This window comes from Poecilia mexicana, unplaced genomic scaffold (genome assembly GCF_051168715.1).
Source record: "Poecilia mexicana isolate PSO_F unplaced genomic scaffold, ASM5116871v1 scaffold_4, whole genome shotgun sequence".
Lineage (NCBI taxonomy): Eukaryota > Metazoa > Chordata > Actinopteri > Cyprinodontiformes > Poeciliidae > Poecilia > Poecilia mexicana.
In genome coordinates this window covers 4,849,399-4,921,487 of record NW_028263373.1, presented here as the reverse complement: position 1 = coordinate 4,921,487, position 72,089 = coordinate 4,849,399, and the positions used below count along the sequence as shown (strand labels likewise).

The window sequence follows — 72,089 nt, the reverse complement described above, 5'->3', positions numbered from 1 at the left end:
AGGTGGAAAACATTAACTAAATTTAAAGAGACAAGGCTGAGCTGAGGAAATTAACGGGAGAAGCTGATTAGACAGACTACTGGAATAAATGCAAACAAGAAATAAAACCTGACATCTAATGGATGAGAAACAGAATCTGCTCAACACAAATTAAACTAATAATAAGAAAACCGAAACATGGATACTAGAGCCTAACAAGTCTGATGCACAGGGATAATTATAATCAAAACTTGTAAAGGCAAATACAAGACATGAACAGAGAACATAAAACAAAAGGCAGAATAACTTTATTAAAGGAAATAGCACAATCATCAAGACTCAGTACTATGAGGATAGTGAACCAGAAAGGCTTAGACTATGAACATGATAGGAGACGTGTTGTAGTTTAGCTCTTCGTAGCTAAGATACAAAAAGCCAAACAGAAAACAAGACTGGACAAAGAACAGAGACACAAGACAAGATCAGACATGGAAAAGAGACAAAGCAGGAGAACAGAAACAAACCTCAATTTGAATGTAAATTAAGCATGAACCAAATAATCTAGATTAGCATAAAATAACCAGGAGACATAATATTCACATAAAAAATCAGATGTATATAATCATGCTCATGTATGTGGCTGTGCACCTTTCCTTTATTCATCCCAATTTGTGTCAAATAGAGCGCAGCTGCTGATGCCGCCCTGTCCCGCCCATAAATAAATGTGCAAATTAGTATAAATACATTGGAGGCGTCCACCCTGTGTCCAAATAACCATGACAGAAACATTTGGGCAAGTCAATGAAAAGGAATTTTATAGAATGTGAAATAGAGGTGTTGGTGTTTGAGGTTGAGGCAAGAAGAAAAATAATATTTGGAAGTCACTCCTCTGGAATTAGTAATAAAATGACAACGCGGCATATGCTGTTAATGCGAGAGGAGCAGAATTTAGATCACTGGCTGAAATTAAAAAGAAATGGTCTGAAATTAAGGTGGATGTCAACAAGAAAGTTGGTGCACATATCTGGGGTGTTTCAACAACAGGTGGAGGCCCAGAATTACCAGAACTGACTCCACATAAAGGAAGAGTTTCTGCAGTGATCAGGAAGACGGCACTTCCTGGCCTCCTGCCAGCACACGAAGGGGAATCGGACATGTTAGGTATTGGTATGTATAATTTAAATAACTACTTTAATAATCCTGTACCTATATAAATCAATACCTTGACAATTTAATATATTGCAACATACCATTAAGCAGAGTGTACACACTGAGTTATTCAAGTTGATATTTATTGGCAGGTCAAGTGGAAACCAGGAAGTGCATCGGATCTGAGAAGAACCTCAGTCATTGGTGCTCACCAATGCTGTGCTGCAGTTAGAGGGATGCTGTCCAAACCATCAGGTACATTTGCGCTGAATTAAAGCAAACAAGTTTTTGAGTGACATAAGTGAGTCAGTAAAAAACTAAAAAAATAAACAGTTTGTGTGCCCATATACGTGCACTGCTCTGCAATGTCCGTATGAAATCCAAACTACAATGTCTCGCTGCTGCTTTGAGCTAAATTGAAGGTGCTGGCCTTCATCAAGCACAGGCAAACCTCCAAGATTTGCCATATTATCAGCACGCCACATGCTAGCTCACTGTGACATGCCTTCAATGGGGTGTTAAGCAGGACACCACCACTCCTGTCCCAGCAGCGCCCTATGGTACGCTCAATAACAGACCGTGTGCTGGCATGCAGCTCGTTGTATCCCAGCTCTTGTTTTGTCTGGGGAATGAAGAGAGGAGTGAGGAGCTAGGAGGCAAATGGGTAGCGTTGGCTACCTAAGGACAGGGGATGGATTAGAATCAAACCATTTAAATGGCATCAATTAGGAAGACCACACAAATGATGAAGTACAGAAAATACTGTAAACAATTTAGAATTGGCTGCACAGTTTTCGAATGAAAATGCTTCTGATTCACAAAAAGCAAAATCATATGCAGAAGGTGCCTTTTATAACAGTAAGAGAGCAGTCGATGGCTCTGATTACATGCAGAAATCAGCTCCTTGCTGCACATTGCAATTTGATATCTGCCTGTTCAGCCAGAGTGTAAGGAAATGTCATATAATGGGAGAACATATGAATGAGACTTGGGACAATACCAAAATAAGTTTTCTGTGTGTGGAGGACAACTAACTCTGTCACCCTGAGCCTACAATTCCCACTGCAAAATATGGTGAAAGCAGCATCATATTTTATGATGTGGGGAGGCTTTTCTTCAGCAAGAACAGGAAAGATGCCAGTTTTTATGGGGCTTAGTCTGTATTTCATTTCTTTTTCTTTTTTACATTCACTGTATCTGCTCAGCTGTTTGGAAGGTGCAGAAAGCAAGATGCAGTATGTGGTGGCCATTTATGTAATGTTTGCAACTCGTAATTTCTACTAATTTAGTTTTCTATTTTGGGGAGTTTAGAATTTATTTAAGTTAAGTTTAGATCCACAATCTGTAGTTAATTTGTATATTTGAATTGATTATGTTGGTAATTGGTTAGACCCTCCCATTAATTTGAGTAATTAAAACACACCGGGTGCTGAGTGGAGCCATTGTTTGGCAAATGTTTGGCATGTGGATGGGAGGTTTTTTGTAAATGATTTTTTGACCACTTTCATTTTCACTTTTCACCTTTTGTACTTGAAACGTCATATTAAGTTTACTTTCATTTTTGACTAAGTTGTAGGTCATTTTTGGTAATTATTTTGTCGCTATTTTTACAAGAAATAAAGAATATATTTTTTCAAACAAATTAAATCGGAAGTGCGTTCAAATCAAAAACCACCTGTTAACACCCACGGCCTTGGTTGGAATATAGTTTTTTGGAGACATAGAAGGCCGCAACACAGTACTGGAAGAAACCCTGTTAAGAGCTGAAATAAATTTGGGATTTGTATTCAGATATAGACCTTCCATCAGAAAAATGCCTTAAACATACAATTCACCAGTTATGTAAATCCAGTTGTGAATCTGTATGTTTTTTGTGTTTAATCACTAGTTCGATTGCAACTAGTTTTCTGTAGTGATAGCAAAGAAATTCCAATAATTTTGCAAACCGTGGATCCAAAACAGGACATTTTTGTTCCTATTTGAACTATTCTGTGAATGGTGTTGGAAGTATGCAACTTACAGGAAAAAATAATAAGACTGAACATCAGTACTGAGCTAAAACCCTTTTTGAGAAAGGATTGATAATTGCATTGAGGTAGGTTTTCATGAGCACTTTGATCAGACAATCAAACCTTGTTTAATGAAAAAAGCCTTCATCTTCATTACATCAAACCTTTCGCATTCACTTTCTAACACAAGATGAAATGCACACAGAATGAGAACTGCACTCACCTAAAGCGAGATCAACTTCTCTCAGGATCCCGAGCTTGCTCTGCAAATCACATCCTTTTACGCTGGCTTCATCCACTGATACCAGCCTCTGACCTTTCCCAACAAGACTCAATTTTAATTATCAAGTGACCTTTATCGCCCCTAATTAACACACCATGTCATGTATTATCCAACCTTTTTTCTCCACCATTGCTTTGACATGAAACAAATTAGAGGTGCAGACTTTTTCCTGTTCAGCACCACCTAATTGTCTCCATGATGGCCAATAAAGTAGGTCCGTTGATATTTTTGGAAGAAGAGGAAATATTGTTTGAGCTCCTTAACCTTAATGAAATCTCCATTCAAGCTTGTCCATATTAATGTTTGCTGACCTTTCCATGAAGTGTCAATGGCTGAGGATGTAACATTTTCTATCAAGCACCTTTTAATAAATATGTTAATTTTCTCCTGTGCAGTAGTAGACTAGAATGAGGTTTCAAAGAGATGCTTTTATGGTAAAGACATCAGTTTCACCAGCTGATTAATGAGTGTGTGTTGTTGTGGATTCCGAGTATAATAAATTTAAAAGCTGATTTGTGCTCAATAATACAGAGTCAAAGTCCCTTTTACTCAGCTTAAAGATTTCAGATGATCTGTCAGGGTGGAATAAGAGCTCAACCCTGATCTGTAGTGAAGATCGTGAGAAAGTGGTTCGTAGTTTGACTTCGGACCCCCGTGTCTGTTCTGTCTGTGGCTGCCAGTCAACCAGAACTCTAATCTCACTGCAGATAAAACTCCATCCATCTCATCCTTTGTCTCCTCACGTACAGTGACGATAATTTATCTCTGCTTTTTATCAGATTATTTTTTCCCCTCTATCTCTTTGACCCCCATACTTGGACTGTGGTTGTTTACTTATCTGATTATGTATTTCTACTCTCCCCAGTTTTAAGCTAGCTATGTTTGGTAAAGCTTTGCACTTTTGAACAGGATCAGCTTTGCTGTTCACTTCTATCCAAACACATTGCTCTGGAAACAACGAGCTATTGCAGATATCATGTACCATTACAGGTACAGACACACACTTGTACCCTCTACCAGGTTGTTTTGATAGGCATGTAGGTGTCTGGAGCTCAGCGGAGACATGATGATCGTGGGAAACCTGTCTTTCCATCAGATGGCAGCTCCATGTCACCATTGGCCTTGTCTATAATCTCCTGTTTAGTCTCAATAGAAACGTTCTCAGGTAAAAGACAGGGTGAAGAAGACATTGAAAAATAGGATAAAAATAAAATCTCCAGATAACCATTATGTTGGTGGACAAGCAGATAAAGAGGAAAATGAATCACAACGTTGATATTCATCAACTCTGTGATGAGAAGTCAGCTTTTTTTTTTTACATCTTGGATCTTAATAGTCTGTTCTACTCATAGAAAAATGCAGCTATTCCAACTTGCATTCAGAGAAGATGTTCTGAGGTTACCTATAGTAATGAGTTGCTATTTCAGCTACTAGTGCTTTGTTGTGTGTTTGTTGACGGACCCAAATACAGCAGGTGAAGGCGTCAAGTAGATTTGTGTTTTTTAATGAAAAATGAAGGACATACGCTTACAACAAAAACTGTGGAGACGCAGGGAATGCAGGGAGCCAGAGCAGAACAAAACACAGGAATCCAGAACAAAAACGACAGGGAATAAAGAGGAGATAAATGGAGTTCATAAGAGTGAGAGGAGAAAGGTTGGGAGAAAGAAATAAACTAGAGTAACAAGGAGTAACTAGAGACAATAAATAAACATAAGCGAGAAACAATAAGAACAACTCAACTAAAGTAAATCAAGACTGAACTAATCAAAGAAAGAGACTAAAGAACACAGAATAATAAACAAACCTCAAAACAACCCAGACCTGCTCATGTGATTTTATTAATTTTGGAATCATGTTATGAACTTATATTAAGAAATCCACACTCTTCATTTTTGCATTGAGATAGTTTGTTCCATTTTTTTGCCTAACTTTAGCTAGAATTGGGTTTTCGTTCTCTACTCCAGCGCTGCATTTATCTGTCTTCTTGTTTGGTCTTTTTGTGAGGACAGTCTTGCCTAGAGTTGATGACACGTGTAGTTTCACTACTAAATGGAATTCTCACAGAAGTACATGAGTTTTATCACAGCAGATGAGGCTGGTGGATGGGGGCAGGTTTGTAATATGGGAGAAACAAGACGGTGGAATCTGTTAACAGGAATCATTTTCATAGGAATCTTTTATGTTCTGTAGAAAACTTGAGCATTATGTCTACACATGATATTTTATTAATTCCCTTTCTGATTTTTAGGAATTAAAATATTTTCTCCATGCACAATTTTTCAACAGGATTTAATAGTAGTAATTTTTTTTTTTATGGGAATAACAATGAACTCAATTTAGTTCAAATTCAGTATAGAATCTCTAATAATTGTGAAAAATCTAATAACTTTAACCTTAGTTATAAACTCAATAAATAATTAGTGTTAGATGTGGAGTATACCAGCTCAGTTTTAACTGCTTTGATACTTTAGTTTCTTTGGAAAAGTAGGGCTCATTTATTTCAAGAATGGTTTTTGTTTTCTAGAAGTGGGGAAAAAAATCCATCTGCTCCCATGTCACATCTAGGCTTTAAGGGTGTTTGTGTAAATGTATGACAGATACAGATATTAATATTGATCCCAACATCAGTGCAGATGGTGTTGTCTGCATGTCTCAGTGTGCAGCAGAAGAAAGCGATATCCCCAGATTCACAAGCTTAATGCATCATATTTATATGCAATATATGTAATTCTACAGATTTGTAGAATGTTTGTAATTCTACAAACATTTTCAAGAAAAGATTGAAAAATATATACATATACAAAAACAGTTTTAACATGTTTTTGTTAGTTTATTTGACTTTTATTACCAAAGGGCATACTTTAGATGGAATAATAATATTTTTTTGATTTTTTGACTAGCTTCTGTTGAGCTCGTCATAAGCATGCAGTGGAGATCGTTCAATAAATTGATAAAAAATTAATCTTCCAGATTGGTTTTGATTAGATCATAAGACTACATTTTTGGAAATTATAAAATTGATTGGTTAAAGAACACCAGCACAGCGTATCTTATCAATAATACACATGAACATTATTGAAAGATGCATCACAATTGATTTGGATTGCCGCACATCTGTAGTTCTGCACTCAAAGCCTTTTCCTCACTGGCTTCCTGCTGTAAACAACTTTATCTTTTATTGTCTATGTTGCCTTTCCCATTCTTGGAAACTATGTCTGCTTTCTGCTTCTGGCCAAGCCTAACGCCTTTTATTTTGTTCACCCCATTTTCCTTCAACTGACTCACAGCATATTTTAAACCTCAGTTTGTACCTTTAAGTCCAGTCATCTGTTTTTTGTTTTTTTTTTTACTTCTAGACACATCCTCTGTCTGTCACACTCCCACTGGGGTGTTAACCTCTCAATGTCGACTTTTTTCCTCTGTTTTTTTTTTCCTTCTTTAGAAAAACCTCAGACATTTCATTCCCCTGGCAGAGATTGAAGGAAGCAAATATGACAGAAAAGGGCAAAAAGAAAGCTGCTTCTACAAAGTTTTGGTGGAAACTATATTGTAGCTTACACAGTTGCTTCTGTGAAGATGACATCTGCATTTGTGTAATTTTTACGCCTTTTGATTCTGATAAAGATGATGTAGATTGCTTTTTGTGCACTGCTTATTCAGATGAACTTATAGAGTTTAAGAAGAATAAACTCCCATATATTGTAAACAGTTTTTATTTTATTTTATTTTATTTAAGCCGATGTTTTTGAAGTGATAAGCTGAAAAAAATAACAGAAGATGAGATGTTGGTATACTATACAAGCTATTTAAGGAATAAAATAGACCCACTAAGCCATTTTGTTCATCTTTCTGAATTATTTTCAACACTGAGATAACCACTTCTTTACCCTCCATGATGTTTACAGCATTGGTGGTTTGCATCATTAACTCTGTGTGGCTGAGGCACTGACAACATAAACTCAAGGGTTCATGGCTCAGATATCCTGAATAGGGAGGTTGTTTGGTGAGACCAGTGGGGTTATCGGTCATGTCAAATTCCTGGCAGAAGTGGTCACTTTGTTTGGGAAAAAGATCTGGCTTTGACATGGCTTAGCAGTCATTTAACCTCCCCTTGAGTGAAAGGAGCTCAAGGTGTTGGAACAAAACCTTGGAAGATAACATCATTTCAGAGTGCAAATCTTACAAGTCCCAAGAAACGCGTGCTTTTTAAAAATGTAATATTACACCCCTCTTGGTTTACTTAATTTGGCTTTTAAACACTTTCACAACATAAATAATGTACCTCATAATTTGTCCGTGAATTGTTTGGGAATCCATTGCTTACGAGTCCCTTTGGGGGGTTTTTTCTAACTCATCTGTGATGCTGAAAGTAAAGTTCTGAGCTGAAAGACAAACAGTGATGACCTGCAGAGACAATGATGTGAAATTACCAACCTTAAAACTTAAAAGAAACCATAAATATGTATTTATAGGTTTAAAGAAGTACGTAATAGTCACTTGATCCATTGCAGTGTGCTCATGACATACTGTGAAGATGGCAATATCCATTGAAAACTGATATTCAAAAGAAACAGTCTGGTGTAGTGATCATGGGAACACAATGTTTTAGAAATATGAGCTGAAAATGATGGATCTTAAAAAACAAAACTAGTGTAAATTTGTTGCAAGTTAATGCTTTACTATTAACATCCCTCACTTTCTCCTGAAAGGTAAACTTGTGACTCAAGTCACTAAGTTAAGTGGTTTTCTGTTCCTTTCCTTTTTTTAAAAATTACTGCAGTTTTCTTCCATCCTCACATGCTGTCCAGCTAAAATGTCAAATCTGTCAACAAGAACCACTTTACCCAGAGCAACAAAAGAGAGCTCAGGTTCCTCCTGTCGCTCGGTGTTTGCTTACATCCAGGTGAGGCTTGACACTTAAGAAGTTGATTTCAAAATTTGTAGATGTTTCTGTGAAGTTGCAACATTTACCGTCAATCTTAACACAGTCTTGTTTTAGTACATGAACCGAAGTGGAATAAAATTTACTTCAAATTATCTAATTTTTGGCTGGATACATAATATAAAGAGAGAAAGAAAATCTATCAATTTAAACAATATAAAAAAAAAACATCAGGTAATATAATTAACAATAGAAAATTAAAAGAATGTTTAACCAGTCTGTAAAACTAAATAAAAATGCATTTCTGGTGAGGAAAAAACAAGGACAACCTCACTTTTATTTCCATTTTAAATGGCTAAAATTACTCACTGGTGCGTTACATCAGCTGCAAATGACTGCACCATAATTAATCAGCATTTGGCCTTGGTGTCAAGTCAAATTTATATTGCAAGGAAACACAGAATCAAGGATTACTACAGTAAGGTTTACAGTCACTCGTCAACTCAAAGAAGTAATGTTTAATTTAAAAAGTTTCACTTGCTCTTTCTAGTTTTCAGGGACAACAATAAAAGTGACAACATTCATTTCATTTATTAGAGGGATTTCACCCACATGGATAAATGTGGGTGAAATCCACAATGACAACCATTAATTAGAATTAATGGTTGTCAGTTTTCAAAAAGAAAAAAATATATATAGTGAGATTTTCTTTTTACTGCAGTAAAAGATTCATTTAATTTTAAGACTTTGGACATATCTTTACAAGAAGTCCCAATGAATATGGAGGACACTGCGATGAACTGAAAAGATGCATGTGTGTGTGTGTGTGAGAGTGTGTGTGTGAAGCCAAAGTAGAAAAGTTTGGAGAAAAGTTTAAAGGCTGCTGCTGAAATACTAAACTACGTCTGTCAGGCCCTCTTTCAGTCATCATTATGGTGCTTTCTGGACAACAGCTGACCAGATGTTTATTGAGTGACTAAGTGTTGTGCTTTCACTGCAGTCATTATCTCAGCCAGTAAAGACAATTGATTCTTCTGCTCATTCCCTCCAATTTTATCTCATCGTATCACCGTTTAACCTTCTAATCTGATGCATGTGTCTGTGTTCAATCGTTAGACATTTCTTTCATCAAAAAGTTTTAGATCACACAATATTAAGACCTAAAATAGGAAGAAAGAACAATAAGCAGTATAGTTTTGGACTTTTGACTATTTTCCAACAGGAGTATCCAACTGTATTGTGAAAGATGGCAACCTATTCGTTTTTTCTTCTAGTTGTGCTGTTAGGATAGCAGATGGAGATTGATGAGCTTATTACATTCAGATCGACCTGCTGAAAGGCAGTGGTACAGAGTTTATGCCCTTTCACAATGAAGGTCAGCTACGCGGCTGCCTTTAAAAATCAACCTTGTCATCATTTACTTATTTATCTGAAATTATAAGCAGAAAAAATCTGAGCTCAGACTTTTTACAGCTAATTATCGTCTGCTGTTCAGTTTTTAGTTCAGTCATCTAAAAGCTAAGATGGTATATCACATTTTATGCCAGTAATTACTTAAAATAAATTAAAATGATTACAGAAAGGCTATTTTGGATAATTACATTTCATTGAAGTTTGCTATCTGATTGCACTGTGTTGCTATGAGTTTTGTAATAGAAAAACACAACTACTGAGATAGTATTTGTTTCCCTCCGCTCCCAGTCAAAATATCTATTCTGATAATGATAATGAGATTCTGAGTTCCAGTCAGACATTTTTTACATTGCCTCAGGCATTCAGGCATTTCTCCCCAGGTTTGGGACTCGACTAGAGAAGCGGTCCAGCTGTGACAGACACTTTGCCACTGTTTGTTCAGTTGTTGTCTTAAAAACGGTATGGTGTCACCACACTGGGGCCATGGCCCAGAGATCAATGTCTGACGGAATCTAATAATCTTTAGCTCTTCTCATAGGATGATCATTGCACTAATCTGATGTTTTCACGCAACCTTCCACATTGATGCTGACTCATTTATCTTCTAGATCTTAATTCCACCATTCTAAGAAAAAATGTGAAACAAACATGTTCAGGTAGTGTAATTGTAATCATCATTTAGAATGAGTGACATTCTTTGAGTGTTATAAGAGAAGCTACAGTATTTTTGGTTAAATTCTCTCCCACAGCAGCTGAATTGCTGACTGGCATTTTCCAGAGCAGAAATGGAGAACAGGTACAATATATAGCTTCCCACATATACCCAGCCACTTTTGCCACACACACATACACACACACCTGGAGAGCTTACATGGCTTTACATGAAGAGCTGGTACTCAGCCAGCAGCGGCTGCCAAGAACCCATCATCACACTTTTCAGTTGGCAGTCTCTCGACAGTCCATCCTTTTGCAGCTCTCCTGTTGAAATGTGTTTGTGTGCGTGAGCATGGAGGTGTTAATGTGCGTCTCTCTAGAGCAGTAATGTGTCAGAAAATAAAGTGATGGCGAGGTGAGCTGCATGCACTGAAAGACAGAACAACAGCAAATGCTGTTAATATGCAGAGAGCTTCGCCCCTGCCACATTATGTCTCCTAACAGGCCCCATCTTTAACTGATTACATTCAATCACACCAGCAGCTGCCTGTGCTGCATTGCTGCACTATATGGGCTCACATGATGGAGGAGTTGAGAGAGCGATAAAATCTATCAACTTTGGTTGACACAATGATCGGATATAAGCAAACATTATGAGAGTTCATAATGGTTTTCATCTTACCGTGTAGAGGCCGTTTCAGTTTCATACTGTAGGGAGAATCAAATTCACCTTTTGAGAACATTTTTTGTTGTCAAAAACGTCAATTTTCCCAGAAACGGTTTCAATACATAATTTTTGGGACAACAAATTAAATACTGCATTAGTCACAAAGTAAAAAAAAAACAAAATCAAAATACACTCCAATGACACATAGCATTGTGACCACCTGCCTAAAAATGTGTTGGACGTCCTGCTGACCATTGAAGCATGGACTCTATGAAACCAAAATTGTGAGATGTCTCACTGTAAGGTGAGACTTATTTGGTTCACAGATGTGCAATTGGGTTGAGCTCCACAACCATTTTTGCTTAGTGGTGTGGAAAAGTTTACACAAGATACTATTTTCAGGGAAATGTTGGTGAGAGGAGATCGACTTGAACATTGTTTCAGGCGTTCCCATACGTAACTGAATGGTTAATTCAGAAGTAATAACTTGTATTTTCATTTCCATTTCTTTTATGTTCACTACAATAATAATTCATTTGAAAAAAAAAAATCCACATTGTGACAGGCAGTCAGTGATTGTTAGCCATCCTCTTCCTTGTCTCGTCTTTCTTTCTTGGGATCACTGGGCTTCTTGGTGCCCGTCACTCCTCAGCAGCCGAACACTGAGATCCAGTTACATCAGCGCTGATGACCTCCACTTGATGCAATGCGTTCAGCTGCAGAGACCTTCTCTGTTCAGGCGTGTCAGCAGTCGGCCTTCAAACACACCAAGGACAACAAATCAAGACAAAAGAGGACTTTACAGATGAAGAAACTGGTGCTCAAAAATATGTTTTGAAGAGCTGTGAGGAGAATGAATCATAGCTGTTCCAGTTATTCGAATGATGAAACTCAGTTTCTGACAGCTATGAAAAAGCCCAAACTCCAGAACAATAGAGCCTAAGAATGACTTACTGACATGCTTCACATATTAAATGCTGAGGGAACAACATTCCTTCTGAATAAATCTAAGCATCAACATTTACAGTGTCTTTAAACATTGTTTACACAAATAAAATGTTATTGGGATGTCGTGGCAAGATTTTGATACGGAAAGAAAATTTTAAATGTTTTTCAAAGTATTTTAAAAATGAAATCCCAAATGTGTGGTGTGCCTTTGTGTGTTCATCCATCTTTGATATCCCTAAATAAATTCATACACAATAAATTTGCCTCATAAATCACCCAACTAGTTATAAGAATCAACCAGAGTGGATTTATCTGTGTATAAAAATTCTACTTATCTGCTTACAGATTAGCACAAACATGACGCAAATCCCTATTTTCACAGTCACAATACTGTCCGACATGCGTCGTAATCACAGAATCAGTTATTACTGCTATTACTACTCTATGGTAGATGGCTGTGCAGATCTAAAATACTTGTGCCACATTCTGGATTTTAAATTGTTTCTTTTAGGTTTAAGGCATTCTAAAAAAATATGTTTCATTTAAAATTGTTATCTGCCAAGGAAACACCTGAAGCCAATAATCTGACAGTTTGCTGGATCCCCAGAGAATATATCTCTGTTTGAATCTTACAGGGACACATTCATCACATATCTTCAGGATTACTGTGTGTGCGTGAGCGTAGATGTGTGTGTGACAGAAAACACACGTCCTGGAATTTATCAAGACATCTGTCCCTTCAGCCATGAGGAGCATTAAAATTAAAACAGCCAGACCAATTCAAGGCATCTGAATTTATGGTTTTTATTTTTTAATTTTAACTGTTAAACAAACTCTGAGAATAAAATCACACTTTCTTTTGATGACAAAATTCATTTTTATGTGTTGGAGCAAACGGCAACACGTCATCTGCTCAAAAAGATACTAAAGTACCGTTTCACAATTCCAACTAAAACAGAATAAAATCAATGTTTTTATTACACATAAAAACTCATCAGCTGGAAACATAAATCACTGCTCAATTATTTACCTCCAAAGAAGGCCTGGCTCATAATTCAGAATTTGTGTCAAAGGTGATATGTATAGCATTACATTTTCATATTTACATAATGTGGTACCATTTTTGTGGCTTTGTTTATTTTAGGTCTCAGTACCCTGTGGAAGTTTCTTACAAGGTAAAAGCAAAGAAATACTTTCATGATTAAGTTCCACAGAAAAAGAAAAATCTAGTATATATTTATTAGAACATTACACTCACCCATTTAGACAAAAATACCCCAAACACAGGGAGTTGTTTGCTTTTCCTGTGTTCTTTCCTTTTGATTCAGTGGCCTGATTGTTTCACATGGATTGCTATTTATTCCCTGTTGGCGGATGCGATACCCTGAAAATGACAGATGTCGAGCTCAGCCGAAGATCTACACCTGTTTCTGTCTCTCCTACTTCACAAATAAAAAATATTAAGTATTACTGAAAAATATTATTCAGAGCTTAATAGAAGTATTTACCTACGGAAGAGGATTAGGGCCACTGGAAAAAAGAAAAAAAAATCTGACTTTAATCTCAGAACTCTGAGGAAAAAGTCAGAATTCCGACTTTAATTGTAGAATTCTGAAATTAAAATCAGATTTATTTATTTATTTATTTATTTTATTTATTTTCCCCCAGTCGCCCTAATCCTCTTCCGTAATTCACCAGCTGTGAATTCTTTCAATAGTTTTTAGTATATCTGGGGTGGATATTTTATTGGGTCCAGTAAAATCACAATGGCCCCCAAAAAAACAGACTGTTCTGATAAATTGTGACAAGAAGAAAAATAATACATGGTATTAAAAAGGTACAAGCTAATATCTGAATACGTATTCTGCCCTGTTCACTTTTCATACCTGTAATTTATTCTTGGTTTGAAAAACAGTAAACAAAGCAGTCAAGTTAATAATAAATTTTGGATTACTTTAAAGCTTGGTTAGATTTTAAAACATCCCAAAGCTTTGAACGTCTCCCAGAGGACAGCTTAATCCACGTTTCCAAAAGGAAGGAGAGGGATGTAACACAACATGCAGCACCATGACCGTCCACCTATGACCCATAAAATCCCATTGAAACACAATAAAGATTGAATTTGTAAAACTTTGAGCAGCAATGCTTTTGCAAGACATTGCTCAACACTCACATAAACGTAACATATACTACTACTTTCTTCCTCTACTACCCTCTAAGTTGCATTATTTGCTATTAGTTTAACTGCCATCTTTATGTTTTAGCTGTGATGCCTGGGGGAATGTGACTCACATAATGCTTTCAGAAACAACTAAAGTCAACAACTCAATGGTTTCTCAGTGGTTTCATTAGATAGAAAAACTTATTGAACTAATTTGAATAATGAACTGAACTTAATGCACTGTTTGATAACTAGGATCAGTTTTGATGTATGTGTGACTGAATTGATATGACTTCTTTGGAAAATCCCTTCGAGACAGCATTTGTTGTGAATTGTCACTAGTAAACTGAGTTGAATTGGATCGCATAAACATTCTTGGTGGTGATGAATACTGGCCTTCTGAAGGGATTAGTTATGAGCTGTGTTTAGATTAGGTAGTAGGAAGCAGTGACAACACCTGACGCACTGCTGGCGCACCAGGATCATTAATTAGAGTCATTACACCTCCGGTCCCAAAGGCACACATTTACACACAGTTTTACACACAGGCGCTGTGTAACTGCAGCCACAAAGTCAAATACCAACACATGACGAAGTAAATGCACACCTGTTGACACAGCTGGACAGACGGTGAGTGTGTAAAACAGTAACTTCAATTTAAGTGATACAGAGGTAAATTTGTCTTTGTGTATGAATGGAGGTGGTTTTTTAGTGCGGTGAATTTACGGCACATTTGCGCTGGAGACCCCTGGACAGGACAACTGACAAACAAACTCACCCTCATACATTGCTGCTGACTAATAGCTGGTGGCTATTCCTGCTTTGCCTCTGACACACGTCTTTCTTCGTTACCCTCAAAAACTGTCCTCTCCTGCTTCACCCAGGTTGCAGAGGAGCAAAAACGTGTTTTAAGTTGCAATGTGAATCACATTTTAAGGTGCATTCTGAAGATTTCATCACTTTTTTTTTTTTTTTTTGTCCTAATCTTCATTATCAACAGCCCGAAAAAAGATATTGTACACGCTGGAGCCACAATTCAAGATTGCATCAACTTCTTATAAACCAAACTGTCTCCAGGCAACGGAAAACATACACTTTGTGTTGAAATCTAGATGTTTCAGATTATCTAATCTTGTTTATATTCTTTTTCTTTTGCACCAGACCAAAATTGGAAACAATTTTCCATCAGAAGCCCATCTGTTTGAGCTTTTCGGTCTTCAAAAAAGAAAAGAAAATCTAATCAGGTCATTTATTTCTAGACTAGAATTTTTCAGTTCCAAAGTATCAACTAAAGTTTAGATTATAAACAAAGCAAGATTGTTTTTTTTATTTACTTCTATTACATTCTTATTCTAAAAAAAATAATGTTTTCCTGATGCAAAAATGAGAATATTCTACTCAGAAAAGGAAGTGTAAGATCAGGGAGTGATGGGTGGATTGTGGGATTACGGGAAGAAAAACAGGCGTCACGTCTGACACGCAGTCTGAAAATCAGCAGCCCTGCTGTCTCCATTCTTTGTTTCTTTTTCCATGTCTTTTGTCTTTAGCGGTGCCTGCTTTTAAATATTTGTTTTCTCTTCCACGGACCCTTCATTTTCACTTAACAAATTGATTTTGATTTCACAAGTTGCCATTTAAATGTTTTAATTTACCTCAGAATGTCTATCAGATCTCAATGTCTAAGCGTCAGTGGAGCACTCAGAGGCACAGTGGTTGTTTATTTAAACCAGTGGTGCTCAAAGTCGGTCCTCGTGGCCCGGCATCCTGCATGTTTTAGTTCTCTCCCTGCTTTAACACACCTGGATCAAATGATGGCTCATTAGAGGCCTAAGAAGAACTCTGACATGCTGAAAAGGTTGTTACTACGACCAGGGAGAAAACTAAAACATGCAGGATGCCGGCCCTCAAGGTCCAACTTTGGGCACCACTGGTTTAAAGGGAGAGCCAGAACAATCCAACATGTTCTGGGTGTCCAACCACCTTTATTTACTTAAAGACTCCCCATTAATATTTGCTAGCCTTCAACTGGGTTTTTAGTGTATTCTATAAATATATCTCAAGATAATAAGGTATGCACAGACATTTTTCACAGAATATAATATTTTTGCATGAGGCTTTAGTGAGTTTTAGCATAAAAGTCCTCTCACTTTGGTTAAAAGACAGTGGGAATTGTAAGAACAAGACAAGAAGAGCAAACAAGTCAGATAAAATCCACGCTGTGCGCTTTGATGCAGCCTCATTTGTTCAAAATGTTGTTACCTTCCTGGTGCCTGAACCTTTTGAAAGTGAAACAGAGCATGAAAACAGGGTGTGTGTTTTTTTTGGTGCTAGTCTTCGACCCACAAAATATATTACTCTCTAATTTTCAAAGAGGAAATTGACACATTTTTCAGGCCCGACACTTTTCTGTTTTCTCATTTGTCTGTCAGTTTTTCAGCTGAGTGAGTTTATTCCTGCCGTTTATGCACTTACCGATCACTTTCATTTGGGTGTCAGTGAGTCGCTATAGGGTGGTGATTTAGTGCTTGGAAACATACCTTCTCTAAGTGGAAATTTACAGATGGAAGGGCTCCTCTGTAATAAGTGGCTACACAGTGAAGACAGACACGGTACTAAATCCCTCCACTGCTCTGTCTCTCAGTCTTTGCATCTTTTTTATTTCCTTCTTTTGCCTGTGTGTGGATACGCTGTTAATTTGTGATGAGTGAAGCTTTTCTGTTAGAGCTTTATTTCTTACCAACTCATCAATTTGATGGAAAACAGTGGTGACCATATTAAGCCAGATTAGGTCACGTTGAATTTACTCAGTTTTCACACATGAAATCCATTTTGAAATGGACTTGAAAAGATCTCTGCTAGAATATCTGTTATTGTTGGAAAACAGATTTGAACTGGGATTTTTTTTTTACAAGTTTGCTGATACATTTATGATGCTAAGGCCATCCTCCTGGCTTTGATTGGTTGTTTTTGCAGATTCGTTGCTACTGAAGTTGCTATTTTTATTTTTTTAGCTGCCTAAGAGAAATCAATATTAAGGAAGTTCTGTTTTTCATCTCTAATTTACCATTTAAACCAAGGATGTTGTGTCTAAACTAAGTCCTCTTCTGTTTTGTTGACCCAGATTCTCCTCCATTCTGAATTCCAGTCTTTGTGTGAGAAAGAAAGCGAACACAAGGCAACGTGTGTTTTCTTTCTGGATACAACCCAGAGACAGCTACAACTGTGCCTGATGAGATCTGCACTTGTGTTGCTCGCTGTCAGCGAGCACGGTTGGTGTCATATGTGGTGATCCAGCTAATGCAAAGCTGCAGCAGAACATCAGCACAAACTTTGTTGAAAAGGTGCCACCGACATCCAGGCTCTGGCAACTGTGACTCAAGAGTTAAGTGGAACAAACCTGAAATTTTTATACAAATTGGGGTTAGAAATTAAAATTTAATTCACTAAAAAGATGCACAAAATCTACAGTATAATTTAAAGACTATTATACTCTATTTTACTGCCTTTGGTGATTTTTGCTAAAGGATAAGACTGTTTTGTTTTGAACTAAATAAAATTTTTAACAATGTGACATTTTCTAAATGCAGAAACTCAGGACTATAGATATTAATGTTATGTACAGATATTAAAGCAGATTTATTTATTTTTCTGTTAAGTTTTGATCAATAAATGAAAGTTTGACTTAGATACTTGAAACCTTACTTAAAAAAATAATGGAGAGAAATAATTGTGAAAAAAGTCCTAATTTCTCATTTAATAATACATTTTCTTACATTAAATTATCCCCTATAACCTTAGATTGTGGTTCTTAATTCTGTTTGGGTTGGCTTACTCACCATTTACAAAATCTGATTTATTGCAGCCTTTAAAACAATTAAAGACAGCTGGTGAGTATTAAGTTGTTTGTAGTCCTGAAGTGCTAAGCAGTCCCACTGAAAACATTGGGCTTGAAATGACCAAAAGTGCAAATTATTTTTCTACCAGCATCTGTTCAGGTCAAAGCATAATGTTAGGTTTTACTTTCTGTTTGTGACCCTAGTTTTTTGCACAGAACTTCTGAGTGGTTTCATGCAATTTCCTGAAAAAAAAAAATAAATAAATAAAAAAACATTCCCAGAGTGTGAATATCATTGGATTAGCCTTGGTAGATTGCATGTATTTCGTAATCTGAATAGTACAAAACTACTTTTGCTAAATAGTAGGTGGAGACTCTGAGAGCAAGAGACCAGTTTTGTAGTTTGTAGTAGATTATTTTCAGAATTAAAGAGAAGCAAAGTCTGAAGAGTATGATTGACAAACATTTTTTTTTGTTCTCAGTTTTTGTTACATTGATTTCAAAAAACAATATTTCTTACGTTTTTATTTGTAAAGTAGCACTGGGTACAAGTAACCAAGGCAAAAAATGGCTGCAGATAATTTATTTAAACATTTCAGCAACTGTTTAATGTGTACATGTGCTAAAAAAACTATTATTTGGACATTTTACTTTGTCCCTATACTCTCATGACTTTAGTTTTCCCTCTAGGACTATCAGAACTTCTCTTGTGCAAGATGAAAACTGAACTGCCTGAAAACATTCAGAAAGCAAAGCTGTTCATCTTGTTGCAACAAAACTCAAGTGTTTTGTGTTTCTTTACCCTCAGGGATTCCTCATCTTCCTAAATCCAGCAAGCAGATTTTAAACGCCACAGTATGCGGTAAAGCTTTGTGCATGTGGCTTCTCACAGGTTTGAACACATGTTTTTGCCCTTTTGTATCGTAGATCTTCATTGTCCTCCCTGTGGCTGTCTGTACAGTTTTACCTCAGGCTAATGTTTCGTCACTTGAAGCGGTTATATTAGGTGAATTAGCCTGTGGCGCAGATTGCTTTGTCGTAGTAATTCATCACCTGTTTGGCAGAGGTGACTGCATGAAGGACTGAGTGAACAGTTACCAGTGTGACATGGAGACTGAGCATCTGGTAGAGAAGGTTAATTGAGGGCGATTACTGTGATTAATAGCTTTGTTTGAAGTGAAAACACAAGACAGACTAGCTTATGTTACAGAGCAACATTTTGGAGAGAAAAATCCATCAGTGACAAGCGTGCAGGATGGCTGATTGAGGTTAGGGTTAGGGTGTTTGTTTAGCCTCAAAAAATGGGGTCTCAGCTTAATGGTTGTAAAGGAGAAAGAGTGTGTGGATTAAAAAGGAGAAATACTGCTGGGATCTCTGGGTAAAGAGTCATGTTGACATGGAGCATGCTAACAAAAGGATTGTCTGAGGTTTCAAATTGGATGTCTTGATCCGACTATGAGTACTGGCCAATAACGGCCCCTTTGACTCATCGGTAACTTGAGCAGCTGACAGCTCTCTGCTCCCTGTTGTTGTCACACTGTCTGTGGATTTTATATTAGCGGAACAATAAACGCCATCATCTGCTTTTAAATGTTTGGACTGAATGCAACTTGTGTTCCGAACATGTTAAACTATTAAGAACATTTTCAGAGAAGAAGTTATAGACTGTAAGAAAAGGCACTTAGAAAACAACTGCTTGACAAAGTTAATTACATCTTAGAAATACTAAGAGATTACTTAATGCATCAGAACTAATTCAAAATGAAACATTCAGATTTTTTTAGATCCTACTGTTGAGATCCGTTTTTTCTACTTACCATCAGACCTGTATATATTTTCTTCCACAGAGACCTGAAAAATACTGTGCAGCACTATGCCTGCACTTTGTAACAATTTAGTCAACACTTCAAAACTGTTTCATATCTCTGAAAAAGCAACAAAGCAATTCAACAAGTCTGCCTCACTAAGTTTGACGTAACATAATACTATGAAGAAACACATTTTACAGAAAAACGCTAAAGAAAGACAATAAGTTCCCAAGAGAGAGTGAAGAGGCAAAATATGTGTGTATAGGGTGATGGAAAACCAACTTATTACAGCGGTGAAAAATATTAGTTTTTACAACTTTCACAAAAAATCGTGGAGGCAAATGATTAGCATGTTATTTGATGAGACTAATTGCTGTAGGTTAACGAAGAGCAACATTTGAGATGTGCTTGATGTCACTGCTTCGCCTCATGGGACATTGAAGAGATTCCCCAATGATCTTCTACTGCTAAGCAACCAATGAGCAAGGAGTCAAAGACATATTAAGAGATAACAAATCATAGAAGAGAGCATATCTACATTGTTTTACGTGATCATGCAGAAAAAAGAAATAGAACAATATGGGGACTGCAAACAAGAGCTACTTTGCATCAGCATCACAAAAACTGCTGCTTTTGAGAATAGAGATAATTGATCATCTGAAGCACTTTGAATTTCTTCCAAGCTACTGAAGCTACTTTATTATTAAGATATGCTTTGTTAGTAGTGGCCTAAACCAAGTTTTGCTTTCAAAACTGCCTTAATTCTTTAAGCTATAGACTCACTAACATTCAGAAATATTTATTTCTACAGATTTTGATACAAACTGACATAGCAATATACATTTGCTGCAGATTTGTGGATTTCACATCCATAATACAAATGTTCCACCACAACCCAAATCCAGAGCCATTGGAGTACTTCAGCTCATTATGTTCAAGAAGCTGGTTTTAGACTGTTGGAGGCTTTTGACATGGTGTATTACTGTGCTGGAAATAACCATCAGAAAATGGGCACAGAGTGGTCAGGAAGGGATGACTTTGGTCAGCTGCAATGGACAAGAAGACTCCCTTGCCATGTTTATAAATCCATTTACTCTTAACATTTGCTGGGCTTTCAGAGATGGCATCTTGGTTGTAACAACTAGTCATAATCCCAGGTTTCTATCATCTTAATCCAGTTAATCTATGTGATATCAACAAGGCATTTTTATCTGCCAAAATGCCACTTCCTGTATATAGTATTTTTTAATTGGTTCAATTGTGTAAGCCTGAGACATGGCTCAGATCAGACATTTCTGAAGTACTCCTTACTTTGGTTTTTTGTTGTTTTTCTGTTTTACATTTCAGCAATACATCTTTGGACATATATTTTGGAATACCCAGGGATTGGTTAGTTTTCTTAACACTTAGCCAATTTGATACCTAATAAAACAGTCTACATAGGAGTAATTTTAAAAACATTACACTATAAAACTTTATAAAAAAAATACTAATGGGAATAATCCTAGTTTTTACGGCTTAAATTTAAAAACAGATTGGCATGAACGAGTTAAAGGTCATAAACCTCACTATGCCGAGTAGAATTCATCATTCCATTGATTATGGCAAGTTATCTGGGTGTTGAAGCAACAAATTGGCCAAAGACCATCACACCACAATATTTGATGCCAAGAATTATGATTTTTTTTTTCTTTTATGCTTTATTCTTAAACAAGATGTAACCAGACACAGACCTTTGAGAAAGGTTTTGCCTTTGTCCTCTCAGTCCACAGAATATTTTCAAAAATGTTTGGATCATCAAGATCCAAATCCTCTTGTCTGCTCAGAAGATGATAAAATATTAATGTCAACTACTAAAATTAATTAAGTTTATAAATTCAGACCTTATTGTGTTCTGTTTTTGTCTCAGCTCGTGTGCATACACAAGAACAATTGATTAATTACCAGACGTGTATCTTTCTGAATATTTATTTTTTGGTGTATCCATGTGGCAAATCCCGTTTTGCTCCTCTTAAAAATGTAATTAAAAAAGTTATCCAGGAATTTAAGATTTATGGTGCCTCACGCTCTCTGCAACTTGTTGTTTCCTATGTAACTTTAGATTGGTATTGGAACGATTCATGAACAATCATTAAACTAAAATTCATCACCCAAGACGTTATGAGCTGAAAGTCAACATTGCTCTGGATATTGGCCAGAAGTTCTAATGTTACAGTTTTTATGTATTAACTCAGACATGCACTAAAGCAAATCAATCACTTAGTCATCTGAATGGAGGAATGTTAGCTCTATGGGGATAGTAAAAAAAAACTAAACAAAAGTACAACACTCTCTCACTTGCACTTACATGCGTACATGTTGTGTGTGCATTTGCTGCTATAAAGATGCATCATGTTAGTCAAGAGACCGATTAGCAGTGGTGTAGCTCGTAAGGGTTAGCTGCAAGAGCCCTGGTTACAAGCCTCGCTCTCCAGACCTACCATTTACTGTGCATTCTGAATCGGTCTGCATGTTTCATCCTCTGTCGATTTCAACTAAACTACTGATCCACAAGAAAACACATCTATCACCACAGGCCATTCTTATCTTCATTGAAAATCAAAACAATCATACGAAACAAACAAAACACCCCAGTGTCACAACAGATGGACCCCAGAAACAAATCTTTCTCAGAGCAGGTCTGCATGCAGCCAATCTGAAACCCTGCTAAAGTAAATAACTATTAAAAAAAAGCATTTAACATAAATTCTGATCAGTTTATCATCCTTTTGGAGCCAGGTCTTACATGCATATAAAGATTAAAGTAACCACATTAAATTAGACCATAAAGCACTTTAAACCCTTAATACTAAATAATAATACTCTATCAAAATAGAGTATTACTATAAAATAATAATATTTAAGAAAAGGGTTTATGCAATATTTGATGAACAAAAAGTGAAGTAAAGGGATTCTCTTTATCCAGTCATATCAAGAGACTGGATTTATTTTAAAACGGAAAAGAAAAATTGACATTGTTAAATTTGCTCTCATCATAAATTGTTGATTTGCTATATTTAACATAAGCAGTTTTAAGACATCGTCCATTGGAAAAATAGTCATTTTTCACTTTCTCTGTGTGTAGTTTAAATGTTATCTGACTAAATTACATGCCTTTTTGCTCTGTGATACTAATCAGTTACGTTGAGGCACATATGCGATTTAGTGGTTTGCCGCTGACAATAATCTTATTTTAGCTGACAGTAAAAGTGTTTTTTTGGGGTTTTTTTTATTTTAGCATATTGCTGTTCTTGGCAGGTTGTGCTGGACTCCAGGGTTTCTGTTATCAAGCCATCTTAACCCAACGCATTTCCCTGAATTCCTTCTGCTGCCTCTCTGTGGTAAAGTTACTCCTAGGGGTCTGTGAACTTTGCATAAAACCTGTTTCATTGCAGCTCAAACTCCTTATAGTTTTCCAGGATAATCAATCACTTGTAATACAGTTCCAATGTGTTAGCATACAAGGAGTGTAGGCATCAAAATGAATGTTTTTTTGGAGATATTGGATAAACGGCCGTCAGAATGTGGTCAATGGGACTCTTTAAATTTGGATTTGCTCAGTTTTCAACAGAAAAAAGTCTGACCCAAGCTGGGTAAATATTGTTTTAATAGTGTTAGCAGTCAGGGCTCTTTCTGCATTAATGTTGGCATTACCATTCTTCCTGTAAAGTTACTTGGCATTCATTATTTTTGTACAGAAAAAAATAACATCTGTATAAGTTATGCTAAAGGTTCATGGAGCTCATGTAACAAAAATGTTTTAATTCAATTATAAAAACAACCATAAAGAAAATCATAATATGTACAGTCATTTAAAAATTAATACACCCCATTAAATATTCAGTCCAGTATTAAGAAGAGAATAAGCGGAAGAAGACTTTTTTATTTATCCATTTTACAATAAACACAAACAATTATCATCATCATCATTATACATCAGTCATTAGCCAGAGCATCATACCATGACTGATGTGCTTCTGCAGGCTTAAGTAGAAGCACAATGCTTATTAACATGCCTAATTAACTTACTCAATCACATCTACGCTGAGTATTAACAGAAAAATAGACAAAAAGAAACCAAAAGAAAATGTTTTACAGTTGTATCATTCAATTACATTTGAACCAGCAAAGTTTTACAGATCCAGGGTGGGGAAAAATAACCAAACTGTCTTTGATTTTAATAAATGTTTATGTAGTAGGAACATACTGCTGCATAAACACACTGCCTAACAAATCTACCTGAATTTTTTGCTTCCTTGCCAGTTAAAACTCGTGCTCTCACACATTGCTCCCATGTTTTGAACTCCTCCACCTCCAACTCTAACATCCTTTTTTTTCTATGGGTGATGGCTTTAACTTAAATGCTGAGGAGCTTGCCACCATTTTTAACTCCACCTGCACAAACATTCTGGGCTCTCTTGCTTTAGTGAGAGCCAAATGCTTTAAATCATAGCTGGAACCAAATCATAGCTGGAATCCTGACGGAATCTACAGATGTGAAACTACACAAGACGTGAAAAACTGAAAATACATAAACTCAAAGTCTTAATAAATTTTAGCTGACTTTTTATCTGTTTTCCAAAAAACTCCGAAGGCATTCCTAATATATTTCAAATTTAGTTTCTACCAGCCTACTAAAGCTACTGTTTTTTTCATTATTATTTCCAGTGTCTGTCATCATGATATCTAATAAACTGACTCTATTCTGTATAATATTGCTAAAACGAGACACAGAATAATTAACACAGATTTGCTGACTTATTTTCTGAAAAAAAATTTAAAAATGGAATGGTTTAATTTATTTATTAGCAGTTAACTCTTAATTCTCTTTCCTGAAATATGCTTTCATCTTTTATATTGTTGCAATATTTTTGGATGAGGATCCAAATGCAAACAAGACATGCAAGGTGATTGAGTAATTAAGAATTCTACGAACTTAGACAAAAGGAAAATCTGAACATATAACCAGGGCAAGAGCAAAACTACAATTTAGTGAATAGTGAGAGAAAACTCTGAGGCTTAAACATGCAGGATTGAGTGATTGCAGGAATCAAAGAACAGGTGAGTCAGAATCAGAATGCATTGCAGCTGCTGGTGAAAGTTAACTATGAGGTAACTGAGGGTGGGTGATAAATGTGCACAGAATACCTGCAGGCAAAAACACTAGAATGAGTGAAGAAACAAAATCAGACTAACACTAATAATAATGCTAATGTATTAAAATAAACAGAAAACCAACATGACTGATTAATTAAAACTCCATGAATTATGACAACCAAAAAAGTAAAAATAATTTGGGAATGCAGTGTAGCAGCATAACAAAGAATAATATTTCTATTAAAATTCTTGTCACACTAAATTTTTCTAAACAAAGCATGAGGCTTAGAGATATTTCTTTTCACTTTTATCAAATTTAAACTAAGATTATCCTTTTGAAATTGTTGGGGAATCCTTATGACGTGGCGTTGTAACCTTTTGAAAGTACAGTATGTGTGACTGCAAACAAACTGCTCCCTTGTGTAACATAAAGGGGACATAAACTGAAACCAGCCAAGACATTATGGAGAGAACTGTGGACTTCCACGTTCAAGGTGCCTCGAAACTGTATCAGCTACTGCAGTTCTCTGCCAAACAAGTGAAAGAAAATGTAAATGTCATGGGAATGTCCTGTGGGTTCTGCATCCCCGAGATAAATGCCTTTTGGTGTGAAGTGTGTGCATCAGTCCCAAAGGAAAAGCAAAAGACCTTGTGAGGATGCTGACTGAAACTGGTAAGACTGTGTCATCATGTGCAGAGAAACAAACCCTGCACCAATATACCCCGAGAAACCACTGAAGGGGTTAGAGCCATTTCTCCAAAAGTAATATAAAAATCCAGATTGCCCTTTCCAGATGGACCAAGGGGAAATACCTTTTCATAGAGACATTCTTAATGTCCGAGGCCAAAGACAAAGTGTTTGGCCAAAAAGAAGATCCTTAAAGGCTCAACATCAAATGTCATGTCCAAGTGTGGGGGGATACATTGTGGACAAGGAAAGCATAGCACAATTTATAACAAAACCTTTTAAAAATGTAGTTTGAAATTGTAATTATGCCAACCATTACTAAAGAAATTAACAGCTTGTAGTATCATTACAGTATAAATAACAAAGTAAAAAGTTGTTTTCTTTTTCACTTTAGTACCTCAGCGACAGGACGCCAATTCTGCCACATTCTGTTTCTCGGTTCTATAATTTTCTTTAGAAGGAGAGACAGCTATTGAGACGTGGAGGTGAGAGAAAAGTGGGGTCTTGTGGTCTGCTATGGTTTCTAATATTGCAGAGGTAGTTCTTTAGCAGCCAAACAGCACCATGTGATGGTAACTGGATCGCCACGCAGCTGCAACACCAGGCTCCCTCGGTCGTCCCCAAGGCCGCTGGAATAGCGACAGAGAAGGTCTACAAACACACACACATACACACACACCAGCATACACAAACACTGTACACACACTTCAATGTGTGGAAAATCCCTAATACTACAGGATGAGGGTAAGTGGGGAGGTGCAACAGAGAACTCTACACTGCCTGTTTCAAAGATGTTTTTAAAGCTGTGAAATTTCTTGTCCAACCACGGCAGGCTCGATTACACACAGAGCTGTTCTTTACACTGAGAGGCTGTATGTTTGTTCTTCTGTTAAATGAAGGGTAGCGGTGGTTAGATGGCAAGCCAACTACAGTCATTTATGAATGTTTATGTCAAAGGCCAGACCAGACTCTTGTTCTCTATTAAAGCACTACTGTTACTTTTAGGTCTGATGGCCATCACTGTGACTTTATAGAACAGCTCCAACAGAGAATATATCTCCTTTCTTGAGAGGATCAGTTAAAAAACATTTGACTGTTTTGGAAATCAGTTTGATCCTTCATCTAGAGAACATTTATGTCATTTCTGCATAAAGACAACAATCACTGGAGAGTTAGTGAAACTTTTTCCACTTGTTGACAATTTTATGAGATACTTCTTGACTCAACTGTGCAGTTTGACCTGCAATTCACAACAACACCCTGTAATTCTTAGACAGATTTACACTGATTGTCTGCTGAGATGATCTATTGATTGTGTCTTGTTTGTCCATCTGTTAGACCATCCATTGCCCTTACAAATGAAATGACCCTAGATATCTTCCTATTGTGGTCCAGACTTTGGAAAAAGTAAAATGAATGATCTCTGTGGATCAAGATGGATAAGTTTAGAATCTGTCCAATCCTACTGTGAAATTTGGAGGAAAAAATAAAACAGTGATGAACGACTCCTGGCAGTGATTTCTAGAGTCTAAATAAATCACTCCTTTGGCTGGAGGAGGTCACTATGATTAAAAGCTCAGCTTGTCAAATCTGTAACCGGCTGTTCGATGGAAGACTGTTTTTTTTTTTTTTTTGGTGAAGGTGATGTTTTAAACAGGTTGGCCTTGCTGAGGCTCGGTTATACCTAATGACACTTTTTGCTTTTGTAAATTTATCAGCTAATAGAGGTGATTGCGTAGCATCAGCGGGATTCGGCGCTAACTTAGGCCGTGCCTTTCTGGCCTGTGGTCACAAATCAAATCAAGATCGCCATGCCAATGTTTCAAACGCACACAGGCAAGTGCAGAGAAACCCTACACCAGTATGAGTCAGGCTATAAGGCACCAGGGAGCACGCAGGCCTGTTGCAGGGCAGGGTAGCAAAGCTGGTTCAAAGTGCGCTGCAAGTTGGCAGATGGATCAAAAGCTCTGCTCTGAGCCATGCCACTCAATGTTGCATGATACTTGAAATAAATAGTGGGGAAGCGCTGCACAGTGCAACCAACAGTCATCTGCGTACCAATGCAGGGTTATTCCAAGACACTGAGGAACATTTTTATTATTGTGTCTGTAAGCAAAGCCTCAATATAAGTCTGTTCTGTCAACTGCAGACATACATTGGGGCCTTCAAAATAAGACACCTCTTCATGAAGCTGATTAAGTTTCAGCTATTTCAGATTTTCTTGTATAAGCAGAGTGAGATTTTCCTGGAATAGGATTTTGCTTTCTGCAAATGTGATTTGCCTTGCAAGAACTAACTTATTTCACTGTTACATTTACTAGAGTCTGAAATTATTCTTATAGCTAATCAAATACTAACTAGGTGTCAGTCTGTGCTCAGTGCTCTTTTCTTCTGAAAATACATTATCAAAACTACTGGTGCGAAAGTTTACTATAATTTTAAACCAATGCCAAGTTGTGTCATTGCATCAGTTCTTTTTATCTCCCAATTCTGCCCTTACCCTTAAAATATTTCGTGGTATACTCATAGAAAAGTGGATCTCCAATGGTAATAGATGCTTCTGGTCAATGTGGTTCTGTTAACATCTTCTTGACGTCTTGTTTGCACTGGAAGTATTTGTGGTAGACTGTGAAGCGACCAAACTGAGAATCGGTTCCTTTGTGTCATGGTTTTCAACTAGAAAAATGTGAACTGCACAAAAATGATGTTCAACCGTGATGGTACATTGGATTAGGAGATGGGTGGATGTATCAGGGCCTCATCTGTTGTAATGCAGAAGACATCCAGATCACCAAGAAATAGTTTCTGCTTTGCAGTCTAGACCAGTGGTCTCAAACTCCAGTCCTCACTTTCAGATGTCTTTCTGCTTCAGCACACTTGGCTCCAATATTAGATTATTACCAGAGCTCTGTAGAGCTTTACTGCATGCTAGTGAGGCAGTAGAACAAGAGACACATCTAAAAGTTGTAGGACTCTGGCCCTCAAGGAATGCAGTTTGAATCCGCTGGTCTAGACAAGACTGCAGGAGGTTGTCATCATAAAACTGAACATACACACACGCACACCTGCACACACACAAATTCCTGTTGGAAATCTTTGCTGCTCCTTCAATCCTTCTTACATTTTTTGTAAAATAATTTTAAAGAATCACCCAGTTATTGTATTGCCCCTAATTTCCATCAGTTACTGATGAATGTCTTCACTGTGCCACTTTATGATTAATGATGTGGAACTTGATAAAATGATGTTTTACACTTTTCCTAATGATACCTTTGTTCAATGAGATCCCTCTGATCCTTTGCTACTTCTCCATTAATTATAGGTTTAACTGAATGAGTTAAACTTGTATTAAAAAAAAAATAAAAATAAAAAATAAATAAAAAAAAACTAGGACAGTTGAATTAATTTCAGTTTATCAAAATTAAATGCAATTGATGGCAGATTTAAGCACAAGAACAGATGTACTTCAGAAAAGTATTGTGTAACCACATGTGTTGTATTGAAATATAGAACAGATTAAATGATATGATAAGTCAAGAAGTTTTGAAGTGACATATCAATATAACAATATAACAATCATAATATTTAACAGTGGTGTTTACAGTTTTGAATTCCACTGCAGCTTACATAGTATTAGATATGTTTTGCTGTATACCTTCAAAAATGAGATTGATAAAATACTTAAATTCTAATTTATAATGAAATACATGAACACTGGAAACTATCTTCAGCTATAACTCTGAAAGCTTTATGCTTGCAGTGGACTTTGGCAACAGGACTGTTTTCTTACCAAGGAACAATATTATGAGTTTTACATAGTTTGTTAAATGAGTATATAAAATATTAGTACATTTTTTATGTGTTATTATATTTGTTGAACCTATTCCAATGTTATCCTCCTTAAACCAGAAATCAAGAAAAGAGAAAAAAGGAGTACCCACATCTATGAAGGTAGGATTGCTTCAAACATGGTCGTACAACAACATCCCACAACGTTATCCTGGCATGTTGCGGATAGAAGTAAGAGGTACTGCTTTGTAAAACTATTCAAAAGTCTCTGCAAACTCAAAACTCACTCCAAACTAAACTGTTATGGGAGCTCAGGGCATCTTAATTCACAGCCAACTCAACATACCAAAACAATCACCAGTATAAGATATGAAAACAGACTTTCATTATAATCTTCTTCATGTTCTGATAAAAATCACACCCATATCCCACAGGATGCAGCTTTGAAGTATGAGAACGTGCAGATTAGTGATATTTAATCTTCAAATGTGCTGCTTGTAGGTCACATTATTAGTGACCTACAAGTAGCAACAAAAGTAAAGTTTTGTTGCTACTTGCCAAAGTACTTACTCTTGTAGACAGAGCAACTTAAAAATGTGTCTTTTTGTCTCTGTTGTGACAAAGATTATTTTTAACTGAAATTCTTAAAAATAACTTTCCTCTGCTGCAGAATGCAGTTTCTCTCTGTGAACTGTCTCTTCACAGAGAAAGTTCTTCTTTCTGTTCAACAATCCCATACCAACAAGCATTGAATTCCGATTGTGTCTCCGTCAGAAGTGCCAAGGCAAATGACCTTGCCCATGCCAAGACGTAGGCTTTCAGTCCGCTTTTAGTCCGCAGCAAGGCGGAGCTGGCAGGACGATCAAAGGCTTTCCACTGAATCCTGATACTAAATGTTGCTGATGATCTGTCTGAGAGGGGCAGTCGTCTGATCATACCAAACAAGCAGAGCGACTGGGCAGTGTCAGGTCCTGGTCTGAGCTCAGAGTCCCGTGGAACACTCCTTTGAATGAAGAGTTTTGATTCAGCTCACTGAAAACTCAAACAGTGAAAGGTGTGGAAGAAAATAAAGGCAATGGGGAAAGACACATCATTTTATTAATTTAGCGAGAAAATTACATTGTTGTGATTAAAATGAAGGAAACCAATGAAAAGTTTGAATACAGAATAAAATTGATGATCCAGTTATTATTAATCAAAGATAACTGTAAACAAATGGGTTTGCTGCATTGATTTAAAGGAACTCAGCATGATTGCAGTTTTCTGGAAGTTTCTTCCAGATTCGAGAAGTATAAAAAGTGACTGCGTCTTTTTCATGTTTGTTTTTCATTACCAAAACCCGACAACAAATTTATGTGTAGGCTTTTATGTATTATGTACAGAACAAAATGTTCATCTGCAGTAACGTTATTAAAATATTTTGGAGTGGATTGTAAAAAAGGAGGGAAGTAGTTTGAAGTGACGTTTTGATTTTTTTTTAAATTTTGTTTCTCCTTTCTCTATAACGGCCCACATGGTTTTAAAACTGCAAATATAGATATCAGAATTGCAGAGAAAAGTCAAAGCGTAGCTTTTCTATCCCGAATGACTGAAATCAATCTGCCTGAAATGGAAATGCAGCCCGATGAATGAATGAACACCAGGAATGCATAAGGAGAGGGTGACGACAGGTAGGAGGTGAGAGGAAGTTTTGGGTGCAAACACAGGTTTGAGCTTGTTTTATTAGTAATGTGACCCACACCAACAGACAAAAACATAAATAATCTGGTGAAAATCCCAAACTCTGTAGATCAGCAATCTAACTCTGACATAATCCCAATGAGAACAGGTGAACGTGAGCGCAATGTAAAAGCAGGGTTGCTACTGGTTGAAACACCACACACAGTACTTAAGTACTGCTGTAAGCCATTTGCGTTATTCTCTTAATCACTGTCACCAATCATTTTACCAATCAAGTGAGAGCTGGAAATCACATCCCGCTTCGTAGTTGTGCTAATATTCTCAAGGTGACACAAATACTAAAACACACAAACACAAAGAGATGCATTCAAATCTTTAATCCTGACATCCTCGCTTTCCTTTGTGCCACTTGAGTCTTACTTGTGCGCTTATCAAAAGATGAGGAGCGAGACGCTCCGATATGCTGGTAGAGTTTCACAAACAAAGACTGCTCTATCGCCCTCAGTGTTGACGCCACAAGGTCCAGAGTTGTCAAAAGTATCTGACCTCCATCTCTGGGAGATAACGCAGCAGAACAAAAAGCTGGAGGAGAGAAAGAGTAAGAAAAGCAGATACAAATCAAATGCATGCTCAAACAAACTCAACTGGCGTCAGCAGCGGCGAAAAATAAAGAACAATGTCGCCTAGGCAACACTGGTTCAATTTCCCACCTTCTCTCAGTCTTTAGATGTAGGAAATTATACTTCATGAAACATCAAACAGTATGTTGTGTGATTATTGACTTTTAGACAACCAGTGTCATTTTGAAAACAAAGAAAAATTAACTGGAAAAGCTGCTATAGAAATCTTCTGGTAAAATATTCATGCTCTTTAAATAACGTTGAAAAAACCTCATCACTGGATTTATAACCCACCTGCTTTGTGAGCTATTTTGGGCTCTTTTAATCATTTTAGAGAGCTTTTCAAGGAACAGTAAAACAGAAATCCACATTTGAATTCTGATCCACAAACCACATCATAAATGAACGGCGCAATTCAAAGCTGCGATGCTTTAAGTTTTATAAGGTTTCTTTTGTATTGGTGCAGCATGAGCAGATATTAGTAAAACACAACTGGATTTGATATATTTTTATTGCACTGCATAGGAGGATGAGATATTGGTGTTCAGAAATATAGCCAAAGCAGATTTTTACATGAAATTATGGTAACCAAAAATATTTATCTTTAATAAGTACTATGCAGCACTATATACAGAATTGCAAAAATATGTCTTACATTTAAATTATGCATACGTGTTGCATGGATTGGAGTTATTATATTTATAGCTTTAAATTCAAGTTCTCATATTGCAAAGTGCACTTAGACTGACTTTCCATTTGCCCGTCAGGCTCTCAGCAGAGCCTCCACAGAAAAAGGCAGCGGAGTCCTCACTGAGCCACGATGAGAACCCTCCACAAAGTCCAAACAAGGGTTTGCTTCGGTGGAAGGAGGCCCCGTGTTCCAGCCTCTTCCTGCTAAATGTCTGGAATCAAAAGTCCTGCTGTGAGCCGGGACACCCGATTCATTTAGAACAGGCAGATCTGATCCAAACGTTGAGAGTCTGGATGTTGAAAAATGATCTAAGTTGATTGTTTCTGTTTGTTTTAACCTCGGTTTGACAAAGCAGATGCACGGTACGCCGTTATCGGTTTTGAGTCGTTGCTGTGATGCTGGGGGTGTTGGCTCTGGCTCGCCTCTCTTCCCACAGTCTCTCCAACCATTCTGTGCCTCTTTATCCTCCCTGTGCTGCGCTGAGCTCTGGGTTGATAAAAAGTCATCATCATAGTGGTCTCCTGTGGAGCGCCTACTCTTTAGGTGGAAGAAATCATAAAACTGGAGGCCACAGTCGCAGAGCTGCTTATATTTATATACAGGCACGCAGCTGGAAGTCCCTGCAGAGGAAGAGTCCTTGTTGGTGGAGCAGCAGCGGAGGCATGGGGAGACGGGGAGAGGTAGAGGATGGAGTACAGGCATGAGAGCGGAGGGAGAGAAGGAAACTTCGCTCTGCAGCTCTTTCTGTCTTAACTCGCGCTCCAGCATCACATTTTCCAGCTCTTTGTCTGCAAAGGCTCTCCTCTTCCTCATGCGGGCGCTGATGGAGGGGCACGGGAAGTGGCTTTGGTGGCGCTGCTTAGACCAACTGGACACACCGTCCTCTGAGGTCATCAGATGTTTTAGCCCTGAACATAGGAGCAAAGCCACATTCTGCTATTACACATCCATTTTGTAAAGAACACCATGTTTCCATCTAATCAGCTTAAGTTTCACTACTGTGTTGTTTGTTAGTTTAATCAGGCGGTTGGTTAGTGCTGTCATTTTCACTTTGGAGAGAGAACAACACGAATTAATCTGCATTTGATTTCCCTCCTAGTGCCTCATTCTTGGCCCTTTTCCCCCATGTTTCAAAGGTTAGGGTGTCCTAGCTGTTCTGGAGGAGTATGGAGAGGGCAAATGGAAATGTCTTGGCAGCCTTTATGAATTGTATTTCAGGGGTACACTTAGAAACCAGAGGTTTGCAGCCAACCTGGCAAAGACTTGAAAAGCCTACATATGAATTTAGCCTCCCTAAGTCAAATCTTTGTAGAACAATCTTTCAACTACAGCTGTATGGATCTACAAGATGAAACTTTTGCCCATCTTTCTTTGCTTCATTGCTCAAGCTCAGATTTATTGGAGGGAGTCTGAATTTCTGGGATTGTTTGTTCCAGGTGATATGCAGTGTTAATTTCAACGACATACAGAATTTTTCATTTAGGCCAGAAAATTCAGCGATGGGTTGATCTGACCAGAGTACCTTCTTCCACAGGTTTACTGTGTTCCCCTCATGGCTTTTAGCAAATTGCAAACTGGACCACTTGAGCTTAGATTCAACAGTAGCTTGCTTCTTACCACCGTTTGTCAAAGGAGTCCACAACTCTTCCACCTTAGCTGCAGATTGCTATATCTCTGAATATTGTTTTGCTTGCACAGTTTGTCTGCAGATAGATTTCTGTGTCTTGAAAGGTTTGACGCTGTGCCATTCTCTGCCCAATTAGCGATGATTCATTAGACGGTGCTCTGTGAGGTGTACAAAGCTTGATCTACTGTTTTAAAAGCTAAATCTGCTTTAAATTACTCTGCAACTACATCCCTGATCTGTGGTTGATCATCAGCTTGATGATGCCGTTGGGTTACTAATGTTCTCAAACATACTGCTGAATTCTTCATAAAACAGTTTCCTTTTTCCTGAGATCAGTTTTCCCACTTGGGACGCATTTACTAGGGGTCTTCTGAATACTAAAGGTCGTACCGGTGTTTATGTCAAAGTATGAGAGCAAATGGACAGCATATAAAGGCATTCAACACTGTTGTATAAAATACAAATAACAATGCATGACTTTCCTTTCTCTTTATGGATATGTGCCACCTTGTTGACCCAGCACATCAGTTCACATTAAAATGAATCAAAGTTTATGGTACCATCACAGACTGTGAAGTACAGATGGCTTGAATTTAGACTAATCCTTATAATGAGTCTAAATTTGAAAGCCCCCAACAGAAATCCATCAGGTTTTGTTACACATTAAATACTTTGAAGGCCACATCATGTGAACTATGACAGTGACTCACTTTGGTTTTGACCATCGGAGGAGCAGCAAGCACAAGAATGTAAGCCGAGTTAAATTTACAAATGGTGAATTATAGATAGTTGTTAGTCAACCTTTAATTTCTGTTAATGTAACCCACGGAGAGGGAAGGCAAATATTTAAAAGTGTACTCAAAAGCAGACAAAAAGCACTTTCTAACAAAGTTCCTGAGAAAAGGAAAATGTGAATAAGTAATGGGGTGTTAATTATACTTTACCCTGCGGGTGGCTCTTAGCCACAATGCTTGAGTCAGCTGCTTTGGTAAAACACTGATATGCTGTTCTCCTCAATGGAGCTGAACACTTGACCCCCTTTTTACCCTGGGAGAAAAAGGTGAACAAGAATCAGACATCTGGACATAATTGCATTTTACAAAGGCACCCTTCTAGGGGCAATTAGGATGAGGAATCCATTATTTAAGACACTGGACAGAAATCATTAGGATTATTTGGTATTTGACATAAATGTACAATATTTAAATTTCCGCTGAAAACACACATTCATGCTATTTTCCTAAATAAATTGCATCTGATTACATATTATGTGTGTATGTGTAAAGTGAATTGCTCTCGAGCTTTTATCTGCACTGGTCAAGTTGAAAACAAAACACTGCATTTCATAAATAGAGAGATAATTGCCTTAAGTCTTAAAAAAATTGCTGGTCTTTTTGATGTGTTCTGCCAAATGTTATTTGAAAATATTTTTCTTAGTAGATTTCAATGCACAAATGCTAATTTGAAATGCAGTTTAAAACTTCTGTTAGAATAGAATAATAATCCCACATTGGGGAAATGTACTTGTTACAGCAGCACAGTAACAAAACATCCCCCATTATATAAGCATCTGTATATTAATGGAGGTTTAACTGATGTGCAAAATGTGACTGAAGAAAATACAGAGAAAATAAAAGGACAACTTTATCAAATTCCGAGTTCATTTTTTTTCTTTTTTTCTGAGCTCTTTCGGTTTCTCACCACATTTTTATTCTATTCCTTTCTTGACGCACAATTTATATTGTCCTCACATAATATACATCTCATACAATCCACCCGCTGATTGTTTGCAGAGCCCCCCCCCCCCCCACCTCCTTCTCTATCATCTGGGATCCACTGACCTGTCCATGCCCTCTTCTCACCTCGGCAGCCTGCTGCCTTCTCAGCGCAACCTGCGCTGCCATGACGCGCTGGCGCTCCACCACCAGCAGGCAGCAGGCGCATCGGCAGTCCCTCCAGCGGCAGAAGCGCTTGTGGCCTTTCAAGCACGACACGACGCCGTGGTTTCGACAGCGGGCGCATTTGGGGCTGCGGGTCATCTTGCGCTGAGCTTTCTGCTCGCAGCCCTCCGCAGACTCTGGCGTAGCAGCCACTTTTTTGGTTCTCTCCTTCGCTCTCGCCGCAGCTGTGATTTGCGTCGCTTACCGGCGCATCCGTCAGAGGTGGTCGCGTCAAAAACTCCTCCAGATTTTAGCTCTTTATTTTTTGCTGTTGTCTTCAGCTGCAGGCCTTCGTTCAGTTGTATGGACAATCTGTGAGAGGAGAGGGGAGTTCTACTTTTTAATCCATGGAGTTTTATTGAGCATATTTTAACAAAACGCAGCGAGATAATAAGCTACTATAAGCAGTATAGAAATAATCAAAAACAGCATGCGTTTAGAGATTCTTTAAAAAAAAAATTAAGATATTATACATTATAAAAACAGAACAGTCACATGCAAATCACATTCATCCTCTCATACAGGGGCTAATAAACAAACCAGTCAACTTCTATCAGCAATAAAACTAATCGGAAAAAAAATGTAATCCTGGATCTCCAAACAAGAATCCAAATTCCCACACTAACCCGGATACCCATGGGAAGATTTCCCTCACCAGCTCGTTGAGGCTTTTTCAGAGTGGAAACGTTGCAGTCAAACGTCGAGCCTGCCTCAGCTGCTCTTTGACGCCCTTTTCCAAGAAGCAGCTCGGCCGCAATGCCGAGCTCCCGGCAGAACCCACCTGCAAAGATTTAGGAACACCCGCGTTCAGTGGAAGAACGAGTCCCTCTCCTTTTAAAAGCCTCTACCTGCGCTGCCCTGCCCACCTTCCCAGCGCCTCTCGTGTTTCAGGGACCTGGGATCGCTGCTAACAGTACATGTCAATTGAAGGCCACAATTATTGGGGAGCCAATGTTTCCCATACGAGTTTATTTAAAGCAGGTAGACTGGGGCTGGGTGGAGCTGGCCCAAGGCACAAGCAAACTGAGCGCCCGCTGAAGGCCCCCTGCTGGCCTAGGGTACTTTAAATTTGTGATTGCCAATAAGAATGTTGAAGACTTTAAAATTGCTGAAAGTTACATTTTTTGTATTTATTTACAACTTCAATAATATTAGACAGCAAAGTACAACTTAATACAACAATAAATTTAATTGATCAAATGAATCAATAAATCAAATACAATTATTATCTCCTTCTGGAATCTACTCAGTAATTCATAGATGTTCCTTTTGTGGCTGAGGCCAAATCTAAGCAAAAGTTTAGATTGTTGCTCAGTGTCTCTGAAGTTAGGATAAAATCAAGCGTTTTTCAACCAAATCTGCAAGTATCACTGTGGAATATTTTATTAGATATCCTGAAATTCAGAATAATTTACACTTTACAGTGTCTGACTGATTACTTTTATAAGTAGCAAACAAACCCAGTGAATGTTACGATCTGCTTGAGTTTGAACTTTGGGTGCTATTTGAATTTCTGTTTCGATCATTTCTATGTTGTTTATTTTGATGCATTGTTCATACTTTTGTATTATCTGGTTTATCTGTTTATTATAATATTGTACAAATGAATTTGGTGCCCTAAGATTAAAGTTTTCCTTTCAGTTTAATGTTTCTGTTAGATTATGAAATCCTTAGGTTCATCTCTGTTCATTGCTCTTCCTTCCTCTGCTCCCTTCAGTCTGCTGGTCTTTGTGTCCTGCACAGGTGTTTCCCATCTCCTGATGCCTCCACTGACTCCTTTCCTGACACTTCCTGTTTCCCTTCAGCTTAATATCCTGCTTGCCCTTGGTAAGTTTTGCTAGTATTTTAATTAAATATGTGTTTTGAGATTATCCTAACTAACTTATCTTAACTCAAACCCACAAAACATGACAGACTGAGGTCACTTTAAAAACTAACACTTGCTACGTTTATTAGTTGTTAATCTTGATATTATTTAATCCAAAAATAGAATTAAAATACCAGCTTTCAAAAAAACAAACAGTAAATTAATACCGTTTTATGTGAAACCATAAAGACGTTGAAAAGTCTTCATCTGGTTGCATCCATTTTGCTGCATACTTAGGATCCATCAAGGAATATTTACTCCAGGGACGACTGCCAAAACAAATTAATAAATCAGATAAACAACATCTCAACAATTTATGTACTGCTGTTTATTTAATAACTACTGTGAACTGGAGTTGGGGTCCCAAATCAAGTTCTTTTTGTGGCCCCATGCAATCTTGGGTTCTTTCTTACTGACATCCTTCAAAAACCATCCTTCATTAACAAATTATTCTTTTATATAAGCAATGAAATTGGGTAATTTATAGCATTACACTAATCAAGCCTTACTTTAAAGCCACCAAACCAACTTATAACAGATTTCACTGCTGTTGATAAATATTTAATGTGAAATCAAATCTCAAATCATAATTTCCTCTTGCAGATTTAGATTTCAAATTATTTTCGAGTCAACCAATAACTTTTTGATAAGAAATGACAGTTAGCTGTGATGATGATAAAACAATGTAAAAGAAGTACTGATATAGAGGGAGAAAAGACAATTGATCCGTTTCATTTGCATTTTATTTCAAAAATGACTTAAAATGATTTACACCCTCCTCAGTAATGAATGGTAAACACTTGATAACTGATAACGTTTGAGGGCCTCATTGCCATAATGCAAATCTTTAACTCCCTCCACAGGTGATTGAGGTTACTTTGAACCTAAACGTCTTTATGGTCTAAAAGAATTGGAGCTTAGCTGTACCTATTTTAATTCTATAGCTGATGGTGACAAGTGGCTTCAAATTTAAGGGACGAACTTCAGCTTTGAATGAGCTTCTCAAAGTGACCCATGCAAAATGGAAAGACTGAGAGATCAAACAGCCATTTGATCATCCTAACAAAACACCCATTTGAGAAATTTACGGTAACTATTGGCATTATTACAATAATGCTATCTAAGTTAAGACAGAGGAGAGGACGAGTAAGATTTCATGCACCCACTGATGTTTTCTATGAGTGAGCTATACATTGGGTTGATTTATATAACTTGAGTGCTCATGCATGATGATCAGGAAAAAAAGCAGAAAGGTTTAGGGGAGTAGAGTGACATTTTCATTATACCCAGGAGTTATCTTGATGCTCATGTTTATTCATGACAACCTTAAAATGACTCTTGATGTCTCATACTTATTTCCAGTATAGAATCTTAGCAATACACAGCATATTAATTCTGTTTTAGAAATATAAAGTGGGAGTAAGGTATAGTACTTTTTAATTTTATATCTGTTCATATCTCCCTTTCTCAAGGCATTTTCTTCTGTTTCCTCTGAAACAAACCTTCACAACTGCCCTGATGTTGGCTTTGGAAACAAGAAGGATGGTAAGAAAGTTGTGCTCCCTGCTGGTGATGCTCTGCAGCTACAAGTGGGGTAACTCCACAGCAATTCATTTGCCTGATTTTCATCTCTAAATTCCACAACAGAAGCCACATTTCCACAGCTGCAACTGTGTAAGGTAAGTACTGTAACACACTGTGATCTTCTCCACCTGATTTTTTCAAGTATTTGCATTTTTAATTTGGATGTTTCCTCACCACTAAAGGAAAAATAAACGGTTCATTTACATCTTGTCTTGTATCGGAAGACGCAAAAAAGTCTGTATTTGTCAGGGCAAACGGCCATCTTCTACATCATATATAGGGTTGTTTGGCTGAAAACTAGGTTACTATTGCAACACAGACACTCGCATATATGGATAATTTAGATAGAGAAATCAAACTGCATACTAGACAGATGGAACCCTTGGAGCTTGGAAGGAAACTGCACAAAATTCCAAATTATCCCAATTATGGAATTAAATTCATCTTTTTTTTTGTTTTTATTATTTTACATCTGGCTTTTCACAAGAAATTTAGAATCAATCAATCAAATTTTATTTGTATAGCACATTTCAGCAGCAAGGCATTTCAAAGTGCTTTACATAATTAAAATATAAACAGCATGTGACATTGAATAAACAGTGAGAAAGAGACATTTTGAAAAAACAAAAAAAGGCTATTATATCTGATGAAACGCATGTAGATTTTTGTCTACTTAAATGGAGTTACATTAAGATTAAACAAAGTACATTGCAATAGGACAATGTATTTTTTTTAAAAACAAGATGTATAAAATATTTTCTCATAAATCTAATGTACCAATTTCATAAGTTTTGATATGAAATTAGTCATTTACATTAAACTGAGTTGATCAATATTCTGAATAAATTTGATGAAAATTGTGAAAATCCCTAACACCAAACGAGCTATCTGTCTTTCTTTTGATTCTTTTTCTTCAGATACACAAATCCAGTCTTCATAAAGGTCAAAAAATGCTTCTGGCAAAGATAAAAAAAATCAATGAAGTGATGGCTGATGCATCCATCATAGTTACGTGAAGAATCATCTCTAATCAGAGAAGCAGGGACAACCTTGATTCATTTGCATTATTAAGAACATATCAACATTTAGATCTGATTTGCATAGTTGGTTCTCTATTTTTTAAATTTATATAAGATCTTTTCAAGAACTATTAATATTTCCTATATTTTGTTTACTTGTATAAAGAATAGTGGTAAACCACATTTTTAGTGTATAAGATACATAATGAGATCAAAGTATCCCACTCCTTTTGAAGCATGTTAGTATGGTACAAAATATGTCTTTTGCATTTCATGTTCATGTGTGTGATTTTATACTTCTATCATTGTAACCCGCAGTTAGTCAATTAAGACTTTTATTTTTGCGGGCCCACTTCATGTTCAAAATAAACAAAATATCTGAAGCTCAAGGGCTCAGGTGGCTAAGGGCAGGTAACCTTTGGTCTCGAGTCCAGACATTGCCATAAACAGAGTTGAACTCCCAGGACATTTCAGTTGTTAGCTTGAAACGGAATGAAAGATCTGATGTCAAAGATGTTGGTGGAAACCAGAGCCAGCTGAGCCTCTAGATATGATCTTATTGTGAGATCGCCAATTAAAACTAGTAGATGTCTGCAGAGACGGATACAAAGAACCTATAATGCTGATCAGAAGCTTTGTCCCCTCATTAATCTGACAGGAGAAAATCTGAAACTGATTTTGTGTAAAGATTTACCAGTGCAAACTCTGATGGGTGATGTGAAGCTCTTATATGTTTTTTAGCCTTTTTACAACAATGAAGGCCTTCTATTGTAACTCTTATCATATCTTAAGAAAATAAAATAAAAAAATAAAAAAATATTGAATTCATTGATCCATATATCCATTCTCTATACCCTCTTCTCCTTGCATGGCCTCGGGGCGCGTTGGGGGGATGTGGCTAATCTCAAGTGGTGATGGGCGAGAGGCGAGGCCCACGCTGGACAGATCGTCAGTCCATCACAGGGAAACAAACATGCACTCACACACACACACACTACTAGCTAAGGACAATTTTCAATTTTAAGGACAAGATCACTCACCTTAAGTCATGTTTTTGGACTTTGGGAGAACATGCAAATTCCAGTACATTCAAATCACATGTGCTGGGTTCAAAACGAAACCCTTTATTTGTTAACCCATGACCTTCTTGATGCAAGGCAACAGTGCTGTATTTAATTATATAGATTTTAAATCATAAATAGTTTGCTTTTAAAAAGCTATTATTAGCTTGATGGCCATTTAAAATGTGATTACACTTCAAGTCACATATGCCCATCTAATTCATACTGAGCAGAGTAGGTCAGCCAGTGTGTGTTGCCCAAGGACATTTTGACATGTGGTAAGGAACTGCCAGCTATTGCCATTAAACTGCAAGACCCCACTTTTGCAGTTTGTACATTTGTTCATCTGTTTTGTTTTCAAATTCATTAAAATTGTTTGTCATAGTCACTCCACCCTGAAAAAAAAAGCTGTTCAGATTTACAATTGCTCTATCATTAAAAGATTATGATGATGAGTGTATTTAAACCTCTCATTGCCACTGCATAATGTGCCACAGTACAGTCAGAAGAAAACTAGCCAGTGGGAGCTATCAAGTCAACAAAGCACAAGCAAGATCAACAATAAGTAAATTTCAATATTTTCTTAGCAATATACAAAGAAAACCTTGGAGGAGTTTTGCAAATACCTGCAGCTGATATTTCAAAAGTATATCTTCACAAGATGGGGACAGATAAACTCTGATCATCAGAGCACGTCCCTTTCAGGTGAAATACAGAGGCCGCAGTGGCCTGTTCGTATCAAAGGAGACTCCAAAGGGATAAAAAGGAACTGCTGTACTCTGGGGAATTGCTGCAGAAAAAGGGAGAAAAAAATCAATATTTTTAAGAAGCACATAGGGACCATGGGATCCTTTCAGCTTCCATGTGGGAATAAAACACGAATACCATGTTTTTTTTTTCTTCTTTTATGTTTTATCTGTGTCACACATTTACTATACAGGCAGGCAGCAGTAACAAAGTGTAATTGTCAGGCTCCTCTGAACATGGTCTTATTGTCAGTTTTCTTTTTTTTTTTTTCCACAAAAGTTTCAGGCAAAAAAAAAAATCTATTGGTAATTATAATATGTATGAAAGAATATCTGCTGCAGGAGAAAATGACTTAAGCCAATTCAGAAACACCAAAAACAAGAGATGTCTCCAGCTGTAAACTTAAGTTCTACCTCAAAACAATTCTGCCTGGCCCCAGTCTGTATTTGGTACCGGCAATTCAATACTTTATGTAGGACAAACATCTCAGACAATGAAAGACAGTTTGGGAATTGTTTTTCCAAAATGTCTGCCTAGCTGGAGTGTTTGTTGAAAAGAATTGGTGCAAAACTAAGATTCCCCACCCCTCTATATACATTTATTTGCATATAATCAGCTTATAAATTCATCTTTTATTGCTGTACAATAACCTCCCAGTGACAGTTTTAGAAAAATCCCATCAGTCTGGGATACAGAAAAAAAAAAAACCTTGGAAAAGCGCCAACAGAGTCAATGTAATCTTGCCAGAGTAAAAAACTCAGATCCTGCAGGATGGGGTCCAAATGTTCCCATGTCTTGTGACTGCTGGAGGGTTAAATATTTCAAATTTTGCTTTAATGGAAGCAGCTTGGTCTCCTCCAAGTAGCAGGAGGAGTAACTGTTGTTGTTGATGTTGGTAAAAGAAAGTAGGAGTGCACTGATTGCAGTTTTCTGGCCAATATTTAAAAAGCCTGACTGATTTTGACGTATCCCTATTTGTTTCTGTACGAAGTATAGCAAAAATCTTGTGAAATACCTTCTTTTTTTTTTTTTAACCTGAATCATCCTGGGGTTTTAGTCCCATTTGACCGGACTGTAAAATATAGAATTATGTTGTAGAACATTTCTATTTTAAAATGTACATTTTCACATAATTTAGACATTAAGCATGGAAGTATGTACAGTGTCATTTTAAAGTGAAAATAGTCCCACGGAAAATATTTTGTACAAAATGGATAATATTTTGACATGAGAGGTGGAGCAACAAAGACAAACAAATATCCTCCTATTGTCACACTAGGTTCTTAGTACGGTGTCAGTACTATTTTTATCTTTTGTAGTTTCATCAATGATAAATTACTTGAGTTATGTTTGGCAATCTGTTGAACATATTTGGTCAAATGACTCATGATTTGAAATTCAAAGTTTAGGACTTGACTCTGTGCCTGCATGTCTCAAATAAAACCCACCTTTGGCTGCTTTAGCTTGCAGATGGTGATTTCTGGCGGGGAAGAGGTCCAGGAATGGATGCAAGGGTGAGAGGCTGTAGTTTGGTGGAATTACATTTAGGATGTGCATTATGTGGTACAGTACGTCCGTGAAAACAGATAAGTACCCCCCTTGCTGATAGCATCAGCTTTTCCCGCTGCCTGTGGTGGAGTGAACTCTCTCCAAGCCTCTTGACTGTCAGACAAAATTGACTGTCATCACCACAGACATATTGCTCTTGTATTCAAGTCACATGACCATCTCTTGGCCCTACTTTCTTCAATGTCCTGCAGTTCTACTGAGAGTCGTCCGCATCAACTAGCATGTTTTGTTGCAAATATAGAGTTTGACAGACTCTTTGGCTTATGCTGACATGTCTGTCTCAATCAGCCTCTCTCTCGGCGACGGAACACAGGAGACATGAGACAACCTGCTCGAGATTTTCAAGGACAAGAGGGCTGCTCCAACTTAAAATAATGCAATGGAGGAGTTTGAGAGGTTCCAGACAAACTCCAGGGCTGAATGTCAATTCACTTCAAAGAGAAAAATATAAAGACATTGAACTATGTTTTTGCAGGGCCTTTACACAAAGGTTTTAGAAGCTTTATCCACCTACTTTCAAAGACTGGGAGACACCTTGGCACTTATCAGCGCAAGACAGGGGCTATTAAGCTGACAGTTTTTTCCCAAGGAGGCTTAACCTGCACCTTAGAGATTGTTTGAGTTGTCAGGCTTCTAAAGGTGGAACAAACACCTGCTTAAATTAATGTCAGTAAATTAGATACAATTATGCTCCCTCTAGGTGCTCTCTGAATATGCGGTGCAAAGTCGCAGTGCAAGAAATGTGACATGAACCAGAGTGACGACTTTTTGATAAAACCGTCAAAAATCTCAACTCCCAACAGTCGAAGGTTTTCATACATTTTTAGTAAATTTTGACAACCGGTGAAAAGGAAGGAATCAATTCCTCAAGGTCTCTGTTAGCAAGAAAGTGCCTTCCAAAAGTATTCATATCTCTTGTACCTTTTCACGGTATGTCATATCTTCACTAGAAACCATTTGGGTTTAATGTGATGGACCGCAACAAAGCATGTATAGTAACTCTACTATAGGATTCAATTTCAACAAAGGTTCACTTAAATTCAACCAGCATCTTTTACAAACCCATATCTTGTGAAAACAGTAATGTCTTATATGCAAAAATGTTGCTTGTATAGAAGCAGCAACGGAGCAGTAATGGCACGGCGCTTGATCTGGGTGGGAGCTACAACTTATTTGTTCATCTAAGAAAATGCTGAGAATTTTAGCCCAGATGTGAGCAAGACATGGATGAAAACATCTATGGATAGATGCAATCAAAGAGCAAAGCAGAAAATCAATCAGCAGCACAGGGATATATTATTTATCAGAAGCAGGCATAGACAGGCTTCAACTGATCTTTGAAGAAAATTATAAACTCCTCAGATTGTATAAGACAAGCTAATCAGTATGATTGATGTGTTTTAGTCATGTCAGTCTGAACGATCTTAAAAAGTTTTTTTTTTAAAGATAAGGCTCAAACAGAGGAGGATTAATGTATGTTAGTGAAACTGAGCAGGATTTTTGCTGCAATCTTCATGGTTTTAAACATTGGTGCATTTGCATCTTTGTGATTTCATGCTTCATGATCTGAAGAAAATCCTCCAGGAGCCAGAAGTTGGCCCCTCTTGTTCCATTTAACACTGCATGTGCCGTTGGCTTCAGTCCATCTGCTCTCCAGTCCCGTGTTCGTTCTCCCACTGTTTTTCCGTTTGCACTTTTTCACTGCAAATATTAACCTCCTTTGTCTGCGTCTCCTTTATTTTATATTTACTTCATAACTTTAACCTGTATCATCCATCTTTCATCCATATCTTTGTTTTTCGTGTCTTTCGTCCTTCCTTCGAAACATTTTGTTTTCAACTGATGAATTATTACTTTTGTCCTTGTTTTTCTCATCGTGCTTCCAAGAGTCTTACCTCTTTTCACAACTTCTCAACTCTCTTTAAATCTTGGAAAGCTTTCGTCCTTCTTTGCTGTCCCTCATTTTTACTTCTTTTCCCTTTTAAAGAGGATGCTTGGTGTCCTCCTTTACCCTTTCTTTATTCACTTTCAGATTTTTATGTCCATTGCTTCAGGCTAGAGAAAGCTTAAAGCATTTTACAAGCCTGGTAAAAGGGCCAGAGGGACATATTTTCTGTCTCTGGCAAAAGGCGTTTGTTCGATGCAGTCCAAATCTCTTTTGGGTAGAACAGGACACTACATATTTCTGGAAAGGTCGAACAGATGTTAGGTTGACCTCAATGAGTCAGCTGGCTGCTCAGAGTAGAACAAGCACTTTATAAATTAACTGGTAATCTCAGGAAATGGATGAGTATGAAGCTTTTTTCTGCAAAGAGAGGACTTTTCCAACCACTAATGGGAGGACATTTGTTTGAGGAAATATGTTTCTCTGTATGTGACGCAACCATCATGTTGTTTTGTTGAGGCATAACTAAAATATGGAATTCTCAAGTCCTTTTAGTTTTTACAGTAGGAATATCAGTGTCTCTGTAAATAAACAAGCAAAAGTTCACACTGTTTTATTGATGTTTCATGTCATAAGCCAAAGCAAAGTACCACTTAATTGGGCAGTGAAAGGAAAACGATACATGATTTTGCTTTTACCTAAACACGCTGACTTGTTTGGATGTCCTGGTATCAGAGGCACCAGATTAAATAGGAAGCAGAGTGGAACTTTACACATTTTTCATCAGATTTTTGTGTGGTTCATTCAGTGTTTAAATTACCAGTTTACTTGTTTCCACAGTGAAAGTTGTTGAATATTTCGTAAAAAAAAAAAAGGCAAAAACATTAACAAAATGTGTGTGTTATTCCTAATCAGTGATAATTGTAAATGCTGCTTTGGGTCCAATCTCTTAATAATTGATGCCATATATGGTTATTTTATTTTTCTTAGATTAAAGTTGTTGAATCTGAAAATAAATATTAGCTGGTTTTCTTACTTTTAATTTCTGGCTGAAAAAGATCTACTGGTACAAGACTTTAATTCCCTTCAATGCTTAGTTAAAATAACCAGCTTTGATTGTACATTTAACACCCACGCACATCACAGAACATAATTGATGATCTTTTTTAAAAACTTTTTTTTTTCAGGATGCATCAATACTAGATACCTGATCCTTGACCTGAGCAGCTGTGTTTTATCTCCAGATGAGTTAAACCCCCCTCTGCAATTATTTCTAATCATGATCTTGATGTCTGCAGAGGGAGCAGTAATAGCCCCATGAAGAGCTTTGTGTCCTGCTCTGAGTATTGATCCAGTCTGTTTCAGCCTCATGTTAATGAAAGACTTTAAATAATGCAGACACAGCACTACTGTACACATATAAAACACGCAATACTATAGATCTACCTTTTTTCATTGTTTTTCCTTCCTTCCTCCTGTCTTGTTATCATTGTCATTTTTATCTTCCCATACCGGTATTCTTTAGATAAAGGTTGAGGAAGGATACCCCCCACTGCTCTCCCCTTCAATGCAGCCTCACCACCTCTGATCCATTGTCTTTCCGGATACTGTGAGATTCAAAGACACCCTCTGCTCCCAGAGATGAAACACCCCCGCTGAAATATCAAGTGTGTCCCAATTTAGGACCATCTCTTGCCCTCTATATCAGATTTCATGTTTCTTTTGCTTTATTGGATGCTTTTGTCTTCCTGATTGTGAAAGCGTATCTCAGTGAAGGTGTGAAAAGCAATATCCCCCCAGACACACGAAGCCAAGCACAATATTGTGTAATTGTGGCAGCATAATGAGACGCCAGTTGAATAGAGCTTGAATTAGGAATCATCTCCGCAAGCACAGCTCTTCAAACATTCTAAAAAAAAAAAACTAAAAAAAACGTTCAAGTAAGAAATGCAGATGAATGCTTTTCAGCTACTTCAAAATAACAAGTATCCCACTTCCTTTGATTATTTTTGCATGATTCCTGCCAGAAATTTAACCAACACCGACGGAAGAGAGACTAATATTACCGTTATTCAAATAAAAATATCTATTAAAAGCTTTGGAAAGGAGAAAAGAAACAGTTTCTGCTTAAAATAGCGAAATGTAAATATGACATCTTTCAATCCTTCCTAGATCTTTGTAGTTTGGCAGCTACACATAAAGAGAAGGGACATTTGTCATGCAAAACAAATAATTGTGCCTTTGTGAATTTGAGTTTTGTTTCATATGTTATGTCAGATGTCATAGCATCTGACAGAGCTGCACCATTTGGAATCATGTTGGTGAAATTTGCAACAATTTGCAGTAAACAGGAACATATTGAACTAGAATTCTATAATTTGTGAATATATTTCTGCCTTCAATTTATAGCAAACATTGATATTCTTCATATCAATTTGCTCTTAGAGGTACAGCCAATCAGCACCAAGGAAAGTGAATGGTGCTGAACAAAATAGTTGAGTTTTACAAAAACACTTTGGAGTTAGTTATTATCAGATAACATTTATGCAGACAAAGCTCTTCCATTGAATTTTAATGATGTAGTGTAGAATTACATCCCTAACTTCTGTCATTATTTAATTAATACTGGATCTCTGTTGCAGTTGAGTACTAATGGAATTGCCTATTTACAGAATTTCCTGTGGGAAGTAATTAATGTTTTTTGGGGGATAATCCACCTATAAACCTTTTTTTTATTTTTATTTACTTTCCATAGCACATAAAATATTTTGGAAGAAAATACATTCGGAAGCTGGAATAATTTGGCACAATGCAACTTCACATGTCATTGGCTGGCATTTGCAAAGTAGCGAATCCAGGAGCTGCATTTAATTTCCTTAATGCTGATTGGCTTTATTCACAAGAATGGAAATAGACGAATGTAGGTATTGACGTCTGCAGTAGCACCACTAAGAGGGTTAACACTGGGCATATCAAGGTGAACTCCACACAGCCCGCACATTTTTACAAACACTGAAAACCAGGTCTAATACATGTAAATTCCATGACTTTATTTACTAAAAGTGCCATCCATCACTAAATAAAGAACATTTCATCTAATGTTTTGCTTTTGAAAAAAGAAATTGAACACATATGGCTGTGGGAAAAAAAGCTTGGTGCTAATTGTAAACTTGCTCTTTAGATAAATTTGATCCCTATGCACACATTGAAAGTCAGTGGGTAGAGTTTTTCTCCAAAAGCTGCTATACTTTTTCTTTTGTCCCTATCCTTATTTTATATTTCAGCTCGCAAAGTACACCATGCTCCCTTCTCTGCTCTCTGCTGGTGACAGCTGGGAAGAACGTATGGAGAAGAGTCACTGGAGGTACATTAAAGATGATCTCATGCTTCGCTGTATCTTCCATTAAATCTACTCATGAATCAAATTAGCTTTTGTTCTTCAACTGTCATTTGTTTTTTTTTAAGTCCACTAAAGGCACTACAGGCCCATTTTGTGCCTCTGAAAATGCCACAAAGGAATAAATGGGGTTTTACAAGAATCTAGAAGAATGAGAATTTTCCTCTTTTAATGGTGATGCCTAATCAGATTCTGCTGGTGGCTTGAAACTTAATATACAAAAATATAATTCTCTATTTATTGTTGTCCAAATCGTCGAGTTCAGTGATTGCTGCCTCCTTCTGGATAATGATGCCAACCAAAATGGGTAGTCATCTTGCAATAAGGAGAGGAAAACCCACCAACCACTTTTCATCAATGTCGTTGCAGCAAGTCAATGCAATTGGGCATCTAGACTTGGTAAAGTTCAACCCAAGCACTTTTCATTGAAATGTTGCATGGTTGTTGGTGTGTATTTCCAAAATGAGTGTTTCTGAAACTGCTGATCTACTGGGATTTTCACTCACAAGCATCTCAGGTTTACTGGAGGTTGATTCAAAAATTAATAAAATATACCATGAGCAGCAGTTTTGTGCAGTAAAATACCAGTTAAAGTCAAATGTCAGAGTAGAATGGGCAGTCCGGTTTGGGATTATAAAATTTTAACATATGCTCAAACAGCCAGATAAGGCATATGCAATACCATAACTCAACTGACTTCCAGAGTCAGCAAATATCAATCCAATAAGCAGAACTGGAGATTTTCATTACAGATCTGCACCTTTTAAAAATGTGTAGCAGCTAAAAGGCAACTGGTATAATTCTGCCTGAGCCATTGCCCTTTTTCCTTCATCCTTTGTACATTTGTGGGTCCATAGTGTTTTGCTTAATTTAATTAATTTCTTTATTTCACAGCTGTCTGACAGGAAAGTGGGTTGTGAAAGAGGGGGAAGACTTGCGATCTTCACCCTCACATAGCTGGTGAGAAGTCATGGACGTTCGCTTGTCTAGTTCAGTGTTTCCACATCTCCTAAAGCACAACCTGGTAAATCTGACTGAAGTAAAATATTTGCTTACGTTCTCAGCACACTCTGTGTTCTTGTCTGCCATGGTGAAGGAAGACCTGAGCCTAAAAGCTACGCTCCCAATTTATCAAGCTTGTAGTCTTGAGATACAGATCAGGAGGAAAAGAATAATCCCAGACCCAAACAGCCAATCTTCCTCTAAAAAGTAGCTGGACTACGTTTTAGTGATGAGAGGGGGCCGGCAGTAGAGATGCTGCTCCTTCGTATCAAAAGGAGTAATTTGAGGTTGTTTGGGCATCTGATAAAGTTGCCTTCCAGGCAGCTACCTGTGGAGGTTTTCTGCTCACATTTTCGGAGTAGACCCAGATCTCCCTGAAGGGACTTTGTCTCATTTTGCCTGGAAACAACTTTAAATCCCCCAAAATGAGGGTACAACTTAAACAAGTTCAAAGTGGAGATCATTTTTTTTTATTGTTATTTTATATTCAAAACAAATGTTCCAAAATATTTACAGTATTGCTGCAGACTTATGTTTTTCTATGTGTTCGTTCAAACAGGAGAAACAGATTAATAATTTTTATAACATTATTATACATTGATTTCAAACATAGAACAGTTTTTTAAAGGCAAAGTTTAGATTTTATCATTCAAATAATGTTACAGAGATCCTGGGGCATTTATGTGGATAATAATTCAAATATACACCATAACCCAGCTGAGACAACGAACTCCTGCAATTATATTTAACTGAATCTGACCTTATTTGACCTCTTCAATGAGGCAGTAAGACGTTCTCATACAGATTTAATTTTTTCTTTTTATAACACCAGATCACCGAGAAACTGCTGTAGAGTGAATCTTTTCGGTGTGAAATGTTCCTGCTGTGAACAGTCACGCAGTGGAGAATACATTACACCTGTGAATGCTAATCTGCCTGATATTAGCATTTAAATAAAGTTTTATAGCTTTGTCGATCAGCTCTGAAAAAGACATTTTGGTTGATGGATGTGACTCAGTTTATCAGTAACTCAGCCTGTGCTCATCAGGAAACAAATGCCTGACAGAGTGTAGCACTTTGGTCATGGTTTGTTAGGGAGTAAGAAATAAGGTTGCATAGCATTGCTGACTATTAGACTAACAACCAAGTCCAAACTTTTTCAAAACAAGAGCATAATCAAAAAATATGAGAAGGAATGAGGGCAGCTTCATTTAGGTGTTTGAACTAATCTCATCCCAGGTGTGGCAGTGTTTGTGATCAGTACAGGAGTCACTGATGACACTCATCTTTTCATACCTTATGTTAGTGTGCTGTCTGTGGTTTTATCAGCTGCAACTCAAGAGATAGGGAACCGTATTTTATACACTATTGTACTATTTTTATGTTCACGGTTTGCAAAAACATAAAATAGCCATGCATAACTTTTTGTTGATCAAACAAAGCTGGTCTAGAGGTTGAGTGACCTACAGATGAGCATGTTGGTAATTTGTAAACAAAAACAGACAAAAATACACCAAAATGTCAGACGTGAAGAAGTTACGAGCGATTGAGGCTGGTGTAGTGCAGCCTCACTTGAATAATTTGAGATATTTTTTTCATTTTTATGTATTATATTTAAAAAAAATCACATGGATGATACTAGAATCACACTATTTCACAACAACGACCTGCCTTTCTTCGTTTTTTCTTTTCTTTATTTAAAAAAACGGCTGTACATACATTTGCGGAGTCTTCCTTTCATGCTTTATCTTAGATCTTCTAAGGTTTATTCATAATTAATGTCTGTACACTGAGTACTGAAACCAAAGTCAAATACCTTGTTTGTGCCCACAATTCTGATTCTGAAACAAAGCGAAGTGAGGAGATGAAGAGAATCTTTTCTTCCTGTTTTCATGAGAAGAGAGTGATTGTTTATGACACTTGTGAATCATTAAAGATGAAATTGGCTCGAGGCAAAATCTAGAGAAAAGGGAAAGAAACTAAAGCATAAATGAGGCAATAATGAAGGCACATCAGTGATTCTGTAGTAATTTTCCACTTTGATGGAAGGCCGTGTTCAACTGATAAACCCTAAAGGCATCATGTAAAAGACACACAACACACATGACGGCCCATTTTAATCTTACTGATTTAGAGAATAGGGATGCAGAGTTACTGTGGATAAAAGAAAAATGAGATGTTTTCAACAAGGCTATTATTTCACGGCTGTGCATGATATTGCTTCCGACTGTGATCTATAAGACAAAGCGATTCCTCTCCTAGTTTGAGATGCGCGCTCCCCTGGGACATCTATTATCAGCTTCCTGTCGCTCTTACATTTGAGAAGTTGTTGCCCTGTAATAGCTGTTTGATCTCATACTTTCATCTGTTTATTTTTTTTTATTAAACAGTAGTTTTCCACCATGCATTCTCATATGAAGATGCAGTTCACCAAATGTACTAACATGTCACTTTGGCTCTTTCTTGTTAAATGAATATTTTGGAAAGGGTTATTTAATTGCTTTTGTAACGGTTATTACTGAACAAATGTACCTCCTAATCTGATAAAAACAATACAAGGGTGGAGTTGTTAAGTTAGGCTGCTTCATTTTTAACAAAATCTGATCGGATGTCTCCCTCTCTATTTGGATTCCTGGTTTGTAGTAATTGCTGGTAAAGTTTTCACATGTTGGATATTCTTTTTCATCACAGCCTTTTTATCAGTTCTTTAAAAATGCATTACGAGTCATTTTTGGGGTACTGCTGCCAAATTATCTTATGTTTATACATAAGATAAAAGTAGCTCAAATTATCTTTAAGCAGAAGAATTACAAAAAAGACAGAAACATAGCTTGCATGTTTTGCTGTTGGTAAATGTTCAGCCTGCTCCCTGTCTGTCTCTGCTTCTGCTTTACTGACCACCTTTTGTTACATGTCATTCGACATCATTCACATCATGGATGAGTGAATAAAGCTGCTGTCTGGGGTCTGTCTTCCTCGTGGACATTCATGTTCACACCATAGATGAGTTGGATACCTTCTCAGTCTTTATTCAACTTGCTGGTAAACTCTTCTCATGAGATTCGGTGCTTTTCCTGCACTAAGTTAAATCCTAGCAAGGCTTATGAACAACACTTCTTATTGGTGGTATGTTATGGGTTACAGATAATGATGGATTTGCTATGTAGAATCTTTAACACCAGCCACAGCTGAAGAGCTGAACACCAGAGACAATGATTTGCACTGGCAGTTATAATAACCGGTAATAAATTTAATAGTGAAGTGAGGATCTTTTTACAATAAACATAATAGGCTATTAGTCTCTGCATTTGAGTCCTTTACAAAACTGTATTGTGGCAAAATGGCTTCATTTTAAAAGTTGGTCTTAAAACTTTTAAAACCAGATTTTAAGTAGTTTGGTAGTTTGAACCACTGGGTGATGAAGCATCAAGAGTTTATTGCCATTAAGAGTCTGTCTCTATTCTGTTACGAAGAGTAATGGCTTTTTAGGTTTTTATTGAAAACTTTAAAAATCTAATGACCCCTAGAAGGCTTCAAAAGGGTCTTAGTCATTTTAACTCTTTGATACTAATGTTAAAAAATAATATATCAATAATTGTTTTATGTGCATCATTTACAACTTGGCTCTTTAACATGCAGAGGCTGCACATGAGTCACTGTGCTAACACTAGCACAGCCTCAGGTCATTTAAATGGTTTCAGTAAAGAACATGATCCCAGGAAAGGTGAGCACACCAGAGCAGGAGATTTCAAACTAGTGTGTTTAAAAAGTATCACTCCTGAAACTTCAACTAATAAGCTACAAGGTGAAGTAACACATTTAACCATGTGTATTTTAGTTAGAAGCATGCCTACAGAGTTGAGCTTTTTCCACCTTTAGGTGTGTCAGATCAACTCCTACAGCTCCTCACTGCAGTACATTTTCCCTCAGGATGGCTGCAAATCCCTTTATAGAGATCATCAAAACATGGCCTGTTGGAGTTCTCCCTCAGCAGGGCGGCAGCTTTACCCACAACATCTACTGGTGGATTTTAGGAATCAGCACTTGGAAACGTAAGGATGAACACTTCAAAGGAACGTGCAGTACTTGAGTAAATATATTTGGTTTATCTGTCACCAACAAAAGCACAGTGCTGTGTAAATGTATTTTTTCCCCTTAAAAATATTTTCTGTTTCTTCTTTCCCCATATTTCTCATTAATTTTTATTAAGGGTCTGTATCAATTTCAACACATTCCTAAAGCACATATAAAACCATGGGAGATGGACCAAAGTGTTTTATGTCAAGGTGAAATAAATCAAGGCACAAAAGGAATGAAACAAGATTTTTAAAATACATAAGATGATTATAACTAACAAAAACAGAATTTAAAAAAATGGTTTTGATTTCTTGTTTAAAACAAGAAATCAGACTAACACAACAGGGTTGTATCGGTACGTCAGACTCAAATGCTCTGCAAATGAAAACCAATTTCAGGAGACTTTTTAAACTTCCCAGTGTCTGAGCATTCAAGAGCAGAAACAAAAACTATAAGAACATTTTTAGAAGATGGCAACATATACTGTGAGAAAAGGACATGGCTCAGCATGAAATACTTGCATGTTAAATTTTAATCTGTCAAAGATCACTTCAGTAAGTGATGAATAATTCCCAGAAAATGGTGACTCTTGACTGGAGTTCAGAAATGAGTGACGTTTAATTGAATTGTTAAAATTATTTACTTTACCAGCGGTAAACAACTTTTAATAGTTGAAATCCAGATTATGTATCTAATTGTGTATTTGATATATCTTTTTAGCTATTAACAGCAGAAATATCATTCCATAACTCTTGAGGAAAACTGAAAAATACTTGAATACTATCATGAGGCAGTTTGAAGAAGAGGGGAGAATAAGAAGGAAAAGGGAAAAAGAGGAGGTGACAGAATGTTGTACCAACTCTGTCCTTAAGGAGAAAATATTGAATAATTTTATTCTGTGGATGGGAGCCTATCTAAGATTATCTTGTCCCAGGCCCAGACAAGACCGTCATCTGGTCTGCTCAACATCATTTCCCATTTGAATAATTAAATTTCTATCCAGTTTAAGATTAAAGGTTCAAAGGTTTCTGCATAAACTGTCACGACGTTTTGCATATTGGAGTTCTGTAGGGTCTCAGAAGTTTGCTTCTGTCTTGACCTCTTTCAGACTAACGGTTAGCTCCAGGCTAAGGAACCATCAGATAACACCACTGACAGTTTTCTGTTTCAGACAAGATATGAACTAAACAAAAAAACAAATACAAATAATGATTTCTTGTGAGTCATGTATTTATTATCTGACCTTTATGGACTTGTTACTAATGTGTGTATCATGATGGCTCAGTGTGAAATCATGTATTTTTCTGCACGTTTTCAGAGTCTGCTGAAAGGAATGTCTCACTTAAAAAACTTTTTATCAAAATGTTAAATATATAAATAAAATGAGTCACAATTACAGTCTGCATTCTTCCCCCCCCCCCCCCCAACATAAAATTCAAATTCCAGTTTATCTTCCTCTTCTCTATGAAAAGGCACAGATGTTGTAAAAACTCATTTGAAAACCAAATCTGAAATGAGTGTAAACAGCTCTTGTCCTCTGTAGTGGGTCACTGTTGGATGTCTAAATTCCCATCAGGGAGACAGTCCTTTAACAGTCTGGGTTTCACAAACTAAAAAAAAACAAGCGGTAGGAAATTACAGCTACAGATGATTTTTGTCACATCAAAAGATCAGCATCAGCCAAATTTGCATTTGCAGACACGTGCTGGCCGGGTGATGACTTATGAAAGGAAAAGTCACACTCAACAAGGCATGCACTATAGACATCCAGGCAACAACAGAATCAATTTGTTCTCTTGGTTTCTCACTTCCTGTTTCCTCCCATCATCTGTCTCTCATCATGTTACACAGCCTAGATTAGGAACACAAGGCTGCATGTATGTTTTACCGTTTATCAAGCCTAACAATAGACTGAAAAAAAAAACTGCATTTAACTCTGACAGTTTTGTTATTGGTCCTCTTGCTATCACCAGCCAGATGTCAGTGGGGTGCGTGTCTTTAAAACTCCCTGACATAGACACACAGACGCACATCTACTCATGCATAGAGCAAATGCAAATGGTCCATGCAGACATGAGAAGAGGGGGATATTGCAGAGTGATTGGGATAGAAGAGAAATGTCTGTTCATGGAAGTCAAATGTGAAAACGAAAGCACAGCCTATGCCTTAACCATTGAGTCTTCCAGAGCCGCCTGGCAGGTTTCATTCCTCGAAATTATGCAAATGAGGTTCAGGCAGCATTTCCACATGACTGACAGGCTGCCTAACCGACAATTAGAATGTGATGGTTTCTCATTGGCTGGAACTATGTCAGTGTGACATGTGGAATAGATATATCCTGCCTGCTCTAAGGCGTTTTTGTCACAGCTCTCTATTTGTCTGTGTCCCTCTAAGACTGTTTGTCTGCTGTCTGTCTTTGTCAGCCTTTATCTGCCATCCTTAGTCTGGGACCTCAGAGTTATTCTTTCTTCCTTTCGATTTAATTTAATTTGATTCAGCCTGTTTGTAAAGCAAGAGAAATGTCATGCCAGGCAGCAATAAAATCTTGTAAACAAATCCAAATAAATGGAGTCCAGTTTGATCAGATTATATTTTAATATATCAATTTCATTCAAATTTAGTTTGTTCTTATTTGAAAAGGTCAAATTGTGGAAACATTTTAATAGAGCATGTAAATTGCACTGCATATTTATTTTTGGTTCAATCTTCAAATCCCAGCATGCACCTGGTTGTGGCTGACAGTGAAGGGGCCTAAAATCATAGTAAAAAAAAACCTTTGGCAGAAAAATAGTCACTTTTATTCACTACAACGTTTCCCCACTTCCTCTGCAACCTGCTGAAAATTAGTAATGGAGCAGAACAACTTTTGTATGCACTTCAGTAACTTAATCCACAGTGAAAACCATAAAAAAACAGAATTAACGTGCTCATATTAACTTTGCTCAAAAAAAGAAAAGATCATCGCCATGAGCAAAATGCAAATTTATGAGACCCAGTGCTTTTGGAATATGGAATGATTAAAAAAACTTCAACTGAATTTGAGTTGAAAATAAAATTGATTAGGTAAATTATTAGAAATCACTGAGGTACATTTGGTGGGGAAAAAAAGTAATAGCAGAGAAGAAAAACTGCCTACTGAAAGGTGTATGCATAAGAGTGCAAAGTTAATGGTCATGATTCACAGACTCTGTTAAATGTCATTCCCTTGCAAATGCTGCCAGTGTGTCCTTTGCAGCTGTCACTCGGGGTGACATGCAAAGATCCCAATCTTGTTTATTCACCGACCCATTGCTGGTCAGAAGTGTCCTTGCATATGTGTGAGCAAATCTTTGCATGACAAAAGTAGACCCTCTCCCACACACACACACAAGAGTCTTTCTATCTTCACGGGGACTTCGCATTGACTTCCATTAATTTTTCATTCGTGTTTATAGCCTAACACTGACGCATATCCTAAATCTAACCTTCTACATTCATAACATTATCCTAACTTGTAACCCAAGAAACAGCACCTCTTAAGTGGCAAAGCTTTGGGCCCCATAAGGAGCAGTTGGTCCTCACAACCCATACACACACACATCCCCGCAAGCTGTGAAGCCATCAGAAAAATAACAGTCAAAAACAATAAAAAAATCCTTTTGTTTTTCAGATTCTGCCAGTTGTCAACCCATGCAGACGACATCCCTAAGCATGTTGTTTAGAGTTTCCAAAAACCAGGAGAGAGACACGGTATTCCCAGCTGCACGAGCAAAGACATCAAGGCATTTTTTTGAACATGTAGACGCTCACAAACTGCATGCTGCGGGGGACAACAAAGATGTGGGAAGTGACAAGGTCGTAATGGGAACCTGAGGGCCTCGCTGCATATGTCAGCCGTACACATCCTGTCAAGATCAACAACATCATTTGCAGGGAAAGAGGCGCAGGCAAATACAAGATGGAAATGGGTCACTTTTGGTATATATATGCGGTAAAAGCTACCCTCTGTGTTCAGATGACAGACTGAGGGGTGAGACATCTGATTCCGGGTTTATCCATTCCTTTCATACGCAACCTCCACAGTGTTTCTTTTTCCCTCTGGTAGAACTCTCTTTTCAGGCACCACTAGCCACTTAAGAGATGTAAATCTTTGAGGAGTGGGTTGCAATAAATTGTAAGCTTTAGCATCTCTGAAAACTTACTCCACTTTAAATCAGACAGCAAAAATAGAAGGTGAGTTCCTTCCCTTTGGGGCATCAGAAAATGTTTGCATATGTTTTGATGTGTGTAAATGTGCTTTGCTATTTATTCATGTCTTGATGTATGCACATGTTTTGCAGCAACTGATTCATAACCCCAGTTTTTAGCTCTCTTGCTGGGACCAAGATGAGGCAGTGCAGATGGCAGTGCGTGTGCAGCAAATCCAAACCATTTAAATGTTTAAGAGCAGTGTTGGCAGTGCAACAGCATATAAAACAAAAAGCCTGTGGAATGTTAATTGAAAGGAAAAAACCACAAAGTGCAAAGTGGGTTTGGTTTAGCTCATTTTAAAAAACAGGACCTCACTTAAATCTTGACAGCAGCAAGTGATCACAGTACACAAACTGTCTGTGAAATAAAAATAAGTAAACAGAAAAACATCAAATCAAATACAAAAACTGACATAACAAGGTTGCATTGTTTCCACGAAAACATGTGGGTAGTATTATACATTTGACTGTTTTGAATGCCTTTGTTGTATGTTCTTAAAACACTAAGGTTGTAAGAATTCATTTTAATTCCTTGACAAACAAACGAGAAATAAAAATAAACAAAAGAAAAGATACTAAAATGCCAACTCTGCCAATTTTGACCTGTTCAGTCAGGAGGGAAGTACTATTCTTAGTGCAGTGACTCTGCCGTCCACCAGGGGCAGACTTACAAAAGTGTAGCCTCCAGTCCATTGACTGCCTGTACCATGATGACATGAACACCCTGCTCTATTCTTATTTTTTAATGCCACATGTAATTATGTTCAGGAATATTATTAATAGTTTTAGTTCAGTTTTCAGTTTGAATCCATGTCCATGTTTTCACCTTTCTGGCAACAAATTTTAGTCCATACCAGCTTTTAACACAAACTAGCCAACAATAAAATCTCAATTTTTAGCATAGATTCCTCATAACATAACCAAGGCACATCCATGGTTCTTTGGGTTTGTTAGAAAACACTCTGAAGATGGTGTTGCTTATTTTTTCACCAATGATTGAGTCTTCTGACAGTCATTACAATCGTCTATATCTGCACTGTAATCATCCACTTGCTTGTCGTCTTTCAGATTCTCTTGAATATAAAACCCTGGGTTGGTAATAATGTAAGGGATTGTCCATATTAAAAGACTGTCCTCTTCATAAACCTTTAATCCAGCTTGTATTTTGAGATTCGACAGCTTTTGGCTCTTACTTTCTGGATCTTAAGGACTCGTCTGACTTTTTGCAGAACTTTTGATCTCTCACTGGCACTGGCACATGCTGCGTGAGGCTGGCCCCATGGATGCTCTGGATGTGTCCTTTTCAGTTGCATCTTTCATGATAAACAAGCTCCTTGTTGACTGTTCGTGTAGCGGCTGATTTAATATCCATGTGTTGTGTCAGGGAAGGGCTGCTCTGAGGAGGAGCCAACTGCCCCCCTTTGAAATGATAATGGGACCATGTGGCATGACAGATGCAGGTGAAGAGGGAGGGAAGGCTGCAGAGACGGATACTCAGATGCACAAAGATATGAAGAAAGTGAATGTGATTGATGGTAAATAGTAGAGTGTGTGTTATTTTAACACAGTGTTCATAAAGATATCACAATGAAAAGACAAAGAAACTTTGAATACATCAGCCATCATGGACTGAATATGATTATCAACATAAATCAGATGCTGTAAAATTCAGAAAGAGTGTGAATAAAAGTTTCACAAACAGGCTGATTCTCTTGGGTGCCTAAAACTTCACATAGGATAACAATTTGGAGGTAGATTCAGATTTGTTTCTATTTGTTTTTTAAAATTTTAATGAAACTAATGTTGAGAAAACTAATGTCTGGTCAGTGCTTTTAACATACTATATTATTTACATGTAAATATATTTTACTATAGAATTTAGCAGTACTGTTAAAGTCAGGAAGAAAGTTAAGATGTACACCTAACCGGTATTTCTTTAATTTTAATAGACTTTGAATAAGTTTAGTTGTTTGTTGAATAATCTTAATTTAAACCGGAAAATGTCACAGATGTTTCTGTAGGTAAGATTCTAAATATTAAGAATTTAATGTTTCAATTTGGATTTCTTCAAGGATTTTTGTTAACCAGTTAGCAGTATCTTACAAATGTTTTTTTTTTTTTACCTGTTCTTTTTAAATAAAGGAGAGGGCTTCACATAGATCAGAATCTGACATTTTATATTTTCTGTATAAAACAGGCCCTCAGGCTCTTGCATATTACTTTTCTACCTGACTTACACACCATCAGCATGTTCGAGTTGTTCTGCATCTATTTTCACCTTGCTCCTCTCAGCTTCTCTCTGTGCATGTTGCAAAGAGACTCTTCTGCCCTCTAGTTCTGAGTCAGCTGTTGAAATGTGTCTGAGCAATGCAATCTTAATTATATCACATTAGCCGCCATATCAGGCAGAAAGGCATGAGTAAAAGGAGTCACTAAACACATTTGCCCTGCAGCTTTGATGCTGTGGGTGTTCTGGGTCTCGCCCTCATGCATGACTTTGTCAGTGAGTCAGTGTGTGACAACACAGAGTTGCGTGTGGACAGCAGGGAATATTGGACTGTATGTGGTAATATTTGTATACTATATACCTAATGCATGAAGTAAGAGACAGTGCCTTGCAAAAAAAAAAATCATAGCCTTTGGCGTTTTATTTACATATTCTCACACTACACCCCGAAACTTCAACATATTCTGTTCTGCTCCTAATTAATAAAGTCCACCTGTGTGGAATTTATCATCAGCATAAATATAATTGATGTGTGAAAGCCTAAAATCTTTTGGTTAATTGAGCACATAAATGTTTAACAAGTGCGTTTGCATTTTCCAACACTTAATCCAACATAAAAATTAATTAAAATTGATCAAATTTATTTCCCTCGTATGAAACAGAAGGAAGCATACAGTCTTATTTAGTAAATTAGAATGTGTGTTCCAATAAAGCTTGTTTGTTAGATTAAAAGTACATTCTGACATTTTTTTTTTTGGCAGGTATTACACATACTTTTTATTAATCCCACATTGTTGTATTATATGTTGTGTCTGTATCTGTTTACCTTTTCTCTATAAATCTCAATGATTGGCAGGCATTTTCCTCAACTTTAGAACTTGTAAATAAATTATTCTTTACAGAACACATCAATTAAAATATTTGGGAATATTAACTTTTACACATGATAATGTGATAATAGCTAAACTTTCATATTTTAAAGGGAAAATGACAATTTTTCTGCCTCCTCAACTCCATATGGACACAGGGCAAAGAAAAAATTAAAAATGACTTTCAGTTGTAGGTTGAAAATTTAGAGATTGAAAAATCAGGATGTCATCCACCAATAAATTGTTAGTGATCATAAAATGACATAACTGCTTACCTGTTATAACTGATTGAATGTTCAGGAGTGTCTGATTATTATAACAACACAAAAAACAAAAAATAAAAAGTGTCCAACACAAACATGTTTCTTTAGAAATACAGCTCACCTCTCTTAGGTAATGCTACTTTATAATGGTTGTAAGTATTTTACCACATAACTTCAGTCTTTAAAACGTGAAACAGAAATAAATCTATAGTGTTTGTTTCGTCGCTGAGAAGTGTATAGAAAGGCAAAATAAACCAACTATTGGTAAAAAGCTGTAGGAAGTAACATTTGTAGTTTACCACAAGTCATATGGGACAAAACAAATGTGGAACAAGGCAATCTGGTTAGACAAGAAATGCAACATTTGGCATGCATGCAATGCTCTGTGTGTGCATGAATACTAACATGGTACATGACACTGAACAGACCGTCCTCACTGAAACTGATGTCATGCTTTGGGGATTCTCTTTGCAGAAGATGACAGTGAGAGTTACTGAGAATATGAATGGAGAAAACTTTTAAAGAGATTATCAAAAAACTGATATTATAGGGGAGGTTGACCTTACAGCAGAGCAAAGACCCTGACCATACAGCCAGAGCCACACAGCAGTGGTTTGGGTCAAAGAATGTTCATAAGACAAAATTGGCAATGGCACGGCGCCCCCCCTAGGGGGCGCGCCCCACAGTTTGGGAACCTCTGCTTTACAGTAACACACAAATGCAAATATCTTTGAATTAGTACAAACATTTGTGATGTCCAGAGTGGCATGTCTGTGTCTTTCTGTCTGTTTGTGGCTCTTCAGCTCTTTCCTTTCTGCACAGATGTAATCTAAAAAGGTCATGTGAAATTAATTCTCTCTCTGTTCTGAGATTTGAAATTTAGCCAGCATTTGCCATTGCAAACTAAGACAGCTTGTTTTAAAATATAATCCTCGTCCTTTTAAAATGGTCTTTTGAAACTGCTTTGTAATCTTCTAGGGGATTATTCGCAGTGGGTTTTTGTTTTTTCAACCCTGTCCAGAGAGAACGGATAAAACATTTTAATGGAGTGACATTGGTCTGCTTAATCCAGTTTTATGTGACATCACCCTGCACTATTTATGTGTCCTGACCCTTCATGAAAAACAAAACAAACAAAAACACTTGCCACCCAACTCCAAAACAGCTGTTTTGAGTAAGTTGCTTAAATCTATTAATGTGAAAATCCCCAATAAATAAGTTCTTCAACTTAATTTTCTATTTAAATAAGCAACAGCAACTCATTATGCTCCAGTTCACGTCTTTGGTTTTCTAAAAAGAAATTGTAAGAATGAACATGGAATACATTAGCTGCACATCACTGAATCCACCTTTGCAGCGCCAACCGTTGGGTTACCTAAGGATTGCACAATAATTGTTGATGTTTGAAGTGTTGTGTGAAGAAGAGGTGATGCAACACAGGGGTAAGTCTTGCTCCAACTGTTTTTCAGCTTCTTGTTTGCATCTACCTCAAAGTGGGAACATCCTTTTCAAAAGTCTGTGAAAAAATGTCCTAATCTCAGGATGAAACATCTTGTCTCAGCCCAACTCCTTCAGTGAGCAGAAGGAAAATGAGAGGAAAAATAACTGAGATGTGAACCTTACCTTCATGATGCTCAACCACATAAAGTTCATAACTTTTGCAGAAATATGTTGAATTTTTGTAGCTATAATGTAAAATCAAAGATATCAACATGTACAGGAAGTGCGAACACATTTGTAAGCCTCTGTATTGGAATGAATTGGACTGGAATGACTTGAATCTCCAGTGTGATGGATTCTTCCTGATTGGACCTGTTCTTCTTGTTAACATCTTACGGATTATTTTCTTTGTTGTGAGCTATAGTGCTTAACCAGCAATCTTAATTAAATTCAAACATGTATTTATCTTACTAAAATAAGAATTGTTTACATATTACACTGTTTAATATCTCCAAGGTGTGCATTTTACCTGAGAGTGGTGATAAATGTATAATTGGTTTAAATTGACAAAAGCTATAAACATACTTCACTAGGAAAAAAGAAACCTTTTACAGATTTCTTTTCAGTTTGTCTTTAGTTTAAATGTAAATAAGCCCCTGGTATCTAAACCTAACATATGAACGAACACTAACCCAATAATCCTATATTTTCTGTTTTTCATGTGCCATACAACGGTTCCAGTATAAAGTGACCCATTCGTGTCTTTTTCAACCAGCCGGCTGTCCTCTAGGTCTTCAAGAGAGATTTGTTAAAAATCAAAATGGATGGCTTTTATGCGGTTTTTCTGCTGACAATCACCTATTGTGACTGAGTGGACAAATTTCTGCGAAAGGCTGGGGGACAGTTAAATTGCTCACACTGCACAAAGAAAAACCTCTCTCTCTGTCTGACAGAGCTGTTTTAATCTGTCTGCAAACGTGCTTCTTCCTGCTTCATTCCAAAAAATGCATCTTACCAATTTCTGTTTACACCCTGCACTTATGATTGAGAGACTTGTGAAACTGTTTGCATTGCCATTCATGAACACTTCCTCATTAGTAGAAAGCCATGTATAGTTGTGAATGAGCAGTTTTGAATTTCAGGCATCTGTTTACTTGTATTTATGCCATTTATGTTGATTACTCTCTACTATGACAGACAAAACAGTCTTGAGGATGTCAATTAATGTTTTTTTTTTCATCAACACAGACTCCTTAATTAGGCACAGTCCGCCTCTTTCATGTCGATTTGCTATAAGAAGAATTAAAATCTTTATTTCAGAAGTACAGGATGCCAGAAATAACTCATTGGAAATCATTTGGGATGCCACCTGGTTTCCTCCTTGTCAAGATAAAGCTGTAATTAAAATCTCATTTTAGGATTTCGGAGTGCTTTAATGAAGAAGGTCGAGACCTTGGTATTTTCAGTCTGCACTAAGAAATTCAAATATTGACTTCTCCATTTAGGGGTTTCACATTCATATGCAAAATATTTTCAGTTGATTGTTTTTTTTTTTTCCTTATTGAAACAGTCATTGTCTACTGTATTTTTTGGGTTATATCTGAGCAATATTTCAACAAACGTACAGTGTTTTGTGAAAACATTCATGGTTTTTAAACTGTTTCATTACATTTTATTGTGATTTTAATGACTAAAAATGTATTTTTGTGGAGGTGACTACATCTAAAATACTCTAAAAAGTACACTTTTTAGATTATTTGTGAAACAAATAACAAAAACATCTTTTACCACAATTATTAACTACTTTCTGCTGGTTTGTCAAATAAAATTTCCATAAAACCTTTGAGGCGTGTGATTGTAATGTGCACAATTTGAAAAATGAATAGGCATGTTGTTGCCCTACTCGCTGACTGCATCAATTTTTTCCTCTTACCTGTCTTGACTTTACTTCCTAAAGCTAGACATTGTTTTATCTGCGAGACGCATTAATTCAGGACCATCTGGGCATCAGCTGAGTGACGGAGGGGGAACATTTGTGTCGGCAGATGAGTAAAGATCTGAGGTTTGCTTTATCTCTCCACTGTCATTCCCCCTCTACACATCTGGCCTTTCATGCGTTCAACCTTTCTTCTCCTCTCCCTCTGTGTTTCCTCTCCCCTCCTGACTTGTCGGCTTTCGGTGGGATGTGGCGGGGTTAAAAGGTCAGCCTGCTCCATACTGTCTGCAGCTACAGTGAGACCAGCCATAGATCAGTACTTTCCAAGTGACTCGCAGCCCACCCATGGGTCTGAAACCGTGACAATGAGATGTCATATGGGGCTGAAAGATATGGTCAGTGTCCACAAACTAATGGACTCTCTGAGTGCATCGCCAGTCTGTCGAAATCATGTTGACTCAGACCAATTCCACTGGTAAAGTAATACAATATTCTAGCTTTATTCTTGCAGCAATGATATGGAAGTGTTAATAAAAGAAACCCACTGGTTTTCATGTCAGAAAACTGACATGAATGACACATTGGGTGAGATTCTCCTCTAGTTATTATGCAGCCAAACACAACCACCCACCTTAAAACTTGATCTGACCAGCCTTCCTTAATGTAAACCCATCAACTGAATATTTTTGGCACATATTCACGTTATGGTATGGTTGCTGTTGAAGATGGTGATGAGTCTTCTCACAGTAGAGCTAGACAAATCTGAATCATTTGAGGTGCAGCTTGAATTTACCAACTTTCTTAGCAACTTAGCATTGGAGCAAAACCAACAATACAACCAACATGCAAATTTGCCAACAAAATTTCATTTAGGATGCAAATGACAACAGTTTTATTTATTTATGTATTTATGTGAGAGCTCATGCTGTCCCTGATAAGAAGCTGCCCTGGGTGGTGGCCCAAATAACCAATAACAAAACTCCCAGCATTCCATCTCTACTCCACAACCCAACCAGAGGGCACCACACTTTATTTTATCTAAACATTGCATTACTTAATTACATAAAGGATTAATTATTGGCCTATTCTAATCCTCCAATGGAAACCTTGTAAATCTGTAGTTGTTAAATGTTCTCCAGGTCAGTGATTATTCTGTTACAATAAGTCCTCAACAACACTGTAATCCAGTGACTGTGTTTTAATCTACCAAGATTAAAATGGTTAAATTAAGACTAACTTGGATTTATTCAGTGGATATTTTTTTCCCTTTCCTGCTGTGGTTAGGACCTTTTTATAATGTTTGATTTGGGGGATTTTTGACAACAAAATTAATAATAAACTCCACTAAAAAATGCCCTCTGAAATGTAAGATCTGTCTCAGAGCAACAATTAATACAGTTGGGGTTCAAGTCTAGTCTGTACTTTCAAGAGTGAACATGTGTAGATCATACATGTCTGATCTTTTCTATACATTTCGAATCTTTTTTGTAAGTCAGATGTTGAGTCTTAACTTGTCGTAAATAAGGACTAAAACCTAAAGCTGACAGATACCCTGGGTATCTGTCAGTTTTTGTTTTTTTTCTTTGCAAATTCAGCTGAAAAGTCATTGGGAAAACAAAGAGCTACTCTAAAGTGGATCCGGGTTTGCAAATAAATTCAGACAGGTACACTGTAAAGAATTATTGTAGTATATTCTATTTAATCTTGTTATCTTTGTTTTTCTTTTTATGTTAGGGAGGCGTCTTGTGACTTTTATCTGGAAAGGAGCTTTAAATATATATATCTGAATGATTTATAGTTAACTATTCTGTTGGTTTCGAGATTCTTTGGAGCCTCTGCTTCAACAGAGAACTCTGCACAGTGTGTTACACAGCCTGTAGATCTTAAGATTTTTTTTGTGTTGTTTACTGTTTTTTCTTTTCATATCCTTTTTTTCCCCTCTGCAGATCTTCAGCCCAGTTTCCTTTGTTTAGTGCTAGACCTTTGTTAAGTTATGTTTTGTATTTGTTCACTTCAAGCAGTGAGTTCCTTTTTTCTTGCTGCTTTTGTGAATTTAAACCTTGAGTTGAATATTTTCTACTCACTGTGTTTGAAACCACCTTTACCATATCCTGTGGTAAACATCAGAAAACATTACTTATTCTGCAGAGAATCAAGTGATGCAGAAATACTAAGGTGAGACAAACAATACTGATCAATCAAACAATCAATCAATGTTATTTATAAAGCACCCTTCATACTAAAAGCAGCTCATATTTATAGATGATTAAAAACGGTTTTACCTTTTCTTAGTTTTAACAGATCCTCTTCTCATCTGTTTGTATTTTGATTATTTTTTTCAGCCCTTATATTTTGTGTCTCCTCCATCCTCTGTAAATGGTTCCACCTGTTCCTTGTCCCCTTGAATTACCCAGTGTTTGTTCATATTTTCACTCTTGTCATTGCTTTCTGCTGGATTCTTGCATCAAACCCCATTCTGCCCTCTTGTGTTCTCTGATGTCCCAACTTTCCTATAAGATCATTTTGGACTGGTTGCATGTTGGGTCTTTCTCAACAAAGCCATATCATGACATTTAGTGTCTGTGGTTCATTAAACTTTACCAAAAGTCCAACAAATGAGGGAGTTAATTAGATTTTAAAATGCATAAGATAAACTGAATAACATTAATGATTTTAAGATTAGATGTATGCAGATGACATTCTGAGCTGCTCTTTCAAATTTATGCAGCTTATAATTCACATAAAATGGCCTGCAGACATTCGTGGGATATTCTCTTCACAATGTTCTGTGACATATTTTTGTAATTTCATTGGGTCATCTTTCTGTGTGTGCCCACTTCTGCACTCGAATGTCTGTGAGAAAATCCCCACACCTGCTTGTCATGGTGTCTGGATGATTCTCTTTGTTCTGCTCTCCCACCTGGACCTTGTCAAATTACAGTGTCTTAAAATGGCTTGTCGTCTGTATGTTCTCTTTTCACTTCCCTCAGGTATATTCATTTTTCTTTTCTCTCGGAGAGACACTTTTGTTCTCGGTTTTTCTGTAATAGGCTGTAAGATGCAGTATCAGAAAAAGGGTCACACTTGATTTTCTCTGTCACTGTATATAAGTCCAGTATTTGAGAGTGGAGAACAAAGCCTCACACAGTCCATCAAAAATGGAGTTTATCCAGATCAATATTTTAACTGTATTTGTTATCTTTATGATTAATACATTAATTACAACAGAAGTCATTGGTCAAGAGGCAGGACTCACCCTGGACAGGTCGCCAGCCCATCACAGAGACTCACGGGACAACACACGCGCGCGCACGCACCCACACACACACACACACACACACGCACACGGACACATCACAGGACAAATTAGAGAGTCATGTCTTGTCTGCTACCTTAGTACAAACTATACATACTGAACGCTGTAGCATGTTGCAGCCTTAGCAAAGAAATACTGTGAAAGACTGCATCAAAGTCTTGCTCAAAGGTTTTGTGGAAAATATTTTTATGATATGGGAGCTATGTGTTTGTTACATTTGGTATTTTATTCATTTGACTTGCATCATCCACCAAGCGTGTATAAAAACACAGGGGAAGGAAAACAGGACATGGACAGATGGCAGGCGTAGGAAGGTGTCTTTGCAGTGTGTGAATGTAAAATCTGTTGCATGCAAGCACCTGTGTTTGCAGCACAAGTTCCTCTTTCTTTACAATAAATTCTCCCTTGATCAGTGATCACATAAAAAATTACAATTATCCTTAATGTCAATCTCAGTTGTTTTACTTGCCTTCAACCAGGATTTTTGATCTTAGAACAAGAATTAGTTAAGCTGAGCAGAATGAATTTGAACCATGTACTTTATGTGAGTCGTAATAGGAATATTTCTGTTTTACTGTGTTACTAACTTTACACAGGTGGCCTTAGTATGATAAAATAGAAAGCATTGTTTTTCTTCTGCCTATATTGTCATATATTTAAATTTTCCTTAAACTTTTGTATAGAAAATTAATCCACTGTTCTCCTATGCTTTGTAGTTTTCGGCAAGGCATGAGTGAACTGATTGTGGCTGTGCTTCCATTTTCTCTCAGCTCTTATCGCCACATGAAGATTGGATATCATCAAAATCCATCGCCTTTGAGAAATTTCTTCCTGGCAGCTTTTCAATTCATTTCTTTTCATCTAGCCATCAAATAGGATGAACGGAAACAAAGTAAAAATAGAGAAAAGTAGCTAATTTACACCTCTATCTTGATTTTAGATGGCAGGAAAAAGAAAGAATTCAATCCTTATTGGAAGATAACTTTAAGACTGTAGCTGTTTGCTTGCAGAGTAATTGTTTCCTTGAAAATGTGTTTCTCTGATGCAGTTTCTCCATTCTGTCTTCCACAGAACGCACACTTATCAGTGCTGGTTCTTCCTCTGAGCATCTGTTGAATTCATTTGTCCTCCTTTGTCACCAAAATATTTATTGGCTGCTTGTAATTGTAATCACTACGACTGCACAATGTAACATGCTGTACTGAAAGCTTTATCTTTATACCATTATGTTTTAGTAAAAAATTTTAAACGGAAAGATATTCTTGCACAAATGGTGTAATTAATTTGTGATCCCTAAGATCAGCAGTCTGTTTTCCACAAACACACTTTATCTAAAATAAAATTAAATTAAAAAAATGCATAAATTAGGATTTTGGATTCTTTTGTTTGTAATTCTTGTTTCCAGCACTGTAGGATACCTGATAAGTTCTCCAGTGAAACAAAGCTGCCACCAATTTGTTTTGGACTTTTCTAAAATTTCTTTGGCATGAACCTTTCTGCTAACGTAACCAGCATAGACTGCATCGTTCATCTGGATAAAAGCATCTGATAAATGTTTAAACATATAATCAGTGAAGCTTAATTGATTTCACAGATGTAATAGCAGTTGATTTTTCACTAGATGTGCTTCATTTTGTTACTTTAGCTGAAATCTTTCCACATTGTATCCCAGGGTGTTCCTGGAAAAACTGATAAAATGTAAGTAGGCTTTGTGCTATAAGTGGTATTGATGACTCCTCGTATGCAAAACCACTGAGTCATACTAAGATTATTTTAGGTAAACAATACAGATAAATCTGAAATGAGAATTCATTGTTTTTTGTGTATCCAGTATGTTTAATCATAATAGATTTTTAAAGAGATACAAAAATTATATTGTGTCATATTTTGATTTTAACAAATTTTATTATTATTAAACTAATCTTACTTTAAATTTCTTTTGTATGATGCATCTTAAATATGACAGTATAACATAAAATCTAATATATGTTAGATTTTATGTTATACTGTCATATTTAAGAGCAGCTACAGCTCATTCAAAGGACTTTCTCTGAGGCAAAGCTAAACTCCAGATGACTCGAGTAGTTTCATAACCTACAAAGAATTAAAACAAATGGTGAGTTTAAAAAAAAATAGCATTAGCATATTCATGCATGGTACAGTATGTAACTATGCCTACAATTCCTTATTCCACCTCAGACAAGCTCAGGCATGAAACTCAGTCCAAACATGGGCAAAAATACATTGAATTTGAATGTCACATTAAGCCTAATTCCTGGGCTGGTGTTCAGGTTGTTTAGGGAAGGGATTGCATCTGGTCCAGGGCATGATGCCTGGATCAGTGCACTGGCTAAGTGCTAAATCCAGCAGCTCATCTCTATCAGCATGGAGGAGATGAGAGCAGGTTTTTTGGCAGTCACTGAGGGTAAAGTGTGAATGAAATGTTTCCACCAAAACATGAACTATTAATGAACAACACATAATACGAGCTCCGGTATGTTTGAGTCCAGGTTGTGTTTGAACAAAGAGGGAATGTCTGCAGAGGAGTAGCGGAGTGTGAAACTGCAGCAGTGAATTTAAACACCAGCTTGATCTCTGACTTCAATCCACAGTTGGCTATTTTTTTCCCTGCGTCTGGGAGCCGTGAGCAGCAGTGAGGCCAATCCGCTAAATGCTGCTCAGATTTTAAATCGACATCCCGGCTTGTCTGGAGTTTCTTGTTCCTGCCTCCCTTGATTCTCTCATTACTTCATTTTGTTCTCATTTTCAGCTTGTGTGTCATTTTTTCTCCCAACTGCTTCCAACTGATTGCCACCTTCTCCTTGATCTCTCTTCACTTTCTCCTCCCCTGAAATCTTTTTAATTAGCAAATGCGCCCAGGTTGCCATGAGCAACTTGATGCCTGTGATCCTGTGATCATGTATCTGAAAAATCCTGCCAACAAACATGTTGGAAGAATGATAGCGAAGAGGGTTGGTTTCATGCTTCAGCAAAAAGGAAATTACCAAAGGCAGACATGGAGCAATGTGGATCTGGAACTATTTGGGCCACATATCTGATAAAGCCGATGTCTGGCTCAGTTCTGCAAGTTGAAGCCAAAACTAAGTGTGACAGCGACAGATTATCTGTCACAGTATCATTCACATAGAACACGAGATGATCAAAATTTTACCAGGGGATTCTGGGTAATTTCTGTTGTTTCTTGATGTTGTTGCTTTTTAGATCCAGTGGTGCAAATACATTGGTGGAGAAACCAAGACGGAACATATTCAGCAAAAATATTCAGCCAAAATCCTGGCTCTTAGTTGAAAGTCATACGTTTTACTTTTTGTGTCATTGTTGTTATTACACTAAACTGCAAAACTTTGAACACCCTGTGGATTTTTCTTCATTTTGTGACATAGCAAAAATAATACTGCTGTTTCTACACATGAAATCTTTCTTCTTTTCTTTTCATTTCTTCATCTTCATTTCTATTAGGTGACTTTGGAACAACAACAACAACAACAACAACAAAAAATATATATATATAATCAGAATAATTTGAATCCCTTATTGTAAATTTGTGTTTCAGCTTCACCCATTAGAAAATAATGTTAAGAATAAAATATAAAATAGCAATAAAAAATACATGCATTG

General features: G+C 37.0%; 1 protein-coding gene and 1 long non-coding RNA gene across 4 annotated transcripts; one reads left to right on the top strand and one right to left on the bottom strand.

The window, feature by feature from the left end:
• Positions 1-32,197: 32,197 nt before the first annotated feature.
• Positions 32,198-36,972, bottom strand: dmrt2b (doublesex and mab-3 related transcription factor 2b). Of its 3 annotated transcripts, XM_088004841.1 has the most exons (5): positions 36,829-36,972; positions 36,618-36,743; positions 35,864-36,274; positions 34,967-35,069; positions 32,198-33,303 (listed from the first exon to the last, which is right to left on the bottom strand). In XM_088004841.1, the coding sequence occupies exons 3-5, from the start codon at positions 36,059-36,061 to the stop codon at positions 32,468-32,470; spliced, it is 1,137 nt and encodes a 378-aa protein (XP_087860967.1). In that variant the 5' UTR covers positions 36,062-36,274; positions 36,618-36,743; positions 36,829-36,972; the 3' UTR covers positions 32,198-32,467. The 3 variants fall into 3 exon arrangements, with proteins under 3 accessions (XP_087860967.1, XP_087860966.1, XP_014824825.2); XM_088004840.1 differs by lacking the exon at positions 36,829-36,972 and having other exon boundaries at positions 36,618-36,821; XM_014969339.2 differs by lacking the exon at positions 36,829-36,972 and having other exon boundaries at positions 35,885-36,274; positions 36,618-36,821.
• Positions 36,973-37,468: 496 nt separating this feature from the next.
• On the top strand, positions 37,469-60,101 carry LOC106904854 (uncharacterized). Its single transcript, XR_015762751.1, has 4 exons — positions 37,469-37,789; positions 39,302-39,374; positions 39,477-39,508; positions 57,820-60,101. It is a non-coding gene; the product is annotated as an uncharacterized LOC106904854 (long non-coding RNA).
• Positions 60,102-72,089: the final 11,988 nt, after the last annotated feature.

Coding starts and splice junctions, on each gene's coding strand:
- dmrt2b (XM_088004841.1), bottom strand. CDS start 36,061: ATGACCCGCAGCCCCAAATGCGCCCGCTGTCGAAACCACGGCGTCGTG. Junction 35,070..35,863: donor TGAGAAGAGGGCATGGACAG/GTCAGTGGATCC, acceptor TTTTTCTCCCAG/GGTAAAAAGGGGGTCAAGTG. Junction 33,304..34,966: donor GGCTAAGAGCCACCCGCAGG/GTAAAGTATAAT, acceptor TCCTATGTTCAG/GGCTAAAACATCTGATGACC.